Genomic DNA, 69,545 nt, shown 5'->3' with positions numbered 1-69,545 from the left:
AGGGCCTCCTGCTGAGCTCTAGGAAACTCAGCTTCCGGAGTGGGCTCTGGAGTGATGCTAAGTTCCAAATCCAGAGGTTGAAGTGTCACACTGGGCAAGTTTGAATGAGCGTGATACTGAATGCCAGGTAGAGATGCTACCTCATCCCTCACTGGAATTTTATTTTATTTATTTCTTTTTTTAATTAATTTTGAACTGATTTGTATTTTTGTGAATTTTTTATATGAGGGTTTTGCTATTGCGATACTGTTCTTTTTCTTACTAATCTGTAAGAATTTTTAATAGGTTACTCTTTGTTTTTACAAGCATATATTCATTTTTAATTATTATTTATTTAATTATTTTATTTTTGGCTGTGTTGGGTCTTCGTTTCTGTGCGAGGGCTTTCTCCAGTTGTGGCAATTGGGGGACAGTCTTCATCGTGGTGCACGGGCCTCTCACTATCATGGCCTCTCTTGTTGCGGAGCACAGGCTCCAGGCGCGCAGGCTCAATAGTTGTGGCTCACAGGCCTAGTTGCTCCGAGGCATGTGGGATCTTCCCAGACCAGGGTTCGAACCCGTGTCCCCTGCATCGGCAGGCAGATTCTCAACCACTGCGCCACCAGGGAAGCCCCACTCACTGGAATTTGAAGTACATACTCAGTAGGGAACCCTGGAGCCTGAGTTGGGGCCTCTTGATGGAGTAGAGAAGGTTCAACCTCCTCAGGGAGCTCTGGAGGCTGAGATGGGGCCTGCTGCTGAACTGGAGAAGGTTCAACCTCCTCGGGGCTCTCTGGAGGCTGAGATAGGGCCTCCTGCTGGACCGGCGCAGGTTCAACCTCCTCAGGGCTCTCTGGAGGCTGAGATGGGTTCTCCTGCTGGACTGGAGAAGGTTCAACCTCTTTGGTGACCTGTGGAGTTATGGCCAGTGCCAGATCCAGCGGTTTAACAGTGACATTGTACAAGTTTGACTGCTGAGCTTCATTTACCCCTTGATGTGCTACTGGTCGAACTACAACCTCCTTAAGTGTCTCCAAAGGCTGGGCTAGGGCCTCTTGGGGACTTGAAGTTTCTAGTTCCTCAGGGGCCTCTGAAGGCTGAGATGGAGCCTCCTGCTGAAGTGGAGGTAGCTCTACCTCTTCAGTGGGCTCTGGATGCTGAGCCCGGGCCTCTGCCTGGGGTGAAAAAGATTCAACCTCCTACGGGGATCTGTGGCTGCTGAGCAGGGGCCTCTTACTGGGGTAAAGATTCAGCCTCCTCAGTGAGCTCTGGATGACGAGTGTGGGCCTCCTGCTGGGATGGAGAAATTTCAGCTTCCTCAGGGGGCTCTGGAGGTTCATCTGGGCTCCCCAAAAAATCCCTAGGTAGGCTCTCCTCAGGGTAAAAGGCATCCATCCATACTGAGATCTAAATAATCACCCTGCAACTGTTGTTCTAGACACTAGAGAGTGTTTTTTTTTCAAATTGACCTATAGTTCCAACAACAACTTTGGCAAGCCGTTGATGCTGAACTAGATCTTTCTTCAGGCTTGGGGGTGAAACAATAAACTTCATTGGTTTTGAGCTCTTACTACCTAGAGGTGGAACAAGTATTTCAAATGATTGGTGACCTTCAGCCTGATCTAGACCTATGTTTTTAGTCTTACATTTGCATTGAGAAGGCCGAACCAAGGCCTGAGTCTGATTCCAATCCAGCACTGGAACTTCCTCTGGGAGCTTTTGAATTTGGGTTTGCTTGTTATTCAGATCCTGATGTGGGACAGCAAATTGATCTGGCCCTGTAGGCAGCTCTCCAACCGAATCCGTGTCCAGGTATGGAACCTCAGTCTCAGTCAACTCCTGATGAGGCGGGGCAAACATCTGGACTGGAGATGAGGACGTCAAGTAATTAAAGCCCCCGGCTTCTGTCAGGGTGTAAGGGCATGGGGCAATTAGGGAGGGGGATCTGAGGCGTGTGAAGACCAAGCCTCGATCATCCGCGGGTGGGGTTGGGGGTTTATTACTGAAGGTTTATTATGTGTACCGGCTTCTGGAGATTGGGCTGGAGCCTCCTGTTGAACTGGCAAAGGTTCAACCTCCTCGGGTGGCTGTGAAGGCAGCGAGGGGGCCTCATGTTGGGTTGGAGAAAATTCTGCATTAGTAAGGGGCACTGAGGGCTGAGCTGAAGGCTTGTGCTGATTTGGAGAAGGTCCCACCCCTGGAGTGGGTTCTTTTATTATGGTAAGCTCCACATCTGCAGGTTTGACAGCGACACTGGAGAAGTGTGAATGTTGAGCATGACAGTGACTTGGAGGTGAAACTGTCATTTCATGATGCTCTGGAGGTTGAGCTGGCTGTTCCAGTTGAGTTGCAGAAGGTTCCACCTGCCCTCAAGATGGCTCTGGAGGCTGAGCTGGTAGCTCCTGCAGGGTTGCAGAAGGATCTATCTATCTCCGCTGGAGAGAGAGCTGGGATCTCCTGCTGGCTTGGACACCATTCTTCCTCACTAGGCGGCTCTGGAGACTGAGCTGAGGCTTCCTCCTGGGTTGCAGAACTTTCAGCTTCTCCAAAAGACTCTGAAAGCTGAGCTGGGGTCTCCTGCTGGGTTGCTGGCTTCACCTCCTCAGGAGGCTCTGTAGGCTCAGAAGGCTGAGTCGGTTGTTCCTGTTCACTTGGAGAAGGCTCAGCTTCCACAAGAGACTCTGGAGGCTGACCTGTGGTCTCCTGCTGGGTTGGAGAAGGTTCAACTTCCCCAGGAGGCTCAGAACGTGGAGCTGGTTGCTCCCGCTCACGTGAAGGCTCAACCTCTCCAGGAGGCTCTGGAGTCTTAGCTGAGGTCTCTTGTTGGGTTGGAGAAGATTCCCTGTCCTCAGAATGCTCAAGAGGTGGAGCCAGGGCCTCCTGCTGAGCTGTAGGAAACTTAGCTTCCGCAGTGGGCTCTGGAGTGATGCTAAGTTCCAAATCCAGAGGTTGAAATGTCACACTGGGCAAGTTTGAATGAGCGTGACGCTGAACGCCAGGTAGAGATGCTACCTCATCTCTCACTGGAATTTGAAGTACATACTGAGTAGGGAACCCTGGAGCCTGAGTTGGGGCCTCTTGATCAAGTAGAGAAGATTCAACCTCCTCAGGGCGCTCTGGAGGCTGAGAAGGGGCCTGCTGCTGCACTGGAGAAGGTTCAACCACCTCGGGGCTCCCTGGAGGCTGAGAGAGGGCCTCCTGCTGGACTGGCGGAGGTTCAACCTCGTCAGGGCCCTCTGGAGGCTGAGATGGGGCCTCCTGCTGGACTGGAGAAGGTTCTGTCTCTTTCAGGGGTTCCAGAGGTAGGTCTGGGAACTCCTGTTGGAGTAGAGAAGACTCCATATTCTCAGGGGGCTGTAGAAGCTGAGGAAGGGTCCCTTAAGGGACTGGAAATGGTTCCACCTTTGCAGGGAGCTCTGGTGACTGAGCCTGAAGCTCCTGCTGTGTGGGAGAAGGTACCACCTCCTTAGGGGGCTCAGGAGATATAGCTGAGCCCCCCTGGGCAACTGGAAACTGAGCTGGGGGCTCCTCGTGGACTAAAGAAAGCTCTATCCCTCCAGGGGGATCTGGAGTCTGAGTAGGGTCCTCCTGCTGCACTGGAGGTTGTGCAACCTCTTTAGTGGGCTCTAGAGTTAAGACAACCGCCAGATCCACGGGTTTAACTGTCATATTAGGCAACACTGGATGTTCAACTTCACCTGGACCTAGAGGTGAGAATGTCACTTCATTATGTACTGAAGGTTGAGCTGCACCATCTGTAGAGGCCCCTGGAGGCTGAGTTGGGTGCTGATGCTGGACTGGAGAAGGTCCAACCCACTCAGTGGGCTTTGGATGCTGAGCTGAGCTCTCCTGCTGCCTTGGAGAAGCTTCAGTTTCCTCAGGAAGCTCTTCAGGTTGAGTTGGGGCTCCCTGCTGAACTGGAGAAGGCTCAACATTTTCAGAGAGGGTTGGATGCTGATCTGAAACCTCTTGCTGGACTGACAAAGCTTCCAACTGCTCAGGGAACACTGTAGACTGAGCCGAGGTTTCTTGTTGGGGTGGAGAAGTTTCAACCTCATTAGTGAACGCTGGAGTTACGATAAGTGCAAGATCCACAGGTTTAACAGTGACATCGGGCCGCTGCAGAAGCTGAGCTTGATCCTGACCTAGAGGAGAAACTGTTGTCACGTGATGCTCTGGAGAGAAAACTACAGTCACATTAGAGAGCTCTGGAGACTGGGTTGGAGAGGAGTCAACCTCACCAGGAGACTGTGGAGGCTGAGCTGTGGCTTCCTGCTGAGGTGGAGAAGGTACAAGCTCAGGAGCCTGTGGATGCTGATCTGGAGTCTCCTGCTGGGTTGTGGCAGGTATAACTTCTTCTCCAGGATGCTCTGGATACTGAGCTGGGGTCTCCTCTTGTACTGAAGGTTTATTATGTGCACCGGCTTCTGGAGATTGGGCTGGAGCCTCCTGCTGAAGTGGCAAAGGTTCAACCTCCTCGGGTGGCTGTGAAGGCAGCGTGGGGGCCTCATGCTGGGTTGGAGAAAATTCTGCATTAGTAAGGGGCACTGAGGGCTGAGCTGAAGGCTTGTGCTGATTTGGAGAAGGTCCCACCTCTGGAGTGGGTTCTGTTCTTATGGTAAGCTCCACATCTGCAGGTTTGACAGCGACACTGGAGAAGTTTGAATGCTGAGCATGACGGTGACTTGGAGGTGAAACTGTCATTTCATGATGCTCTGGAGGTTGAGCTGGCTGTTCCTCTTGAGTTGCAGAAGGTTCCACCTAACCTCAAGAAGGCTCTGGAGGCTGAGCTGGTAGCTCCTGCAGGGTTGCAGAAGGATCTATCTATCTCCGCTGGAGACAGGGCTGGGATCTCCTGCTGGCTTGGACACCATTCTGCCTCACTAGGGGGCTCTGGAGACTGAGCTGAGGCTTCCTCCTGGGTTGCAGAACTTTCAGCTTCTCCAAAAGACTCTGAAAGCTGAGCTGGGGTCTCCTGCTGGGTTGCTGGCTTCACCTCCTCAGGAGACTCTGTAGGCTCAGAAGGCTGAGTCGGTTGTTCCTGTTCACTTGGAGAAGGCTCAGCTTCCACAAGAGGTTCTGGAGGCTGACCTGTGGTCTCCTGCTAGGTTGGACAAGGTTCAACTTCCCCAGGGGGCTCAGAAGGCGGAGCTGCCTGCTCCCGCTCACGTGAAGGCTCAACCTCTCCAGGAGGCTCTGGAGGCTTAGCTGAGGTCTCTTGTTGGGTTGGAGAAGATTCTCTGTCCTCAGAATGCTCAAGAGGTGGAGCCAGGGCCTCCTGCTGAGCTGTAGGAGACTCAGCTTCCGGAGTGGGCTCTGGAGTGATGCTAAGTTCCAAATCCAGAGGTTGAAGTGTCACACTGGGCAAGTTTGAATGAGCGTGACGCTGAACGCCAGGGAGAGATGCTACCTCATCCCTCACTGGAATTTTATTTTATTTATTTCTTTTTTTAATTAATTTTGAACTGATTTGTATTTTTGTGAATTTTTTATATGAGGGTTTTGCTATTGCGATACTGTTCTTTTTCTTACTAATCTGCAAGAATTTTTAATAGGTTACTCTTTTTTTTTACAAGCAGATATTCATTTTTAATTATTATTTATTTAATTATTTTATTTTTGGCTGTGTTGGGTCTTCGTTTCTGTGCGAGGGCTTTCTCCAGTTGTGGCAATTGGGGGACAGTCTTCATCGCGGTGCGCGGGCCTCTCACTATCGTGGCCTCTCTTGTTGCGGAGCACAGGCTCCAGACGCGCAGGCTCAATAGTTGTGGTTCACAGGCCTAGTTGCTCCGAGGCATGTGGGATCTTTCCAGACCAGGGTTCGAACCCGTGTCCCCTGCATCGGCAGGCAGATTCTCAACCACTGCGCCACCAGGGAAGCCCCACTCACTGGAATTTGAAGTACATACTCAGTAGGGAACCCTGGAGCCTGAGTTGGGGCCTCTTGATGGAGTAGAGAAGGTTCAACCTCCTCAGGGAGCTCTGGAGGCTGAGATGGGGCCTGCTGCTGAACTGGAGAAGGTTCAACCTCCTCGGGGCTCTCTGGAGGCTGAGATAGGGCCTCCTGCTGGACTGGCGCAGGTTCAACCTCCTCACGGCTCTCTGGAGGCTGAGATGGGGTCTCCTGCTGGACTGGACAAGGTTCAACCTCTTTGGAGACCTGTGGAGTTATGGCCAGTGCCAGATCCAGAGATTTAACAGTGACATTGTACAAGTTTGACTGCTGAGCTTCATTTACCCCATGATGTGCTACTGGTCGAACTACAACCTCCTTAAGTGTCTCCAAAGGCTGGGCTAGGGCCTCCTGGGGACTTGAAGTTTCTAGTTCCTCAGGGGCCTCTGAAGGCTGAGATGGAGCCTCCTGCTGAAGTGGAGGTAGCTCTACCTCTTCAGTGGGCTCTGGATGCTGAGCCCGGGCCTCTGCCTGGGGTGAAAAAGATTCAACCTCCGCAGGGGTCTGTGGATGCTGAGCAGGGGCCTCTTACTGGGGTAAAGATTCAGCCTCCTCAGTGAGCTCTGGATGTCGAGTGTGGGCCTCCTGCTGGGATGGAGAAATTTCAGCTTCCTCAGGGGGCTCTGGAGGTTCATCTGGGCTCCCCAAAAAATCCCTAGGTAGGCTCTCCTCAGGGTAAAAGGCATCCATCCATACTGAGATCTAAATAATCACCCTGCAACTGTTGTTCTAGACACTAGAGAGTGTTTTTTTTCAAATTGGCCTATAGTTCCAACAACAACTTTGGCAAGCCGTTGATGCTGAACTAGATCTTTCTTCAGGCTTGGGGGTGAAACAATAAACTTCATTGGTTTTGAGCTCTTACTACCTAGAGGTGGAACAAGTATTTCAAATGATTGGTGACCTTCAGCCTGATCTAGACCTATGTTTTTAGTCTTACATTTGCATTGAGAAGGCCGAACCAAGGCCTGAGTCTGATTCCAGTCCAGCACTGGAACTTCCTCTGGGAGCTTTTGAATTTGGGTTTGCTTGTTATTCAGATCCTGATGTGGGACAGCAAATTGATCTGGCCCTGTAGGCAGCTCTCCAACCGAATCCGTGTCCGGGTATGGAACCTCAGTCTCAGTCAACTCCTGATGAGGCGGGGCAAACATCTGGACTGGAGATGAGGACGTCAAGTAATTAAAGCCCCCGGCTTCTGTCAGGGTGTAAGGGCATGGGGCAATTTGAGAGGGGGATCTGAGGCGTGTGAAGACCAAGCCTCGATCAGCGGCGGGGGGGGGGGGGGGTTGGGGGTTTATTACTGAAGGTTTATTATGTGTACCGGCTTCTGGAGATTGGGCTGGAGCCTCCTGTTGAACTGGCAAAGGTTCAACTTCCTCGGGTGGCTGTGAAGGCAGCGAGGGGGCCTCATGTTGGGTTGGAGAAAATTCTGCATTAGTAAGGGGCACTGAGGGCTGAGCTGAAGGCTTGTGCTGATTTGGAGAAGGTCCCACCTCTGGAGTGGGTTCTTTTCTTATGGTAAGCTCCACATCTGCAGGTTTGACAGCGACACTGGAGAAGTTTGAATGCTGAGCATGACGGTGACTTGGAGGTGAAACTGTCATTTCATGATGCTCTGGAGGTTGAGCTGGCTGTTCCTCTTGAGTTGCAGAAGGTTCCACCTAACCTCAAGAAGGCTCTGGAGGCTGAGCTGGTAGCTCCTGCAGGGTTGCAGAAGGATCTGTCTATCTCCGCTGGAGACAGGGCTGGGATCTCCTGCTGGCTTGGACACCATTCTGCCGCACTAGGGGGCTCTGGAGACTGAGCTGAGGCTTCCTCCTGGGTTGCAGAACTTTCAGCTTCTCCAAAAGACTCTGAAAGATGAGCTGGGGTCTCCTGCTGGGTTGCTGGCTTCACCTCCTCAGGAGGCTCTGTAGGCTCAGAAGGCTGAGTCGGTTGTTCCTGTTCACTTGGAGAAGGCTCAGCTTCCACAAGAGACTCTGGAGGCTGACCTGTGGTCTCCTGCTGGGTTGGAGAAGGTTCAACTTCCCCAGGAGGCTCAGAAGGTGGAGCTGGCTGCTCCCGCTCACGTGAAAGCTCAACCTCTCCAGGAGGCTCTGGAGGCTCAGCTGAGGTCTCTTGTTGGGTTGGAGAAGATTCTGTCTCCTCAGGATGCTCAAGAGGTGGAGCCAGGGCCTCCTGCTGAGCTGTAGGAAACTTAGCTTCCGCAGTGGGCTCTGGAGTGACGCTACGTTCCAAATCCAGAGGTTGAAGTGTCATACTGGGCAAGTTTAAATGAGTGTGACGCTGAACGCCAGGTAGATAAGCTACCTCATCACTCACTGGACTTTGAAGTACATAGTGAGTAGGGAACCCTGGAGCCTGAGTTGGGGCCTCTTGATCGAGTAGAGAAGATTCAACCTCCTCAGGGCGCTCTGGAGGCTGAGAAGGGGCCTGCTGCTGCACTGGAGAAGGTTCAACCACCTCGGGGCTCCCTGGAGGCTGAGAGAGGGCCTCCTGCTGGACTGGCGGAGGTTCAACCTCGTCAGGGCCCTCTGGAGGCTGAGATGGGGCCTCCTGCTGGACTGGAGAAGGTTCTGTCTCTTTCAGGGTTTCCAGAGGTAGGTCTGGGAACTCCTGTTGGAGTAGAGAAGACTCCATATTCTCAGGGGGCTGTAGAAGCTGAGGAAGGGTCCCTTAAGGGACTGGAAATGGTTCCACCTTTGCAGGGAGCTCTGGTGACTAAGCCTGAAGCTCCTGCTGTGTGGGAGAAGGTACCACCTCCTTAGGGGGCTCAGGAGATATAGCTGAGCCCCCCTGGGCAACTAGAGACTGAGCTGGGGGCTCCTCGTGGACTAAAGAAAGCTCTATCCCTCCAGGGGGATCTGGAGTCTGAGTAGGGTCCTCCTGCTGCACTGGAGGTTGTGCAACCTCTTTAGTGGGCTCTAGAGTTAAGACAACCGCCAGATCCACGGGCTTAACTGTCATATTAGGCAACACTGGATGTTCAACTTCACCTGGACCTAGAGGTGAGAATGTCACTTCATTATGTACTGAAGGTTGAGCTGCACCATCTGTAGAGGCCCCTGGAGGCTGAGTTGGGTGCTGATGCTGGACTGGAGAAGGTCCAACCCACTCAGTGGGCTTTGGATGCTGAGCTGAGCTCTCCTGCTGCCTTGGAGAAGCTTCAGTTTCCTCAGGAAGCTCTTCAGGTTGAGTTGGGGCTCCCTGCTGAACTGGAGAAGGCTCAACATTTTCAGAGGGGGTTGGATGCTGATCTGAAACCTCTTGCTGGACTGACAAAGCTTCCAACTGCTCAGGGAACACTGTAGACTGAGCCGAGGTTTCTTGTTGGGGTGGAGAAGTTTCAACCTCATTAGTGAACGCTGGAGTTACGATAAGTGCAAGATCCACAGGTTTAACAGTGACATCGGGCCGCTGCAGAAGCTGAGCTTGATCCTGACCTAGAGGAGAAACTGTTGTCACGTGATGCTCTGGAGAGAAAACTACAGTCACATTAGAGAGCTCTGGAGACTGGGTTGGAGAGGAGTCAACCTCACCAGGAGACTGTGGAGGCTGAGCTGTGGCTTCCTGCTGAGGTGGAGAAGGTACAAGCTCAGGAGCCTGTGGATGCTGATCTGGAGTCTCCTGCTGGGTTGTGGCAGGTATAACTTCTTCTCCAGGATGCTCTGGATACTGAGCTGGGGTCTCCTCTTGTACTGAAGGTTTATTATGTGCACCGGCTTCTGGAGATTGGGCTGGAGCCTCCTGCTGAAGTGGCAAAGGTTCAACCTCCTCGGGTGGCTGTGAAGGCAGCGTGGGGGCCTCATGCTGGGTTGGAGAAAATTCTGCATTAGTAAGGGGCACTGAGGGCTGAGCTGAAGGCTTGTGCTGATTTGGAGAAGGTCCCACCTCTGGAGTGGGTTCTTTTCTTATGGTAAGCTCCACATCTGCAGGTTTGACAGCGACACTGGAGAAGTTTGAATGCTGAGCATGACGGTGACTTGGAGGTGAAACTGTCATTTCATGATGCTCTGGAGGTTGAGCTGGCTGTTCCTCTTGAGTTGCAGAAGGTTCCACCTCCCCTCAAGAAGGCTCTGGAGGCTGAGCTGGTAGCTCCTGCAGGGTTGCAGAAGGATCTATCTATCTCCGCTGGAGACAGGGCTGGGATCTCCTGCTGGCTTGGACACCATTCTGCCGCACTAGGGGGCTCTGGAGACTGAGCTGAGGCTTCCTCCTGGGTTGCAGAACTTTCAGCTTCTCCAAAAGACTCTGAAAGCTGAGCTGGGGTCTCCTGCTGGGTTGCTGGCTTCACCTCCTCAGGAGACTCTGTAGGCTCAGAAGGCTGAGTCGGTTGTTCCTGTTCACTTGGAGAAGGCTCAGCTTCCACAAGAGGCTCTGGAGGCTGACCTGTGGTCTCCTGCTGGGTTGGAGAAGGTTCAATTTCCCCAGGGGGCTCAGAAGGCGGAGCTGCCTGCTCCCGCTCACGTGAAGGCTCAACCTCCCCAGGAGGCTCTGGAGGCTTAGCTGAGGTCTCTTGTTGGGTTGGAGAAGATTCTCTGTCCTCAGAATGCTCAAGAGGTGGAGCCAGGGCCTCCTGCTGAGCTGTAGGAAACTCAGCTTCCGGAGTGGGCTCTGGAGTGATGCTAAGTTCCAAATCCAGAGGTTGAAGTGTCACACTGGGCAAGTTTGAATGAGCGTGACGCTGAACGCCAGGGAGAGATGCTACCTCATCCCTCACTGGAATTTTATTTTATTTATTTCTTTTTTTAATTAATTTTGAACTGATTTGTATTTTTGTGAATTTTTTATATGAGGGTTTTGCTATTGCGATACTGTTCTTTTTCTTACTAATCTGCAAGAATTTTTAATAGGTTACTCTTTTTTTTTACAAGCAGATATTCATTTTTAATTATTATTTATTTAATTATTTTATTTTTGGCTGTGTTGGGTCTTCGTTTCTGTGCGAGGGCTTTCTCCAGTTGTGGCAATTGGGGGACAGTCTTCATCGTGGTGCACGGGCCTCTCACTATCGTGGCCTCTCTTGTTGCGGAGCACAGGCTCCAGGCGCGCAGGCTCAATAGTTGTGGCTCACAGGCCTAGTTGCTCCGAGGCATGTGGGATCTTCCCAGACCAGGGTTCGAACCCGTGTCCCCTGCATCGGCAGGCAGATTCTCAACCACTGCGCCACCAGGGAAGCCCCACTCACTGGAATTTGAAGTACATACTCAGTAGGGAACCCTGGAGCCTGAGTTGGGGCCTCTTGATGGACTAGAGAAGGTTCAACCTCCTCAGGGAGCTCTGGAGGCTGAGATGGGGCCTGCTGCTGAACTGGAGAAGGTTCAACCTCCTCGGGGCTCTCTGGAGGCTGAGATAGGGCCTCCTGCTGGACCGGCGCATGTTCAACCTCCTCAGGGCTCTCTGGAGGCTGAGATGGGTTCTCCTGCTGGACTGGAGAAGGTTCAACCTCTTTGGTGACCTGTGGAGTTATTGCCAGTGCCAGATCCAGCGGTTTAACAGTGACATTGTACAAGTTTGACTGCTGAGCTTCATTTACCCCTTGATGTGCTACTGGTCGAACTACAACCTCCTTAAGTGTCTCCAAAGGCTGGGCTAGGGCCTCTTGGGGACTTGAAGTTTCTAGTTCCTCAGGGGCCTCTGAAGGCTGAGATGGAGCCTCCTGCTGAAGTGGAGGTAGCTCTACCTCTTCAGTGGGCTCTGGATGCTGAGCCCGGGCCTCTGCCTGGGGTGAAAAAGATTCAACCTCCTACGGGGATCTGTGGCTGCTGAGCAGGGGCCTCTTACTGGGGTAAAGATTCAGCCTCCTCAGTGAGCTCTGGATGACGAGTGTGGGCCTCCTGCTGGGATGGAGAAATTTCAGCTTCCTCAGGGGGCTCTGGAGGTTCATCTGGGCTCCCCAAAAAATCCCTAGGTAGGCTCTCCTCAGGGTAAAAGGCATCCATCCATACTGAGATCTAAATAATCACCCTGCAACTGTTGTTCTAGACACTAGAGAGTGTTTTTTTTTCAAATTGACCTATAGTTCCAACAACAACTTTGGCAAGCCGTTGATGCTGAACTAGATCTTTCTTCAGGCTTGGGGGTGAAACAATAAACTTCATTGGTTTTGAGCTCTTACTACCTAGAGGTGGAACAAGTATTTCAAATGATTGGTGACCTTCAGCCTGATCTAGACCTATGTTTTTAGTCTTACATTTGCATTGAGAAGGCCGAACCAAGGCCTGAGTCTGATTCCAATCCAGCACTGGAACTTCCTCTGGGAGCTTTTGAATTTGGGTTTGCTTGTTATTCAGATCCTGATGTGGGACAGCAAATTGATCTGGCCCTGTAGGGAGCTCTCCAACCGAATCCGTGTCCAGGTATGGAACCTCAGTCTCAGTCAACTCCTGATGAGGCGGGGCAAACATCTGGACTGGAGATGAGGACGTCAAGTAATTAAAGCCCCCGGCTTCTGTCAGGGTGTAAGGGCATGGGGCAATTAGGGAGGGGGATCTGAGGCGTGTGAAGACCAAGCCTCGATCATCCGCGGGTGGGGTTGGGGGTTTATTACTGAAGGTTTATTATGTGTACCGGCTTCTGGAGATTGGGCTGGAGCCTCCTGTTGAACTGGCAAAGGTTCAACCTCCTCGGGTGGCTGTGAAGGCAGCGAGGGGGCCTCATGTTGGGTTGGAGAAAATTCTGCATTTGTAAAAGGCACTGAGGGCTGAGCTGAAGGCTTGTGCTGATTTGGAGAAGGTCCCACCTCTGGAGCGGGTTCTTTTATTATGGTAAGCTCCACATCTGCAGGTTTGACAGCGACACTGGAGAAGTTTGAATGTTGAGCATGACAGTGACTTGGAGGTGAAACTGTCATTTCATGATGCTCTGGAGGTTGAGCTGGCTGTTCCTCTTGAGTTGCAGAAGGTTCCACCTCCCCTCAAGAAGGCTCTGGAGGCTGAGCTGGTAGCTCCTGCAGGGTTGCAGAAGGATCTATCTATCTCCGCTGGAGAGAGAGCTGGGATCTCCTGCTGCCTTGGACACCATTCTGCCTCACTAGGGGGCTCTGGAGACTGAGCTGAGGCTTCCTCCTGGGTTGCAGAACTTTCAGCTTCTCCAAAAGACTCTGAAAGCTGAGCTGGGGTCTCCTGCTGGGTTGCTGGCTTCACCTCCTCAGGAGGCTCTGTAGGCTCAGAAGGCTGAGTCGGTTGTTCCTGTTCACTTGGAGTAGGCTCAGCTTCCACAAGAGGCTCTGGAGGCTGACCTGTGGTCTCCTGCTGGTTGGAGAAAGTTCAACTTCCCCAGGAGGCTCAGAAGGTGGAGCTGGTTGCTCCCGCTCACGTGAAGGCTCAACCTCTCCAGGAGGCTCTGGAGGCTCAGCTGAGGTCCCTTGTTGGGTTGCAGAAGATTCTCTGTCTCCTCAGGATGCTCAAGAGGTGGAGCCAGGGCCTCCTGCTGAGCTGTAGGAAACTTAGCTTCCGCAGTGGGCTCTGGAGTGACGCTAAGTTCCAAATCCAGAGGTTGAAGTGTCACACTGGGCAAGTTTAAATGAGTGTGACGCTGAACGCCAGGTAGATAAGCTACCTCATCACTCACTGGACTTTGAAGTACATAGTGAGTAGGGAACCCTGGAGCCTGAGTTGGGGCCTCTTGATCGAGTAGAGAAGATTCAACCTCCTCAGGGCGCTCTGGAGGCTGAGAAGGGGCCTGCTGCTGCACTGGAGAAGGTTCAACCACCTCGGGGCTCTCTGGAGGCTGAGAGAGGGCCTCCTGCTGGACTGGCGGAGGTTCAACCTCGTCAGGGCCCTCTGGAGGCTGAGATGGGGCCTCCTGCTGGACTGGAGAAGGTTCTGTCTCTTTCAGGGGTTCCAGAGGTAGGTCTGGGAACTCCTGTTGGAGTAGAGAAGACTCCATATTCTCAGGGGGCTGTAGAAGCTGAGGAAGGGTCCCTTAAGGGACTGGAAATGGTTCCACCTTTGCAGGGAGCTCTGGTGACTGAGCCTGAAGCTCCTGCTGTGTGGGAGAAGGTACCACCTCCTTAGGGGGCTCAGGAGATATAGCTGAGCCCCCCTGGGCAACTGGAGACTGAGCTGGGGGCTCCTCGTGGACTAAAGAAAGCTCTATCCCTCCAGGGGGATCTGGAGTCTGAGTAGGGTCCTCCTGCTGCACTGGAGGTTGTGCAACCTCTTTAGTGGGCTCTAGAGTTAAGACAACCGCCAGATCCACGGGTTTAACTGTCATATTAGGCAACACTGGATGTTCAACTTCACCTGGACCTAGAGGTGAGAATGTCACTTCATTATGTACTGAAGGTTGAGCTGCACCATCTGTAGAGGCCCCTGGAGGCTGAGTTGGGTGCTGATGCTGGACTGGAGAAGGTCCAACCCACTCAGTGGGCTTTGGATGCTGAGCTGAGCTCTCCTGCTGCCTTGGAGAAGCTTCAGTTTCCTCAGGAAGCTCTTCAGGTTGAGTTGGGGCTCCCTGCTGAACTGGAGAAGGCTCAACATTTTCAGAGGGGGTTGGATGCTGATCTGAAACCTCTTGCTGGACTGACAAAGCTTCCAACTGCTCAGGGGACACTGTAGACTGAGCCGAGGTTTCTTGTTGGGGTGGAGAAGTTTCAACCTCATTAGTGAACGCTGGAGTTACGATAAGTGCAAGATCCACAGGTTTAACAGTGACATCGGGCCGCTGCAGAAGCTGAGCTTGATCCTGACCTAGAGGAGAAACTGTTGTCACGTGATGCTCTGGAGAGAAAACTACAGTCACATTAGAGAGCTCTGGAGACTGGGTTGGAGAGGAGTCAACCTCACCAGGAGACTGTGGAGGCTGAGCTGTGGCTTCCTGCTGAGGTGGAGAAGGTACAAGCTCAGGAGCCTGTGGATGCTGATCTGGAGTCTCCTGCTGGGTTGTGGCAGGTATAACTTCTTCTCCAGGATGCTCTGGATACTGAGCTGGGGTCTCCTCTTGTACTGAAGGTTTATTATGTGCACCGGCTTCTGGAGATTGGGCTGGAGCCTCCTGCTGAAGTGGCAAAGGTTCAACCTCCTCGGGTGGCTGTGAAGGCAGCGTGGGGGCCTCATGCTGGGTTGGAGAAAATTCTGCATTAGTAAGGGGCACTGAGGGCTGAGCTGAAGGCTTGTGCTGATTTGGAGAAGGTCCCACCTCTGGAGTGGGTTCTTTTCTTATGGTAAGCTCCACATCTGCAGGTTTGACAGCGACACTGGAGAAGTTTGAATGCTGAGCATGAAGGTGACTTGGAGGTGAAACTGTCATTTCATGATGCTCTGGAGGTTGAGCTGGCTGTTCCTGTTGAGTTGCAGAAGGTTCCACTTCCCCTCAAGAAGTCTCTGGAGGCTGAGCTGGTAGCTCCTGCAGGGTTGCAGAAGGATCTATCTATCTCCGCTGGAGACAGGGCTGGGACCTCCTGCTGGCTTGGACAACATTCTGCCGCACTAGGGGGCTCTGGAGACTGAGCTGAGGCTTCCTCCTGGGTTGCAGAACTTTCAGCTTCTCCAAAAGACTCTGAAAGCTGAGCTGGGGCCTCCTGCTGGGTTGCTGGCTTCACCTCCTCAGGAGGCTCTGTAGGCTCAGAAGGCTGAGTCGGTTGTTCCTGTTCACTTGGAGAAGGCTCAGCTTCCACAAGAGGCTCTGGAGGCTGACCTGTGGTCTCCTGCTAGTGTGGAGAAGGTTCAACTTCCCCAGGAGGCTCAGAAGGCGGAGCTGGCTGCTCCCACTCACGTGAAGGCTCAACCTCTCCAGGAGGCTCTGGAGGCTCAGCTGAGGTCTCTTGTTGGGTTGGAGAAGATTCTGTCTCCTCAGGATGCTCAAGAGGTTGAGCCAGGGCCTCCTGCTGAGCTGTAGGAAACTCAGCTTCCGGAGTGGGCTCTGGAGTGATGCTAAGTTCCAAAGCCAGAGGTTGAAGTGTCACACTGGGCAAGTTTGAATGAGCGTGATGCTGAATTCCAGGTAGAGATGCTACCTCATCCCTCACTGGAATTTTATTTTATTTATTTCTTTTTTAAATTAATTTTGAACTGATTTGTATTTTTGTGAATTTTTTATATGAGGGTTTTGCTATTGCGATACTGTTCTTTTTCTTACTAATCTGTAAGAATTTTTAATAGGTTACTCTTTGTTTTTACAAGCAGATATTCATTTTTAATTATTATTTATTTAATTATTTTATTTTTGGCTGTGTTGGGTCTTCGTTTCTGTGCGAGGGCTATCTCCAGTTGTGGCAATTGGGGGACAGTCTTCATCGTGGCGCACGGGCCTCTCACTATCGTGGCCTCTCTTGTTGCGGAGCACAGGCTCCAGGCGCGGAGGCTCAATAGTTGTGGCTCACAGGCCTAGTTGCTCCGAGGCATGTGGGATCTTCCCAGACCAGGGTTCGAACCCGTGTCCCCTGCATCGGCAGGCAGATTCTCAACCACTGCGCCACCAGGGAAGCCCCACTCACTGGAATTTGAAGTACATACTCAGTAGGGCACCCTGGAGCCTGAGTTGGGGCCTCTTGATGGACTAGAGAAGGTTCAACATCCTCAGGGAGCTCTGGAGGCTGAGATGGGGCCTGCTGCTGAACTGGAGAACGTTCAACCTCCTCGGGGCTCTCTGGAGGCTGAGATAGGGCCTCCTGCTGGACCGGCGCAGGTTCAACCTCCTCAGGGCTCTCTGGAGGCTGAGATGGGTTCTCCTGCTGGACTGGAGATGGTTCAACCTCTTTGGTGACCTGTGGAGTTATGGCCAGTGCCAGATCCAGCGGTTTAACAGTGACATTATACAAGTTTGACTGCTGAGCTTCATTTACCCCTTGATGTGCTACTGGTCGAACTACAACCTCCTTAAGTGTCTCCAAAGGCTGGGCTAGGGCCTCCTGGGGACTTGAAGTTTCTAGTTCCTCAGGGGCCTCTGAAGGCTGAGATGGAGCCTCCTGCTGAAGTGGAGGTAGCTCTACCTCTTCAGTGGGCTCTGGATGCTGAGCCCGGGCCTCTGCCTGGGGTGAAAAAGATTCAACCTCCTACGGGGTCTGTGGCTGCTGAGCAGGGGCCTCTTACTGGGGTAAAGATTCAGCCTCCTCAGTGAGCTCTGGATGACGAGTGTGGGCCTCCTGCTGGGATGGAGAAATTTCAGCTTCCTCAGGGGGCTCTGGAGGTTCATCTGGGCTCCCCAAAAAATCCCTAGGTAGGCTCTCCTCAGGGTAAAAGGCATCCATCCATACTGAGATCTAAATAATCACCCTGCAACTGTTGTTCTAGACACTAGAGAGTGTTTTTCTTCAAATTGGCCGATAGTTCCAACAACAACTTTGGCAAGCCGTTGATGCTGAACTAGATCTTTCTTCAGGCTTCGGGGTGAAACAATAAACTTCATTGGTTTTGAGCTCTTACTACCTAGAGGTGGAACAAGTATTTCAAATGATTGGTGACCTTCAGCCTGATCTAGACCTATGTTTTTAGTCTTACATTTGCATTGAGAAGGCCGAACCAAGGCCTGAGTCTGATTCCAGTCCAGCACTGGAACTTCCTCTGGGAGCTTTTGAATTTGGGTTTGCTTGTTATTCAGATCCTGATGTGGGACAGCAAATTGATCTGGCCCTGTAGGGAGCTCTCCAACCGAATCCGTGTCCAGGTATGGAACCTCAGTCTCAGTCAACTCCTGATGAGGCGGGGCAAACATCTGGACTGGAGATGAGGACGTCAAGTAATTAAAGCCCCCGGCTTCTGTCAGGTGTAAGGGCAAGGGGCAATTTGGGAGGGGAATCTGAGGCGTGTGAAGACCAAGCCTCGATCATCCGCGAGGGGGGGGGGGTGGGGGTTTATTACTGAAGGTTTATTATGTGTACCGGCTTCTGGAGATTGGGCTGGAGCCTCCTGTTGAACTGGCAAAGGTTCAACCTCCTCGGGTGGCTGTGAAGGCAGCGAGGGGGCCTCATGTTGGGTTGGAGAAAATTCTGCATTTGTAAAAGGCACTGAGGGCTGAGCTGAAGGCTTGTGCTGATTTGGAGAAGGTCCCACCTCTGGAGCGGGTTCTTTTATTATGGTAAGCTCCACATCTGCAGGTTTGACAGCGACACTGGAGAAGTTTGAATGTTGAGCATGACAGTGACTTGGAGGTGAAACTGTCATTTCATGATGCTCTGGAGGTTGAGCTGGCTGTTCCTCTTGAGTTGCAGAAGGTTCCACCTCCCCTCAAGAAGGCTCTGGAGGCTGAGCTGGTAGCTCCTGCAGGGTTGCAGAAGGATCTATCTATCTCCGCTGGAGAGAGAGCTGGGATCTCCTGCTGCCTTGGACACCATTCTGCCTCACTAGGGGGCTCTGGAGACTGAGCTGAGGCTTCCTCCTGGGTTGCAGAACTTTCAGCTTCTCCAAAAGACTCTGAAAGCTGAGCTGGGGTCTCCTGCTGGGTTGCTGGCTTCACCTCCTCAGGAGGCTCTGTAGGCTCAGAAGGCTGAGTCGGTTGTTCCTGTTCACTTGGAGTAGGCTCAGCTTCCACAAGAGGCTCTGGAGGCTGACCTGTGGTCTCCTGCTGGTTGGAGAAAGTTCAACTTCCCCAGGAGGCTCAGAAGGTGGAGCTGGTTGCTCCCGCTCACGTGAAGGCTCAACCTCTCCAGGAGGCTCTGGAGGCTCAGCTGAGGTCCCTTGTTGGGTTGCAGAAGATTCTCTGTCTCCTCAGGATGCTCAAGAGGTGGAGCCAGGGCCTCCTGCTGAGCTGTAGGAAACTTAGCTTCCGCAGTGGGCTCTGGAGTGACGCTAAGTTCCAAATCCAGAGGTTGAAGTGTCACACTGGGCAAGTTTAAATGAGTGTGACGCTGAACGCCAGGTAGATAAGCTACCTCATCACTCACTGGACTTTGAAGTACATAGTGAGTAGGGAACCCTGGAGCCTGAGTTGGGGCCTCTTGATCGAGTAGAGAAGATTCAACCTCCTCAGGGCGCTCTGGAGGCTGAGAAGGGGCCTGCTGCTGCACTGGAGAAGGTTCAACCACCTCGGGGCTCTCTGGAGGCTGAGAGAGGGCCTCCTGCTGGACTGGCGGAGGTTCAACCTCGTCAGGGCCCTCTGGAGGCTGAGATGGGGCCTCCTGCTGGACTGGAGAAGGTTCTGTCTCTTTCAGGGGTTCCAGAGGTAGGTCTGGGAACTCCTGTTGGAGTAGAGAAGACTCCATATTCTCAGGGGGCTGTAGAAGCTGAGGAAGGGTCCCTTAAGGGACTGGAAATGGTTCCACCTTTGCAGGGAGCTCTGGTGACTGAGCCTGAAGCTCCTGCTGTGTGGGAGAAGGTACCACCTCCTTAGGGGGCTCAGGAGATATAGCTGAGCCCCCCTGGGCAACTGGAGACTGAGCTGGGGGCTCCTCGTGGACTAAAGAAAGCTCTATCCCTCCAGGGGGATCTGGAGTCTGAGTAGGGTCCTCCTGCTGCACTGGAGGTTGTGCAACCTCTTTAGTGGGCTCTAGAGTTAAGACAACCGCCAGATCCACGGGCTTAACTGTCATATTAGGCAACACTGGATGTTCAACTTCACCTGGACCTAGAGGTGAGAATGTCACTTCATTATGTACTGAAGGTTGAGCTGCACCATCTGTAGAGGCCCCTGGAGGCTGAGTTGGGTGCTGATGCTGGACTGGAGAAGGTCCAACCCACTCAGTGGGCTTTGGATGCTGAGCTGAGCTCTCCTGCTGCCTTGGAGAAGCTTCAGTTTCCTCAGGAAGCTCTTCAGGTTGAGTTGGGGCTCCCTGCTGAACTGGAGAAGGCTCAACATTTTCAGAGGGGGTTGGATGCTGATCTGAAACCTCTTGCTGGACTGACAAAGCTTCCAACTGCTCAGGGGACACTGTAGACTGAGCCGAGGTTTCTTGTTGGGGTGGAGAAGTTTCAACCTCATTAGTGAACGCTGGAGTTACGATAAGTGCAAGATCCACAGGTTTAACAGTGACATCGGGCCGCTGCAGAAGCTGAGCTTGATCCTGACCTAGAGGAGAAACTGTTGTCACGTGATGCTCTGGAGAGAAAACTACAGTCACATTAGAGAGCTCTGGAGACTGGGTTGGAGAGGAGTCAACCTCACCAGGAGACTGTGGAGGCTGAGCTGTGGCTTCCTGCTGAGGTGGAGAAGGTACAAGCTCAGGAGCCTGTGGATGCTGATCTGGAGTCTCCTGCTGGGTTGTGGCAGGTATAACTTCTTCTCCAGGATGCTCTGGATACTGAGCTGGGGTCTCCTCTTGTACTGAAGGTTTATTATGTGCACCGGCTTCTGGAGATTGGGCTGGAGCCTCCTGCTGAAGTGGCAAAGGTTCAACCTCCTCGGGTGGCTGTGAAGGCAGCGTGGGGGCCTCATGCTGGGTTGGAGAAAATTCTGCATTAGTAAGGGGCACTGAGGGCTGAGCTGAAGGCTTGTGCTGATTTGGAGAAGGTCCCACCTCTGGAGTGGGTTCTTTTCTTATGGTAAGCTCCACATCTGCAGGTTTGACAGCGACACTGGAGAAGTTTGAATGCTGAGCATGAAGGTGACTTGGAGGTGAAACTGTCATTTCATGATGCTCTGGAGGTTGAGCTGGCTGTTCCTGTTGAGTTGCAGAAGGTTCCACTTCCCCTCAAGAAGTCTCTGGAGGCTGAGCTGGTAGCTCCTGCAGGGTTGCAGAAGGATCTATCTATCTCCGCTGGAGACAGGGCTGGGACCTCCTGCTGGCTTGGACAACATTCTGCCGCACTAGGGGGCTCTGGAGACTGAGCTGAGGCTTCCTCCTGGGTTGCAGAACTTTCAGCTTCTCCAAAAGACTCTGAAAGCTGAGCTGGGGCCTCCTGCTGGGTTGCTGGCTTCACCTCCTCAGGAGGCTCTGTAGGCTCAGAAGGCTGAGTCGGTTGTTCCTGTTCACTTGGAGAAGGCTCAGCTTCCACAAGAGGCTCTGGAGGCTGACCTGTGGTCTCCTGCTAGTGTGGAGAAGGTTCAACTTCCCCAGGAGGCTCAGAAGGCGGAGCTGGCTGCTCCCACTCACGTGAAGGCTCAACCTCTCCAGGAGGCTCTGGAGGCTCAGCTGAGGTCTCTTGTTGGGTTGGAGAAGATTCTGTCTCCTCAGGATGCTCAAGAGGTTGAGCCAGGGCCTCCTGCTGAGCTGTAGGAAACTCAGCTTCCGGAGTGGGCTCTGGAGTGATGCTAAGTTCCAAAGCCAGAGGTTGAAGTGTCACACTGGGCAAGTTTGAATGAGCGTGATGCTGAATTCCAGGTAGAGATGCTACCTCATCCCTCACTGGAATTTTATTTTATTTATTTCTTTTTTAAATTAATTTTGAACTGATTTGTATTTTTGTGAATTTTTTATATGAGGGTTTTGCTATTGCGATACTGTTCTTTTTCTTACTAATCTGTAAGAATTTTTAATAGGTTACTCTTTGTTTTTACAAGCAGATATTCATTTTTAATTATTATTTATTTAATTATTTTATTTTTGGCTGTGTTGGGTCTTCGTTTCTGTGCGAGGGCTATCTCCAGTTGTGGCAATTGGGGGACAGTCTTCATCGTGGCGCACGGGCCTCTCACTATCGTGGCCTCTCTTGTTGCGGAGCACAGGCTCCAGGCGCGGAGGCTCAATAGTTGTGGCTCACAGGCCTAGTTGCTCCGAGGCATGTGGGATCTTCCCAGACCAGGGTTCGAACCCGTGTCCCCTGCATCGGCAGGCAGATTCTCAACCACTGCGCCACCAGGGAAGCCCCACTCACTGGAATTTGAAGTACATACTCAGTAGGGCACCCTGGAGCCTGAGTTGGGGCCTCTTGATGGACTAGAGAAGGTTCAACATCCTCAGGGAGCTCTGGAGGCTGAGATGGGGCCTGCTGCTGAACTGGAGAACGTTCAACCTCCTCGGGGCTCTCTGGAGGCTGAGATAGGGCCTCCTGCTGGACCGGCGCAGGTTCAACCTCCTCAGGGCTCTCTGGAGGCTGAGATGGGTTCTCCTGCTGGACTGGAGATGGTTCAACCTCTTTGGTGACCTGTGGAGTTATGGCCAGTGCCAGATCCAGCGGTTTAACAGTGACATTATACAAGTTTGACTGCTGAGCTTCATTTACCCCTTGATGTGCTACTGGTCGAACTACAACCTCCTTAAGTGTCTCCAAAGGCTGGGCTAGGGCCTCCTGGGGACTTGAAGTTTCTAGTTCCTCAGGGGCCTCTGAAGGCTGAGATGGAGCCTCCTGCTGAAGTGGAGGTAGCTCTACCTCTTCAGTGGGCTCTGGATGCTGAGCCCGGGCCTCTGCCTGGGGTGAAAAAGATTCAACCTCCTACGGGGTCTGTGGCTGCTGAGCAGGGGCCTCTTACTGGGGTAAAGATTCAGCCTCCTCAGTGAGCTCTGGATGACGAGTGTGGGCCTCCTGCTGGGATGGAGAAATTTCAGCTTCCTCAGGGGGCTCTGGAGGTTCATCTGGGCTCCCCAAAAAATCCCTAGGTAGGCTCTCCTCAGGGTAAAAGGCATCCATCCATACTGAGATCTAAATAATCACCCTGCAACTGTTGTTCTAGACACTAGAGAGTGTTTTTCTTCAAATTGGCCGATAGTTCCAACAACAACTTTGGCAAGCCGTTGATGCTGAACTAGATCTTTCTTCAGGCTTCGGGGTGAAACAATAAACTTCATTGGTTTTGAGCTCTTACTACCTAGAGGTGGAACAAGTATTTCAAATGATTGGTGACCTTCAGCCTGATCTAGACCTATGTTTTTAGTCTTACATTTGCATTGAGAAGGCCGAACCAAGGCCTGAGTCTGATTCCAGTCCAGCACTGGAACTTCCTCTGGGAGCTTTTGAATTTGGGTTTGCTTGTTATTCAGATCCTGATGTGGGACAGCAAATTGATCTGGCCCTGTAGGGAGCTCTCCAACCGAATCCGTGTCCAGGTATGGAACCTCAGTCTCAGTCAACTCCTGATGAGGCGGGGCAAACATCTGGACTGGAGATGAGGACGTCAAGTAATTAAAGCCCCCGGCTTCTGTCAGGTGTAAGGGCAAGGGGCAATTTGGGAGGGGAATCTGAGGCGTGTGAAGACCAAGCCTCGATCATCCGCGAGGGGGGGGGGGTGGGGGTTTATTACTGAAGGTTTATTATGTGTACCGGCTTCTGGAGATTGGGCTGGAGCCTCCTGTTGAACTGGCAAAGGTTCAACCTCCTCGGGTGGCTGTGAAGGCAGCGTGGGGGCCTCATGCTGGGTTGGAGAAAATTCTGCATTTGTAAAAGGCACTGAGGGCTGAGCTGAAGGCTTGTGCTGATTTGGAGAAGGTCCCACCTCTGGAGCGGGTTCTTTTCTTATGGTAAGCTCCACATCTGCAGGTTTGACAGCGACACTGGAGAAGTTTGAATGCTGAGCATGACGGTGACTTGGAGGTGAAACTGTCATTTCATGATGCTCTGGAGGTTGAGCTGGCTGTTCCTGTTGAGTTGCAGAAGGTTCCACTTCCCCTCAAGAAGGCTCTGGAGGCTGAGCTGGTAGCTCCTGCAGGGTTGCAGAAGGATCTATCTATCTCCGCTGGAGACAGGGCTGGGATCTCCTGCTGGCTTGGACACCATTCTGCCTCACTAGGGGGCTCTGGAGACTGAGCTGAGGCTTCCTCCTGGGTTGCAGAACTTTCAGCTTCTCCAAAAGACTCTGAAAGCTGAGCTGGGGTCTCCTGCTGGGTTGCTGGCTTCACCTCCTCAGGAGGCTCTGTAGGCTCAGAAGGCTGAGTCGGTTGTTCCTGTTCACTTGGAGTAGGCTCAGCTTCCACAAGAGGCTCTGGAGGCTGACCTGTGGTCTCCTGCTGGTTGGAGAAAGTTCAACTTCCCCAGGAGGCTCAGAAGGTGGAGCTGGTTGCTCCCGCTCACGTGAAGGCTCAACCTCTCCAGGAGGCTCTGGAGGCTCAGCTGAGGTCTCTTGTTGTGTTGGAGAAGATTCTCTGTCTCCTCAGAATGCTCAAGAGGTGGAGCCAGGGCCTCCTGCTGAGCTGTAGGAAACTTAGCTTCCGCAGTGGGCTCTGGAGTGACGCTAAGTTCCAAATCCAGAGGTTGAAGTGTCACACTGGGCAAGTTTAAATGAGTGTGACGCTGAACGCCAGGTAGATAAGCTACCTCATCACTCACTGGACTTTGAAGTACATAGTGAGTAGGGAACCCTGGAGCCTGAGTTGGGGCCTCTTGATCGAGTAGAGAAGATTCAACCTCCTCAGGGCGCTCTGGAGGCTGAGAAGGGGCCTGCTGCTGCACTGGAGAAGGTTCAACCACCTCGGGGCTCTCTGGAGGCTGAGAGAGGGCCTCCTGCTGGACTGGCGGAGGTTCAACCTCGTCAGGGCCCTCTGGAGGCTGAGATAGGGCCTCCTGCTGGACTGGAGAAGGTTCTGTCTCTTTCAGGGGTTCCAGAGGTAGGTCTGGGAACTCCTGTTGGAGTAGAGAAGACTCCATATTCTCAGGGGGCTGTAGAAGCTGAGGAAGGGTCCCTTAAGGGACTGGAAATGGTTCCACCTTTGCAGGGAGCTCTGGTGACTGAGCCTGAAGCTCCTGCTGTGTGGGAGAAGGTACCACCTCCTTAGGGGGCTCAGGAGATATAGCTGAGCCCCCCTGGGCAACTGGAGACTGAGCTGGGGGCTCCTCGTGGACTAAAGAAAGCTCTATCCCTCCAGGGGGATCTGGAGTCTGAGTAGGGTCCTCCTGCTGCACTGGAGGTTGTGCAACCTCTTTAGTGGGCTCTAGAGTTAAGACAACCGCCAGATCCACGGGCTTAACTGTCATATTAGGCAACACTGGATGTTCAACTTCACCTGGACCTAGAGGTGAGAATGTCACTTCATTATGTACTGAAGGTTGAGCTGCACCATCTGTAGAGGCCCCTGGAGGCTGAGTTGGGTGCTGATGCTGGACTGGAGAAGGTCCAACCCACTCAGTGGGCTTTGGATGCTGAGCTGAGCTCTCCTGCTGCCTTGGAGAAGCTTCAGTTTCCTCAGGAAGCTCTTCAGGTTGAGTTGGGGCTCCCTGCTGAACTGGAGAAGGCTCAACATTTTCAGAGGGGGTTGGATGCTGATCTGAAACCTCTTGCTGGACTGACAAAGCTTCCAACTGCTCAGGGGACACTGTAGACTGAGCCGAGGTTTCTTGTTGGGGTGGAGAAGTTTCAACCTCATTAGTGAACGCTGGAGTTACGATAAGTGCAAGATCCACAGGTTTAACAGTGGCATCGGGCCGCTGCAGAAGCTGAGCTTGATCCTGACCTAGAGGAGAAACTGTTGTCACGTGATGCTCTGGAGAGAAAACTACAGTCACATTAGAGAGCTCTGGAGACTGGGTTGGAGAGGAGTCAACCTCACCAGGAGACTGTGGAGGCTGAGCTGTGGCTTCCTGCTGAGGTGGAGAAGGTACAAGCTCAGGAGCCTGTGGATGCTGATCTGGAGTCTCCTGCTGGGTTGTGGCAGGTATAACTTCTTCTCCAGGATGCTCTGGATACTGAGCTGGGGTCTCCTCTTGTACTGAAGGTTTATTATGTGCACCGGCTTCTGGAGATTGGGCTGGAGCCTCCTGCTGAAGTGGCAAAGGTTCAACCTCCTCGGGTGGCTGTGAAGGCAGCGTGGGGGCCTCATGCTGGGTTGGAGAAAATTCTGCATTAGTAAGGGGCACTGAGGGCTGAGCTGAAGGCTTGTGCTGATTTGGAGAAGGTCCCACCTCTGGAGTGGGTTCTTTTCTTATGGTAAGCTCCACATCTGCAGGTTTGACAGCGACACTGGAGAAGTTTGAATGCTGAGCATGACGGTGACTTGGAGGTGAAACTGTCATTTCACGATGCTCTGGAGGTTGAGCTGGCTGTTCCTGTTGAGTTGTAGAAGGTTCCACCTCCCCTCAAGAAGGCTCTGGAGGCTGAGCTGGTAGCTCCTGCAGGGTTGCAGAAGGATCTATCTATCTCCGCTGGAGACAAGGCTGGGATCTCCTGCTGGCTTGGACACCATTCTGCCTCACTAGGGGGCTCTGGAGACTGAGCTGAGGCTTCCTCCTGGGTTGCAGAACTTTCAGCTTCTCCAAAAGACTCTGAAAGCTGAGCTGGGGTCTCCTGCTGGGTTGCTGGCTTCACCTCCTCAGGAGGCTCTGTAGGCTCAGAAGGCTGAGTCGGTTGTTCCTGTTCACTTGGAGAAGGCTCAGCTTCCACAAGAGACTCTGGAGGCTGACCTGTGGTCTCCTGCTGGGTTGGAGAAGGTTCAACTTCCCCAGGAGGCTCAGAAGGCGGAGCTGGCTGCTCCCGCTCACGTGAAAGCTCAACCTCTCCAGGAGGCTCTGGAGGCTCAGCTGAGGTCTCTTGTTGGGTTGGAGAAGATTCTGTCTCCTCAGGATGCTCAAGAGGTGGAGCCAGGGCCTCCTGCTGAGCTGTAGGAAACTTAGCTTCCGCAGTGGGCTCTGGAGTGACGCTAAGTTCCAAATCCAGAGGTTGAAGTGTCACACTGGGCAAGTTTAAGTGAGTGTGACGCTGAACGCCAGGTAGATAAGCTACCTCATCACTCACTGGACTTTGAAGTACATAGTGAGTAGGGAACCCTGGAGCCTGAGTTGGGGCCTCTTGATCGAGTAGAGAAGATTCAACCTCCTCAGGGCGCTCTGGAGGCTGAGAAGGGGCCTGCTGCTGCACTGGAGTAGGTTCAACCACCTCGGGGCTCTCTGGAGGCTGAGAGAGGGCCTCCTGCTGGACTGGCGGAGGTTCAACCTCGTCAGGGCCCTCTGGAGGCTGAGATGGAGCCTCCTGCTGGACTGGAGAAGGTTCTGTCTCTTTCAGGGATTCCAGAGGTAGGTCTGGGAACTCCTGTTGGAGTAGAGAAGACTCCATATTCTCAGGGGGCTGTAGAAGCTGAGGAAGGGTCCCTTAAGGGACTGGAAATGGTTCCACCTTTGCAGGGAGCTCTGGTGACTGAGCCTGAAGCTCCTGCTGTGTGGGAGAAGGTACCACCTCCTTAGGGGGCTCAGGAGATATAGCTGAGCCCCCCTGGGCAACTGGAGACTGAGCTGGGGGCTCCTCTTGGACTAAAGAAAGCTCTATCCCTCCAGGGGGATCTGGAGTCTGAGTAGGGTCCTCCTGCTGCACTGGAGGTTGTGCAACCTCTTTAGTGGGCTCTAGAGTTAAGACAACCGCCAGATCCACGGGCTTAACTGTCATATTAGGCAACACTGGATGTTCAACTTCACCTGGACCTAGAGGTGAGAATGTCACTTCATTATGTACTGAAGGTTGAGCTGCACCATCTGTAGAGGCCCCTGGAGGCTGAGTTGGGTGCTGATGCTGGACTGGAGAAGGTCCAACCCACTCAGTGGGCTTTGGATGCTGAGCTGAGCTCTCCTGCTGCCTTGGAGAAGCTTCAGTTTCCTCAGGAAGCTCTTCAGGTTGAGTTGGGGCTCCCTGCTGAACTGGAGAAGGCTCAACATTTTCAGAGGGGTTGGATGCTGATCTGAAACCTCTTGCTGGACTGACAAAGCTTCCAACTGCTCAGGGAACACTGTAGACTGAGCAGAGGTTTCTTGTTGGGGTGGAGAAGTTTCAACCTCATTAGTGAACGCTGGAGTTACGATAAGTGCAAGATCCACAGGTTTAACAGTGACATCGGGCCGCTGCAGAAGCTGAGCTTGATCCTGACCTAGAGGAGAAACTGTTGTCACGTGATGCTCTGGAGAGAACACTACAGTCACATTAGAGAGCTCTGGAGACTGGGTTGGAGAGGAGTCAACCTCACCAGGAGACTGTGGAGGCTGAGCTGTGGCTTCCTGCTGAGGTGGAGAAGGTACAAGCTCAGGAGCCTGTGGATGCTGATCTGGAGTCTCCTGCTGGGTTGTGGCAGGTATAACTTCTTCTCCAGGATGCTCTGGATACTGAGCTGGGGTCTCCTCTTGTACTGAAGGTTTATTATGTGCACCGGCTTCTGGAGATTGGGCTGGAGCCTCCTGCTGAAGTGGCAAAGGTTCAACCTCCTCGGGTGGCTGTGAAGGCAGCGTGGGGGCCTCATGCTGGGTTGGAGAAAATTCTGCATTAGTAAGGGGCACTGAGGGCTGAGCTGAAGGCTTGTGCTGATTTGGAGAAGGTCCCACCTCTGGAGTGGGTTCTTTTCTTATGGTAAGCTCCACATCTGCAGGTTTGACAGCGACACTGGAGAAGTTTGAATGCTGAGCATGACGGTGACTTGGAGGTGAAACTGTCATTTCATGATGCTCTGGAGGTTGAGCTGGCTGTTCCTGTTGAGTTGCAGAAGGTTCCACCTCCCCTCAAGAAGGCTCTGGAGGCTGAGCTGGTAGCTCCTGCAGGGTTGCAGAAGGATCTATCTATCTCCGCTGGAGACACGGCTGGGATCTCCTGCTGGCTTGGACACCATTCTGCCGCACTAGGGGGCTCTGGAGACTGAGCTGAGGCTTCCTCCTGGGTTGCAGAACTTTCAGCTTCTCCAAAAGACTCTGAAAGCTGAGCTGGGGTCTCCTGCTGGGTTGCTGGCTTCACCTCCTCAGGAGACTCTGTAGGCTCAGAAGGCTGAGTCGGTTGTTCCTGTTCACTTGGAGAAGGCTCAGCTTCCACAAGAGGCTCTGGAGGCTGACCTGTGGTCTCCTGCTGGGATGGAGAAGGTTCAACTTCCCCAGGGGGCTCAGAAGGCGGAGCTGCCTGCTCCCGCTCACGTGAAGGCTCCACCTCTCCAGGAGGCTCTGGAGGCTTAGCTGAGGTCTCTTGTTGGGTTGGAGAAGATTCTCTGTCCTCAGAATGCTCAAGAGGTGGAGCCAGGGCCTCCTGCTGAGCTGTAGGAAACTCAGCTTCCGGAGTGGGCTCTGGAGTGATGCTAAGTTCCAAATCCAGAGGTTGAAGTGTCACACTGGGCAAGTTTGAATGAGCGTGACGCTGAACGCCAGGGAGAGATGCTACCTCATCCCTCACTGGAATTTTATTTTATTTATTTCTTTTTTTAATTAATTTTGAACTGATTTGTATTTTTGTGAATTTTTTATATGAGGGTTTTGCTATTGCGATACTGTTCTTTTTCTTACTAATCTGCAAGAATTTTTAATAGGTTACTCTTTTTTTTTACAAGCAGATATTCATTTTTAATTATTATTTATTTAATTATTTTATTTTTGGCTGTGTTGGGTCTTCGTTTCTGTGCGAGGGCTTTCTCCAGTTGTGGCAATTGGGGGACAGTCTTCATCGCGGTGCGCGGGCCTCTCACTATCGTGGCGTCTCTTGTTGCGGAGCACAGGCTCCAGACGCGCAGGCTCAATAGTTGTGGTTCACAGGCCTAGTTGCTCCGAGGCATGTGGGATCTTCCCAGACCAGGGTTCGAACCCGTGTCCCCTGCATCGGCAGGCAGATTCTCAACCACTGCGCCACCAGGGAAGCCCCACTCACTGGAATTTGAAGTACATACTCAGTAGGGAACCCTGGAGCCTGAGTTGGGGCCTCTTGATGGAGTAGAGAAGGTTCAACCTCCTCAGGGAGCTCTGGAGGCTGAGATGGGGCCTGCTGCTGAACTGGAGAAGGTTCAACCTCCTCGGGGCTCTCTGGAGGCTGAGATAGGGCCTCCTGCTGGACTGGCGCAGGTTCAACCTCCTCACGGCTCTCTGGAGGCTGAGATGGGGTCTCCTGCTGGACTGGACAAGGTTCAACCTCTTTGGAGACCTGTGGAGTTATGGCCAGTGCCAGATCCAGAGGTTTAACAGTGACATTGTACAAGTTTGACTGCTGAGCTTCATTTACCCCATGATGTGCTACTGGTCGAACTACAACCTCCTTAAGTGTCTCCAAAGGCTGGGCTAGGGCCTCCTGGGGACTTGAAGTTTCTAGTTCCTCAGGGGCCTCTGAAGGCTGAGATGGAGCCTCCTGCTGAAGTGGAGGTAGCTCTACCTCTTCAGTGGGCTCTGGATGCTGAGCCCGGGCCTCTGCCTGGGGTGAAAAAGATTCAACCTCCGCAGGGGTCTGTGGATGCTGAGCAGGGGCCTCTTACTGGGGTAAAGATTCAGCCTCCTCAGTGAGCTCTGGATGTCGAGTGTGGGCCTCCTGCTGGGATGGAGAAATTTCAGCTTCCTCAGGGGGCTCTGGAGGTTCATCTGGGCTCCCCAAAAAATCCCTAGGTAGGCTCTCCTCAGGGTAAAAGGCATCCATCCATACTGAGATCTAAATAATCACCCTGCAACTGTTGTTCTAGACACTAGAGAGTGTTTTTTTTCAAATTGGCCTATAGTTCCAACAACAACTTTGGCAAGCCGTTGATGCTGAACTAGATCTTTCTTCAGGCTTGGGGGTGAAACAATAAACTTCATTGGTTTTGAGCTCTTACTACCTAGAGGTGGAACAAGTATTTCAAATGATTGGTGACCTTCAGCCTGATCTAGACCTATGTTTTTAGTCTTACATTTGCATTGAGAAGGCCGAACCAAGGCCTGAGTCTGATTCCAGTCCAGCACTGGAACTTCCTCTGGGAGCTTTTGAATTTGGGTTTGCTTGTTATTCAGATCCTGATGTGGGACAGCAAATTGATCTGGCCCTGTAGGCAGCTCTCCAACCGAATCCGTGTCCAGATATGGAACCTCAGTCTCAGTCAACTCCTGATGAGGCGGGGCAAACATCTGGACTGGAGATGAGGACGTCAAGTAATTAAAGCCCCCGGCTTCTGTCAGGTGTAAGGGCAAGGGGCAATTTGGGAGGGGAATCTGAGGCGTGTGAAGACCAAGCTTCGATCATCCGCGGGGGGGGGGTGGGGGTTTATTACTGAAGGTTTATTATGTGTACCGGCTTCTGGAGTTTGGGCTGGAGCCTCCTGTTGAACTGGCAAAGGTTCAACCTCCTCGGGTGGCTGTGAAGGCAGCGTGGGGGCCTCATGCTGGGTTGGAGAAAATTCTGCATTTGTAAAAGGCACTGAGGGCTGAGCTGAAGGCTTGTGCTGATTTGGAGAAGGTCCCACCTCTGGAGCGGGTTCTTTTATTATGGTAAGCTCCACATCTGCAGGTTTGACAGCGACACTGGAGAAGTTTGAATGTTGAGCATGACAGTGACTTGGAGGTGAAACTGTCATTTCATGATGCTCTGGAGGTTGAGCTGGCTGTTCCTGTTGAGTTGCAGAAGGTTCCACCTCCCCTCAAGATGGCTCTGGAGGCTGAGCTGGTAGCTCCTGCAGGGTTGCAGAAGGATCTATCTATCTCCGCTGGAGAGAGAGCTGGGATCTCCTTCTGCCTTGGACACCATTCTGCCTCACTAGGGGGCTCTGGAGACTGAGCTGAGGCTTCCTCCTGGGTTGCAGAACTTTCAGCTTCTCCAAAAGACTCTGAAAGCTGAGCTGGGGTCTCCTGCTGGGTTGCTGGCTTCACCTCCTCAGGAGGCTCTGTAGGCTCAGAAGGCTGAGTCGGTTGTTCCTGTTCACTTGGAGTAGGCTCAGCTTCCACAAGAGGCTCTGGAGGCTGACCTGTGGTCTCCTGCTGGTTGGAGAAAGTTCAACTTCCCCAGGAGGCTCAGAAGGTGGAGCTGGTTGCTCCCGCTCACGTGAAGGCTCAACCTCTCCAGGAGGCTCTGGAGGCTCAGCTGAGGTCTCTTGTTGGGTTGGAGAAGATTCTCTGTCTCCTCAGAATGCTCAAGAGGTGGAGCCAGGGCCTCCTGCTGAGCTGTAGGAAACTTAGCTTCCGCAGTGGGCTCTGGAGTGACGCTAAGTTCCAAATCCAGAGGTTGAAGTGTCACACTGGGCAAGTTTAAATGAGTGTGACGCTGAACGCCAGGTAGATAAGCTACCTCATCACTCACTGGACTTTGAAGTACATAGTGAGTAGGGAACCCTGGAGCCTGAGTTGGGGCCTCTTGATCGAGTAGAGAAGATTCAACCTCCTCAGGGCGCTCTGGAGGCTGAGAAGGGGCCTGCTGCTGCACTGGAGAAGGTTCAACCACCTCGGGGCTCTCTGGAGGCTGAGAGAGGGCCTCCTGCTGGACTGGCGGAGGTTCAACCTCGTCAGGGCCCTCTGGAGGCTGAGATAGGGCCTCCTGCTGGACTGGAGAAGGTTCTGTCTCTTTCAGGGGTCCCAGAGGTAGGTCTGGGAACTCCTGTTGGAGTAGAGAAGACTCCATATTCTCAGGGGGCTGTAGAAGCTGAGGAAGGGTCCCTTAAGGGACTGGAAATGGTTCCACCTTTGCAGGGAGCTCTGGTGACTGAGCCTGAAGCTCCTGCTGTGTGGGAGAAGGTACCACCTCCTTAGGGGGCTCAGGAGATATAGCTGAGCCCCCCTGGGCAACTGGAGACTGAGCTGGGGGCTCCTCGTGGACTAAAGAAAGCTCTATCCCTCCAGGGGGATCTGGAGTCTGAGTAGGGTCCTCCTGCTGCACTGGAGGTTGTGCAACCTCTTTAGTGGGCTCTAGAGTTAAGACAACCGCCAGATCCACGGGCTTAACTGTCATATTAGGCAACACTGGATGTTCAACTTCACCTGGACCTAGAGGTGAGAATGTCACTTCATTATGTACTGAAGGTTGAGCTGCACCATCTGTAGAGGCCCCTGGAGGCTGAGTTGGGTGCTGATGCTGGACTGGAGAAGGTCCAACCCACTCAGTGGGCTTTGGATGCTGAGCTGAGCTCTCCTGCTGCCTTGGAGAAGCTTCAGTTTCCTCAGGAAGCTCTTCAGGTTGAGTTGGGGCTCCCTGCTGAACTGGAGAAGGCTCAACATTTTCAGAGGGGGTTGGATGCTGATCTGAAACCTCTTGCTGGACTGACAAAGCTTCCAACTGCTCAGGGGACACTGTAGACTGAGCCGAGGTTTCTTGTTGGGGTGGAGAAGTTTCAACCTCATTAGTGAACGCTGGAGTTACGATAAGTGCAAGATCCACAGGTTTAACAGTGGCATCGGGCCGCTGCAGAAGCTGAGCTTGATCCTGACCTAGAGGAGAAACTGTTGTCACGTGATGCTCTGGAGAGAAAACTACAGTCACATTAGAGAGCTCTGGAGACTGGGTTGGAGAGGAGTCAACCTCACCAGGAGACTGTGGAGGCTGAGCTGTGGCTTCCTGCTGAGGTGGAGAAGGTACAAGCTCAGGAGCCTGTGGATGCTGATCTGGAGTCTCCTGCTGGGTTGTGGCAGGTATAACTTCTTCTCCAGGATGCTCTGGATACTGAGCTGGGGTCTCCTCTTGTACTGAAGGTTTATTATGTGCACCGGCTTCTGGAGATTGGGCTGGAGCCTCCTGCTGAAGTGGCAAAGGTTCAACCTCCTCGGGTGGCTGTGAAGGCAGCGTGGGGGCCTCATGCTGGGTTGGAGAAAATTCTGCATTAGTAAGGGGAACTGAGGGCTGAGCTGAAGGCTTGTGCTGATTTGGAGAAGGTCCCACCTCTGGAGTGGGTTCTTTTCTTATGGTAAGCTCCACATCTGCAGGTTTGACAGCGACACTGGAGAAGTTTGAATGCTGAGCATGAAGGTGACTTGGAGGTGAAACTGTCATTTCATGATGCTCTGGAGGTTGAGCTGGCTGTTCCTGTTGAGTTGCAGAAGGTTCCACTTCCCCTCAAGAAGGCTCTGGAGGCTGAGCTGGTAGCTCCTGCAGGGTTGCAGAAGGATCTATCTATCTCCGCTGGAGACAGGGCTGGGATCTCCTGCTGGCTTGGACACCATTCTGCCGCACTAGGGGGCTCTGGAGACTGAGCTGAGGCTTCCTCCTGGGTTGCAGAACTTTCAGCTTCTCCAAAAGACTCTGAAAGCTGAGCTGGGGTCTCCTGCTGGGTTGCTGGCTTCACCTCCTCAGGAGGCTCTGTAGGCTCAGAAGGCTGAGTCGGTTGTTCCTGTTCACTTGGAGAAGGCTCAGCTTCCACAAGAGGCTCTGGAGGCTGACCTGTGGTCTCCTGCTAGGTTGGAGAAGGTTCAACTTCCCCAGGAGGCTCAGAAGGCGGAGCTGGCTGCTCCCACTCACGTGAAGGCTCAACCTCTCCAGGAGGCTCTGGAGGCTCAGCTGAGGTCTCTTGTTGGGTTGGAGAAGATTCTGTCTCCTCAGGATGCTCAAGAGGTGGAGCCAGGGCCTCCTGCTGAGCTCTAGGAAACTCAGCTTCCGGAGTGGGCTCTGGAGTGATGCTAAGTTCCAAATCCAGAGGTTGAAGTGTCACACTGGGCAAGTTTGAATGAGCGTGATACTGAATGCCAGGTAGAGATGCTACCTCATCCCTCACTGGAATTTTATTTTATTTATTTCTTTTTTTAATTAATTTTGAACTGATTTGTATTTTTGTGAATTTTTTATATGAGGGTTTTGCTATTGCGATACTGTTCTTTTTCTTACTAATCTGTAAGAATTTTTAATAGGTTACTCTTTGTTTTTACAAGCATATATTCATTTTTAATTATTATTTATTTAATTATTTTATTTTTGGCTGTGTTGGGTCTTCGTTTCTGTGCGAGGGCTTTCTCCAGTTGTGGCAATTGGGGGACAGTCTTCATCGTGGTGCACGGGCCTCTCACTATCATGGCCTCTCTTGTTGCGGAGCACAGGCTCCAGGCGCGCAGGCTCAATAGTTGTGGCTCACAGGCCTAGTTGCTCCGAGGCATGTGGGATCTTCCCAGACCAGGGTTCGAACCCGTGTCCCCTGCATCGGCAGGTAGATTCTCAACCACTGCGCCACCAGGGAAGCCCCACTCACTGGAATTTGAAGTACATACTCAGTAGGGAACCCTGGAGCCTGAGTTGGGGCCTCTTGATGGAGTAGAGAAGGTTCAACCTCCTCAGGGAGCTCTGGAGGCTGAGATGGGGCCTGCTGCTGAACTGGAGAAGGTTCAACCTCCTCGGGGCTCTCTGGAGGCTGAGATAGGGCCTCCTGCTGGACCGGCGCAGGTTCAACCTCCTCAGGGCTCTCTGGAGGCTGAGATGGGTTCTCCTGCTGGACTGGAGAAGGTTCAACCTCTTTGGTGACCTGTGGAGTTATGGCCAGTGCCAGATCCAGCGGTTTAACAGTGACATTGTACAAGTTTGACTGCTGAGCTTCATTTACCCCTTGATGTGCTACTGGTCGAACTACAACCTCCTTAAGTGTCTCCAAAGGCTGGGCTAGGGCCTCTTGGGGACTTGAAGTTTCTAGTTCCTCAGGGGCCTCTGAAGGCTGAGATGGAGCCTCCTGCTGAAGTGGAGGTAGCTCTACCTCTTCAGTGGGCTCTGGATGCTGAGCCCGGGCCTCTGCCTGGGGTGAAAAAGATTCAACCTCCTACGGGGATCTGTGGCTGCTGAGCAGGGGCCTCTTACTGGGGTAAAGATTCAGCCTCCTCAGTGAGCTCTGGATGACGAGTGTGGGCCTCCTGCTGGGATGGAGAAATTTCAGCTTCCTCAGGGGGCTCTGGAGGTTCATCTGGGCTCCCCAAAAAATCCCTAGGTAGGCTCTCCTCAGGGTAAAAGGCATCCATCCATACTGAGATCTAAATAATCACCCTGCAACTGTTGTTCTAGACACTAGAGAGTGTTTTTTTTTCAAATTGACCTATAGTTCCAACAACAACTTTGGCAAGCCGTTGATGCTGAACTAGATCTTTCTTCAGGCTTGGGGGTGAAACAATAAACTTCATTGGTTTTGAGCTCTTACTACCTAGAGGTGGAACAAGTATTTCAAATGATTGGTGACCTTCAGCCTGATCTAGACCTATGTTTTTAGTCTTACATTTGCATTGAGAAGGCCGAACCAAGGCCTGAGTCTGATTCCAATCCAGCACTGGAACTTCCTCTGGGAGCTTTTGAATTTGGGTTTGCTTGTTATTCAGATCCTGATGTGGGACAGCAAATTGATCTGGCCCTGTAGGCAGCTCTCCAACCGAATCCGTGTCCAGGTATGGAACCTCAGTCTCAGTCAACTCCTGATGAGGCGGGGCAAACATCTGGACTGGAGATGAGGACGTCAAGTAATTAAAGCCCCCGGCTTCTGTCAGGGTGTAAGGGCATGGGGCAATTAGGGAGGGGGATCTGAGGCGTGTGAAGACCAAGCCTCGATCATCCGCGGGTGGGGTTGGGGGTTTATTACTGAAGGTTTATTATGTGTACCGGCTTCTGGAGATTGGGCTGGAGCCTCCTGTTGAACTGGCAAAGGTTCAACCTCCTCGGGTGGCTGTGAAGGCAGCGAGGGGGCCTCATGTTGGGTTGGAGAAAATTCTGCATTAGTAAGGGGCACTGAGGGCTGAGCTGAAGGCTTGTGCTGATTTGGAGAAGGTCCCACCCCTGGAGTGGGTTCTTTTATTATGGTAAGCTCCACATCTGCAGGTTTGACAGCGACACTGGAGAAGTGTGAATATTGAGCATGACAGTGACTTGGAGGTGAAACTGTCATTTCATGATGCTCTGGAGGTTGAGCTGGCTGTTCCAGTTGAGTTGCAGAAGGTTCCACCTGCCCTCAAGATGGCTCTGGAGGCTGAGCTGGTAGCTCCTGCAGGGTTGCAGAAGGATCTATCTATCTCCGCTGGAGAGAGAGCTGGGATTTCCTGCTGGCTTGGACACCATTCTTCCTCACTAGGCGGCTCTGGAGACTGAGCTGAGGCTTCCTCCTGGGTTGCAGAACTTTCAGCTTCTCCAAAAGACTCTGAAAGCTGAGCTGGGGTCTCCTGCTGGGTTGCTGGCTTCACCTCCTCAGGAGGCTCTGTAGGCTCAGGAGGCTGAGTCGGTTGTTCCTGTTCACTTGGAGAAGGCTCAGCTTCCACAAGAGACTCTGGAGGCTGACCTGTGGTCTCCTGCTGGGTTGGAGAAGGTTCAACTTCCCCAGGAGGCTCAGAAGGCGGAGCTGGCTGCTCCCGCTCACGTGAAAGCTCAACCTCTCCAGGAGGCTCTGGAGGCTCAGCTGAGGTCTCTTGTTGGGTTGGAGAAGATTCTGTCTCCTCAGGATGCTCAAGAGGTGGAGCCAGGGCCTCCTGCTGAGCTGTAGGAAACTTAGCTTCCGCAGTCGGCTCTGGAGTGATGCTAAGTTCCAAATCCAGAGGTTGAAATGTCACACTGGGCAAGTTTGAATGAGCGTGACGCTGAACGCCAGGTAGAGATGCTACCTCATCTCTCACTGGAATTTGAAGTACATACTGAGTAGGGAACCCTGGAGCCTGAGTTGGGGCCTCTTGATCGAGTAGAGAAGATTCAACCTCCTCAGGGCGCTCTGGAGGCTGAGAAGGGGCCTGCTGCTGCACTGGAGAAGGTTCAACCACCTCGGGGCTCCCTGGAGGCTGAGAGAGGGCCTCCTGCTGGACTGGCGGAGGTTCAACCTCGTCAGGGCCCTCTGGAGGCTGAGATGGGGCCTCCTGCTGGACTGGAGAAGGTTCTGTCTCTTTCAGGGGTTCCAGAGGTAGGTCTGGGAACTCCTGTTGGAGTAGAGAAGACTCCATATTCTCAGGGGGCTGTAGAAGCTGAGGAAGGGTCCCTTAAGGGACTGGAAATGGTTCCACCTTTGCAGGGAGCTCTGGTGACTGAGCCTGAAGCTCCTGCTGTGTGGGAGAAGGTACCACCTCCTTAGGGGGCTCAGGAGATATAGCTGAGCCCCCCTGGGCAACTGGAGACTGAGCTGGGGGCTCCTCGTGGACTAAAGAAAGCTCTATCCCTCCAGGGGGATCTGGAGTCTGAGTAGGGTCCTCCTGCTCCACTGGAGGTTGTGCAACCTCTTTAGTGGGCTCTAGAGTTAAGACAACCGCCAGATCCACGGGTTTAACTGTCATATTAGGCAACACTGGATGTTCAACTTCACCTGGACCTAGAGGTGAGAATGTCACTTCATTATGTACTGAAGGTTGAGCTGCACCATCTGTAGAGGCCCCTGGAGGCTGAGTTGGGTGCTGATGCTGGACTGGAGAAGGTCCAACCCACTCAGTGGGCTTTGGATGCTGAGCTGAGCTCTCCTGCTGCCTTGGAGAAGCTTCAGTTTCCTCAGGAAGCTCTTCAGGTTGAGTTGGGGCTCCCTGCTGAACTGGAGAAGGCTCAACATTTTCAGAGGGGGTTGGATGCTGATCTGAAACCTCTTGCTGGACTGACAAAGCTTCCAACTGCTCAGGGAACACTGTAGACTGAGCCGAGGTTTCTTGTTGGGGTGGAGAAGTTTCAACCTCATTAGTGAACGCTGGAGTTACGATAAGTGCAAGATCCACAGGTTTAACAGTGACATCGGGCCGCTGCAGAAGCTGAGCTTGATCCTGACCTAGAGGAGAAACTGTTGTCACGTGATGCTCTGGAGAGAAAACTACAGTCACATTAGAGAGCTCTGGAGACTGGGTTGGAGAGGAGTCAACCTCACCAGGAGACTGTGGAGGCTGAGCTGTGGCTTCCTGCTGAGGTGGAGAAGGTACAAGCTCAGGAGCCTGTGGATGCTGATCTGGAGTCTCCTGCTGGGTTGTGGCAGGTATAACTTCTTCTCCAGGATGCTCTGGATACTGAGCTGGGGTCTCCTCTTGTACTGAAGGTTTATTATGTGCACCGGCTTCTGGAGATTGGGCTGGAGCCTCCTGCTGAAGTGGCAAAGGTTCAACCTCCTCGGGTGGCTGTGAAGGCAGCGTGGGGGCCTCATGCTGGGTTGGAGAAAATTCTGCATTAGTAAGGGGCACTGAGGGCTGAGCTGAAGGCTTGTGCTGATTTGGAGAAGGTCCCACCTCTGGAGTGGGTTCTTTTCTTATGGTAAGCTCCACATCTGCAGGTTTGACAGCGACACTGGAGAAGTTTGAATGCTGAGCATGACGGTGACTTGGAGGTGAAACTGTCATTTCATGATGCTCTGGAGGTTGAGCTGGCTGTTCCTCTTGAGTTGCAGAAGGTTCCACCTAACCTCAAGAAGGCTCTGGAGGCTGAGCTGGTAGCTCCTGCAGGGTTGCAGAAGGATCTGTCTATCTCCGCTGGAGACAGGGCTGGGATCTCCTGCTGGCTTGGACACCATTCTGCCGCACTAGGGGGCTCTGGAGACTGAGCTGAGGCTTCCTCCTGGGTTGCAGAACTTTCAGCTTCTCCAAAAGACTCTGAAAGCTGAGCTGGGGTCTCCTGCTGGGTTGCTGGCTTCACCTCCTCAGGAGACTCTGTAGGCTCAGAAGGCTGAGTCGGTTGTTCCTGTTCACTTGGAGAAGGCTCAGCTTCCACAAGAGGTTCTGGAGGCTGACCTGTGGTCTCCTGCTAGGTTGGACAAGGTTCAACTTCCCCAGGGGGCTCAGAAGGCGGAGCTGCCTGCTCCCGCTCACGTGAAGGCTCAACCTCTCCAGGAGGCTCTGGAGGCTTAGCTGAGGTCTCTTGTTGGGTTGGAGAAGATTCTCTGTCCTCAGAATGCTCAAGAGGTGGAGCCAGGGCCTCCTGCTGAGCTGTAGGAGACTCAGCTTCCGGAGTGGGCTCTGGAGTGATGCTAAGTTCCAAATCCAGAGGTTGAAGTGTCACACTGGGCAAGTTTGAATGAGCGTGACGCTGAACGCCAGGGAGAGATGCTACCTCATCCCTCACTGGAATTTTATTTTATTTATTTCTTTTTTTAATTAATTTTGAACTGATTTGTATTTTTGTGAATTTTTTATATGAGGGTTTTGCTATTGCGATACTGTTCTTTTTCTTACTAATCTGCAAGAATTTTTAATAGGTTACTCTTTTTTTTTACAAGCAGATATTCATTTTTAATTATTATTTATTTAATTATTTTATTTTTGGCTGTGTTGGGTCTTCGTTTCTGTGCGAGGGCTTTCTCCAGTTGTGGCAATTGGGGGAAAGTCTTCATCGCGGTGCGCGGGCCTCTCACTATCGTGGCCTCTCTTGTTGCGGAGCACAGGCTCCAGACGCGCAGGCTCAATAGTTGTGGTTCACAGGCCTAGTTGCTCCGAGGCATGTGGGATCTTTCCAGACCAGGGTTCGAACCCGTGTCCCCTGCATCGGCAGGCAGATTCTCAACCACTGCCGCCACCAGGGAAGCCCCACTCACTGGAATTTGAAGTACATACTCAGTAGGGAACCCTGGAGCCTGAGTTGGGGCCTCTTGATGGAGTAGAGAAGGTTCAACCTCCTCAGGGAGCTCTGGAGGCTGAGATGGGGCCTGCTGCTGAACTGGAGAAGGTTCAACCTCCTCGGGGCTCTCTGGAGGCTGAGATAGGGCCTCCTGCTGGACTGGCGCAGGTTCAACCTCCTCACGGCTCTCTGGAGGCTGAGATGGGGTCTCCTGCTGGACTGGACAAGGTTCAACCTCTTTGGAGACCTGTGGAGTTATGGCCAGTGCCAGATCCAGAGGTTTAACAGTGACATTGTACAAGTTTGACTGCTGAGCTTCATTTACCCCATGATGTGCTACTGGTCGAACTACAACTCCTTAAGTGTCTCCAAAGGCTGGGCTAGGGCCTCCTGGGGACTTGAAGTTTCTAGTTCCTCAGGGGCCTCTGAAGGCTGAGATGGAGCCTCCTGCTGAAGTGGAGGTAGCTCTACCTCTTCAGTGGGCTCTGGATGCTGAGCCCGGGCCTCTGCCTGGGGTGAAAAAGATTCAACCTCCGCAGGGGTCTGTGGATGCTGAGCAGGGGCCTCTTACTGGGGTAAAGATTCAGCCTCCTCAGTGAGCTCTGGATGTCGAGTGTGGGCCTCCTGCTGGGATGGAGAAATTTCAGCTTCCTCAGGGGGCTCTGGAGGTTCATCTGGGCTCCCCAAAAAATCCCTAGGTAGGCTCTCCTCAGGGTAAAAGGCATCCATCCATACTGAGATCTAAATAATCACCCTGCAACTGTTGTTCTAGACACTAGAGAGTGTTTTTTTTCAAATTGGCCTATAGTTCCAACAACAACTTTGGCAAGCCGTTGATGCTGAACTAGATCTTTCTTCAGGCTTGGGGGTGAAACAATAAACTTCATTGGTTTTGAGCTCTTACTACCTAGAGGTGGAACAAGTATTTCAAATGATTGGTGACCTTCAGCCTGATCTAGACCTATGTTTTTAGTCTTACATTTGCATTGAGAAGGCCGAACCAAGGCCTGAGTCTGATTCCAGTCCAGCACTGGAACTTCCTCTGGGAGCTTTTGAATTTGGGTTTGCTTGTTATTCAGATCCTGATGTGGGACAGCAAATTGATCTGGCCCTGTAGGCAGCTCTCCAACCGAATCCGTGTCCGGGTATGGAACCTCAGTCTCAGTCAACTCCTGATGAGGTGGGGCAAACATCTGGACTGGAGATGAGGACGTCAAGTAATTAAAGCCCCCGGCTTCTGTCAGGGTGTAAGGGCATGGGGCAATTTGAGAGGGGGATCTGAGGCGTGTGAAGACCAAGCCTCGATCAGCGGCGGGGGGGGGGGGTTGGGGGTTTATTACTGAAGGTTTATTATGTGTACCGGCTTCTGGAGATTGGGCTGGAGCCTCCTGTTGAACTGGCAAAGGTTCAACTTCCTCGGGTGGCTGTGAAGGCAGCGAGGGGGCCTCATGTTGGGTTGGAGAAAATTCTGCATTAGTAAGGGGCACTGAGGGCTGAGCTGAAGGCTTGTGCTGATTTGGAGAAGGTCCCACCTCTGGAGTGGGTTCTTTTCTTATGGTAAGCTCCACATCTGCAGGTTTGACAGCGACACTGGAGAAGTTTGAATGCTGAGCATGACGGTGACTTGGAGGTGAAACTGTCATTTCATGATGCTCTGGAGGTTGAGCTGGCTGTTCCTGTTGAGTTGTAGAAGGTTCCACCTCCCCTCAAGAAGGCTCTGGAGGCTGAGCTGGTAGCTCCTGCAGGGTTGCAGAAGGATCTATCTATCTCCGCTGGAGACAAGGCTGGGATCTCCTGCTGGCTTGGACACCATTCTGCCTCACTAGGGGGCTCTGGAGACTGAGCTGAGGCTTCCTCCTGGGTTGCAGAACTTTCAGCTTCTCCAAAAGACTCTGAAAGCTGAGCTGGGGTCTCCTGCTGGGTTGCTGGCTTCACCTCCTCAGGAGGCTCTGTAGGCTCAGAAGGCTGAGTCGGTTGTTCCTGTTCACTTGGAGAAGGCTCAGCTTCCACAAGAGACTCTGGAGGCTGACCTGTGGTCTCCTGCTGGGTTGGAGAAGGTTCAACTTCCCCAGGAGGCTCAGAAGGCGGAGCTGGCTGCTCCCGCTCACGTGAAAGCTCAACCTCTCCAGGAGGCTCTGGAGGCTCAGCTGAGGTCTCTTGTTGGGTTGGAGAAGATTCTGTCTCCTCAGGATGCTCAAGAGGTGGAGCCAGGGCCTCCTGCTGAGCTGTAGGAAACTTAGCTTCCGCAGTGGGCTCTGGAGTGACGCTAAGTTCCAAATCCAGAGGTTGAAGTGTCATACTGGGCAAGTTTAAATGAGTGTGACGCTGAACGCCAGGTAGATAAGCTACCTCATCACTCACTGGACTTTGAAGTACATAGTGAGTAGGGAACCCTGGAGCCTGAGTTGGGGCCTCTTGATCGAGTAGAGAAGATTCAACCTCCTCAGGGCGCTCTGGAGGCTGAGAAGGGGCCTGCTGCTGCACTGGAGAAGGTTCAACCACCTCGGGGCTCTCTGGAGGCTGAGAGAGGGCCTCCTGCTGGACTGGCGGAGGTTCAACCTCGTCAGGGCCCTCTGGAGGCTGAGATGGGGCCTCCTGCTGGACTGGAGAAGGTTCTGTCTCTTTCAGGGGTTCCAGAGGTAGGTCTGGGAACTCCTGTTGGAGTAGAGAAGACTCCATATTCTCAGGGGGCTGTAGAAGCTGAGGAAGGGTCCCTTAAGGGACTGGAAATGGTTCCACCTTTGCAGGGAGCTCTGGTGACTAAGCCTGAAGCTCCTGCTGTGTGGGAGAAGGTACCACCTCCTTAGGGGGCTCAGGAGATATAGCTGAGCCCCCCTGGGCAACTGGAGACTGAGCTGGGGGCTCCTCGTGGACTAAAGAAAGCTCTATCCCTCCAGGGGGATCTGGAGTCTGAGTAGGGTCCTCCTGCTGCACTGGAGGTTGTGCAACCTCTTTAGTGGGCTCTAGAGTTAAGACAACCGCCAGATCCACGGGCTTAACTGTCATATTAGGCAACACTGGATGTTCAACTTCACCTGGACCTAGAGGTGAGAATGTCACTTCATTATGTACTGAAGGTTGAGCTGCACCATCTGTAGAGGCCCCTGGAGGCTGAGTTGGGTGCTGATGCTGGACTGGAGAAGGTCCAACCCACTCAGTGGGCTTTGGATGCTGAGCTGAGCTCTCCTGCTGCCTTGGAGAAGCTTCAGTTTCCTCAGGAAGCTCTTCAGGTTGAGTTGGGGCTCCCTGCTGAACTGGAGAAGGCTCAACATTTTCAGAGGGGGTTGGATGCTGATCTGAAACCTCTTGCTGAACTGACAAAGCTTCCAACTGCTCAGGGAACACTGTAGACTGAGCCGAGGTTTCTTGTTGGGGTGGAGAAGTTTCAACCTCATTAGTGAACGCTGGAGTTACGGTAAGTGCAAGATCCACAGGTTTAACAGTGACATCGGGCCGCTGCAGAAGCTGAGCTTGATCCTGACCTAGAGGAGAAACTGTTGTCACGTGATGCTCTGGAGAGAAAACTACAGTCACATTAGAGAGCTCTGGAGACTGGGTTGGAGAGGAGTCAACCTCACCAGGAGACTGTGGAGGCTGAGCTGTGGCTTCCTGCTGAGGTGGAGAAGGTACAAGCTCAGGAGCCTGTGGATGCTGATCTGGAGTCTCCTGCTGGGTTGTGGCAGGTATAACTTCTTCTCCAGGATGCTCTGGATACTGAGCTGGGGTCTCCTCTTGTACTGAAGGTTTATTATGTGCACCGGCTTCTGGAGATTGGGCTGGAGCCTCCTGCTGAAGTGGCAAAGGTTCAACCTCCTCGGGTGGCTGTGAAGGCAGCGTGGGGGCCTCATGCTGGGTTGGAGAAAATTCTGCATTAGTAAGGGGCACTGAGGGCTGAGCTGAAGGCTTGTGCTGATTTGGAGAAGGTCCCACCTCTGGAGTGGGTTCTTTTCTTATGGTAAGCTCCACATCTGCAGGTTTGACAGCGACACTGGAGAAGTTTGAATGCTGAGCATGACGGTGACTTGGAGGTGAAACTGTCATTTCATGATGCTCTGGAGGTTGAGCTGGCTGTTCCTCTTGAGTTGCAGAAGGTTCCACCTCCCCTCAAGAAGGCTCTGGAGGCTGAGCTGGTAGCTCCTGCAGGGTTGCAGAAGGATCTATCTATCTCCGCTGGAGACAGGGCTGGGATCTCCTGCTGGCTTGGACACCATTCTGCCTCACTAGGGGGCTCTGGAGACTGAGCTGAGGCTTCCTCCTGGGTTGCAGAACTTTCAGCTTCTCCAAAAGACTCTGAAAGCTGAGCTGGGGTCTCCTGCTGGGTTGCTGGCTTCACCTCCTCAGGAGACTCTGTAGGCTCAGAAGGCTGAGTCGGTTGTTCCTGTTCACTTGGAGAAGGCTCAGCTTCCACAAGAGGCTGTGGAGGCTGACCTGTGGTCTCCTGCTGGGTTGGAGAAGGTTCAACTTCCCCAGGGGGCTCAGAAGGCGGAGCTGCCTGCTCCCGCTCACGTGAAGGCTCAACCTCTCCAGGAGGCTCTGGAGGCTTAGCTGAGGTCTCTTGTTGGGTTGGAGAAGATTCTCTGTCCTCAGAATGCTCAAGAGGTGGAGCCAGGGCCTCCTGCTGAGCTGTAGGAAACTCAGCTTCCGGAGTGGGCTCTGGAGTGATGCTAAGTTCCAAATCCAGAGGTTGAAGTGTCACACTGGGCAAGTTTGAATGAGCGTGACGCTGAACGCCAGGGAGAGATGCTACCTCATCCCTCACTGGAATTTTATTTTATTTATTTCTTTTTTTAATTAATTTTGAACTGATTTGTATTTTTGTGAATTTTTTATATGAGGGTTTTGCTATTGCGATACTGTTCTTTTTCTTACTAATCTGCAAGAATTTTTAATAGGTTACTCTTTTTTTTTACAAGCAGATATTCATTTTTAATTATTATTTATTTAATTATTTTATTTTTGGCTGTGTTGGGTCTTCGTTTCTGTGCGAGGGCTTTCTCCAGTTGTGGCAATTGGGGGACAGTCTTCATCGCGGTGCGCGGGCCTCTCACTATCGTGGCGTCTCTTGTTGCGGAGCACAGGCTCCAGGCGCGCAGGCTCAATAGTTGTGGTTCACAGGCCTAGTTGCTCCAAGGCATGTGGGATCTTCCCAGACCAGGGTTCGAACCCGTGTCCCCTGCATCGGCAGGCAGATTCTCAACCACTGCGCCACCAGGGAAGCCCCACTCACTGGAATTTGAAGTACATACTCAGTAGGGAACCCTGGAGCCTGAGTTGGGGCCTCTTGATGGAGTAGAGAAGGTTCAACCTCCTCAGGGAGCTCTGGAGGCTGAGATGGGGCCTGCTGCTGAACTGGAGAAGGTTCAACCTCCTCGGGGCTCTGTGGAGGCTGAGTTAGGGCCTCCTGCTGGACTCGCGCAGGTTCAACCTCCTCACGGCTCTCTGGAGGCTGAGATGGGGTCTCCTGCTGGACTGGACAAGGTTCAACCTCTTTGGAGACCTGTGGAGTTATGGCCAGTGCCAGATCCAGAGGTTTAACAGTGACATTGTACAAGTTTGACTGCTGAGCTTCATTTACCCCATGATGTGCTACTGGTCGAACTACAACCTCCTTAAGTGTCTCCAAAGGCTGGGCTAGGGCCTCCTGGGGACTTGAAGTTTCTAGTTCCTCAGGGGCCTCTGAAGGCTGAGATGGAGCCTCCTGCTGAAGTGGAGGTAGCTCTACCTCTTCAGTGGGCTCTGGATGCTGAGCCCGGGCCTCTGCCCTCGGTGAAAAGATTCAACCTCCGCAGGTGTCTGTGGATGCTGAGCAGGGGCCTCTTACTGGGGTAAAGATTCAGCCTCCTCAGTGAGCTCTGGATGTCGAGTGTGGGCCTCCTGCTGGGATGGAGAAATTTCAGCTTCCTCAGGGGGCTCTGGAGGTTCATCTGGGCTCCCCAAAAAATCCCTAGGTAGGCTCTCCTCAGGGTAAAAGGCATCCATCCATACTGAGATCTAAATAATCACCCTGCAACTGTTGTTCTAGACACTAGAGAGTGTTTTTTTTCAAATTGGCCTATAGTTCCAACAACAACTTTGGCAAGCCGTTGATGCTGAACTAGATCTTTCTTCAGGCTTGGGGGTGAAACAATAAACTTCATTGGTTTTGAGCTCTTACTACCTAGAGGTGGAACAAGTATTTCAAATGATTGGTGACCTTCAGCCTGATCTAGACCTATGTTTTTAGTCTTACATTTGCATTGAGAAGGCCGAACCAAGGCCTGAGTCTGATTCCAGTCCAGCACTGGAACTTCCTCTGGGAGCTTTTGAATTTGGGTTTGCTTGTTATTCAGATCCTGATGTGGGACAGCAAATTGATCTGGCCCTGTAGGCAGCTCTCCAACCGAATCCGTGTCCAGATATGGAACCTCAGTCTCAGTCAACTCCTGATGAGGCGGGGCAAACATCTGGACTGGAGATGAGGACGTCAAGTAATTAAAGCCCCCGGCTTCTGTCAGGTGTAAGGGCAAGGGGCAATTTGGGAGGGGAATCTGAGGCGTGTGACGACCAAGCCTCGATCATCCGCGGGGGGGGGTGGGGGTTTATTACTGAAGGTTTATTATGTGTACCGGCTTCTGGAGATTGGGCTGGAGCCTCCTGTTGAACTGGCAAAGGTTCAACCTCCTCGGGTGGCTGTGAAGGCAGCGTGGGGGCCTCATGCTGGGTTGGAGAAAATTCTGCATTTGTAAAAGGCACTGAGGGCTGAGCTGAAGGCTTGTGCTGATTTGGAGAAGGTCCCACCTCTGGAGCGGGTTCTTTTATTATGGTAAGCTCCACATCTGCAGGTTTGACAGCGACACTGGAGAAGTTTGAATGTTGAGCATGACAGTGACTTGGAGGTGAAACTGTCATTTCATGATGCTCTGGAGGTTGAGCTGGCTGTTCCTGTTGAGTTGCAGAAGGTTCCACCTCCCCTCAAGAAGGCTCTGGAGGCTGAGCTGGTAGCTCCTGCAGGGTTGCAGAAGGATCTATCTATCTCCGCTGGAGACAGGGCTGGGATCTCCTGCTGGCTTGGACACCATTCTGCCGCACTAGGGGGCTCTGGAGACTGAGCTGAGGCTTCCTCCTGGGTTGCAGAACTTTCAGCTTCTCCAAAAGACTCTGAAAGCTGAGCTGGGGTCTCCTGCTGGGTTGCTGGCTTCACCTCCTCAGGAGGCTCTGTAGGCTCAGAAGGCTGAGTCGGTTGTTCCTGTTCACTTGGAGTAGGCTCAGCTTCCACAAGAGGCTCTGGAGGCTGACCTGTGGTCTCCTGCTGGTTGGAGAAAGTTCAACTTCCCCAGGAGGCTCAGAAGGTGGAGCTGGTTGCTCCCGCTCACGTGAAGGCTCAACCTCTCCAGGAGGCTCTGGAGGCTCAGCTGAGGTCTCTTGTTGGGTTGGAGAAGATTCTCTGTCTCCTCAGAATGCTCAAGAGGTGGAGCCAGGGCCACCTGCTGAGCTGTAGGAAACTTAGCTTCCGCAGTGGGCTCTGGAGTGACGCTAAGTTCCAAATCCAGAGGTTGAAGTGTCACACTGGGCAAGTTTAAATGAGTGTGACGCTGAACGCCAGGTAGATAAGCTACCTCATCACTCACTGGACTTTGAAGTACATAGTGAGTAGGGAACCCTGGAGCCTGAGTTGGGGCCTCTTGATCGAGTAGAGAAGATTCAACCTCCTCAGGGCGCTCTGGAGGCTGAGAAGGGGCCTGCTGCTGCACTGGAGAAGGTTCAACCACCTCGGGGCTCTCTGGAGGCTGAGAGAGGGCCTCCTGCTGGACTGGCGGAGGTTCAACCTCGTCAGGGCCCTCTGGAGGCTGAGATGGGGCCTCCTGCTGGACTGGAGAATGTTCTTTCTCTTTCAGGGGTTCCAAAGGTAGGTCTGGGAATTCCTGTTGGAGTAGAGAAGACTCCATATTCTCAGGGGGCTGTAGAAGCTGAGGAAGGGTCCCTTAAGGGACTGGAAATGGTTCCACCTTTGCAGGGAGCTCTGGTGACTGAGCCTGAAGCTCCTGCTGTGTGGGAGAAGGTACCACCTCCTTAGGGGGCTCAGGAGATATAGCTGAGCCCCCCTGGGCAACTGGAGACTGAGCTGGGGGCTCCTCGTGGACTAAAGAAAGCTCTATCCCTCCAGGGGGATCTGGAGTCTGAGTAGGGTCCTCCTGCTGCACTGGAGGTTGTGCAACCTCTTTAGTGGGCTCTAGAGTTAAGACAACCGCCAGATCCACGGGTTTAACTGTCATATTAGGCAACACTGGATGTTCAACTTCACCTGGACCTAGAGGTGAGAATGTCACTTCATTATGTACTGAAGGTTGAGCTGCACCATCTGTAGAGGCCCCTGGAGGCTGAGTTGGGTGCTGATGCTGGACTGGAGAAGGTCCAACCCACTCAGTGGGCTTTGGATGCTGAGCTGAGCTCTCCTGCTGCCTTGGAGAAGCTTCAGTTTCCTCAGGAAGCTCTTCAGGTTGAGTTGGGGCTCCCTGCTGAACTGGAGAAGGCTCAACATTTTCAGAGGGGGTTGGATGCTGATCTGAAACCTCTTGCTGGACTGACAAAGCTTCCAACTGCTCAGGGGACACTGTAGACTGAGCCGAGGTTTCTTGTTGGGGTGGAGAAGTTTCAACCTCATTAGTGAACGCTGGAGTTACGATAAGTGCAAGATCCACAGGTTTAACAGTGACATCGGGCCGCTGCAGAAGCTGAGCTTGATCCTGACCTAGAGGAGAAACTGTTGTCACGTGATGCTCTGGAGAGAAAACTACAGTCACATTAGAGAGCTCTGGAGACTGGGTTGGAGAGGAGTCAACCTCACCAGGAGACTGTGGAGGCTGAGCTGTGGCTTCCTGCTGAGGTGGAGAAGGTACAAGCTCAGGAGCCTGTGGATGCTGATCTGGAGTCTCCTGCTGGGTTGTGGCAGGTATAACTTCTTCTCCAGGATGCTCTGGATACTGAGCTGGGGTCTCCTCTTGTACTGAAGGTTTATTATGTGCACCGGCTTCTGGAGATTGGGCTGGAGCCTCCTGCTGAAGTGGCAAAGGTTCAACCTCCTCGGGTGGCTGTGAAGGCAGCGTGGGGGCCTCATGCTGGGTTGGAGAAAATTCTGCATTAGTAAGGGGCACTGAGGGCTGAGCTGAAGGCTTGTGCTGATTTGGAGAAGGTCCCACCTCTGGAGTGGGTTCTTTTCTTATGGTAAGCTCCACATCTGCAGGTTTGACAGCGACACTGGAGAAGTTTGAATGCTGAGCATGAAGGTGACTTGGAGGTGAAACTGTCATTTCATGATGCTCTGGAGGTTGAGCTGGCTGTTCCTGTTGAGTTGCAGAAGGTTCCACTTCCCCTCAAGAAGGCTCTGGAGGCTGAGCTGGTAGCTCCTGCAGGGTTGCAGAAGGATCTATCTATCTCCGCTGGAGACAGGGCTGGGATCTCCTGCTGGCTTGGACACCATTCTGCCGCACTAGGGGGCTCTGGAGACTGAGCTGAGGCTTCCTCCAGGGTTGCAGAACTTTCAGCTTCTCCAAAAGACTCTGAAAGCTGAGCTGGGGTCTCCTGCTGGGTTGCTGGCTTCACCTCCTCAGGAGGCTCTGTAGGCTCAGAAGGCTGAGTCGGTTGTTCCTGTTCACTTGGAGAAGGCTCAGCTTCCACAAGAGGCTCTGGAGGCTGACCTGTGGTCTCCTGCTAGGTTGGAGAAGGTTCAACTTCCCCAGGAGGCTCAGAAGGCGGAGCTGGCTGCTCCCACTCACGTGAAGGCTCAACCTCTCCAGGAGGCTCTGGAGGCTCAGCTGAGGTCTCTTGTTGGGTTGGAGAAGATTCTGTCTCCTCAGGATGCTCAAGAGGTGGAGCCAGGGCCTCCTGCTGAGCTCTAGGAAACTCAGCTTCCGGAGTGGGCTCTGGAGTGATGCTAAGTTCCAAATCCAGAGGTTGAAGTGTCACACTGGGCAAGTTTGAATGAGCGTGATGCTGAATGCCAGGTAGAGATGCTACCTCATCCCTCACTGGAATTTTATTTTATTTATTTCTTTTTTTAATTAATTTTGAACTGATTTGTATTTTTGTGAATTTTTTATATGAGGGTTTTGCTATTGCGATACTGTTCTTTTTCTTACTAATCTGTAAGAATTTTTAATAGGTTACTCTTTGTTTTTACAAGCATATATTCATTTTTAATTATTATTTATTTAATTATTTTATTTTTGGCTGTGTTGGGTCTTCGTTTCTGTGCGAGGGCTTTCTCCAGTTGTGGCAATTGGGGGACAGTCTTCATCGTGGTGCACGGGCCTCTCACTATCGTGGCCTCTCTTGTTGCGGAGCACAGGCTCCAGGCGCGCAGGCTCAATAGTTGTGGCTCACAGGCCTAGTTGCTCCGAGGCATGTGGCATCTTCCCAGACCAGGGTTCGAACCCGTGTCCCCTGCATCGGCAGGCAGATTCTCAACCACTGCGCCACCAGGGAAGCCCCACTCACTGGAATTTGAAGTACATACTCAGTAGGGAACCCTGGAGCCTGAGTTGGGGCCTCTTGATGGAGTAGAGAAGGTTCAACCTCCTCAGGGAGCTCTGGAGGCTGAGATGGGGCCTGCTGCTGAACTGGAGAAGGTTCAACCTCCTCGGGGCTCTCTGGAGGCTGAGATAGGGCCTCCTGCTGGACCGGCGCAGGTTCAACCTCCTCAGGGCTCTCTGGAGGCTGAGATGGGTTCTCCTGCTGGACTGGAGAAGGTTCAACCTCTTTGGTGACCTGTGGAGTTATAGCCAGTGCCAGATCCAGCGGTTTAACAGTGACATTGTACAAGTTTGACTGCTGAGCTTCATTTACCCCTTGATGTGCTACTGGTCGAACTACAACCTCCTTAAGTGTCTCCAAAGGCTGGGCTAGGGCCTCTTGGGGACTTGAAGTTTCTAGTTCCTCAGGGGCCTCTGAAGGCTGAGATGGAGCCTCCTGCTGAAGTGGAGGTAGCTCTACCTCTTCAGTGGGCTCTGGATGCTGAGCCCGGGCCTCTGCCTGGGGTGAAAAAGATTCAACCTCCTACGGGGTCTGTGGCTGCTGAGCAGGGGCCTCTTACTGGGGTAAAGATTCAGCCTCCTCAGTGAGCTCTGGATGTCGAGTGTGGGCCTCCTGCTGGGATGGAGAAATTTCAGCTTCCTCAGGGGGCTCTGGAGGTTCATCTGGGCTCCCCAAAAAATCCCTAGGTAGGCTCTCCTCAGGGTAAAAGGCATCCATCCATACTGAGATCTAAATAATCACCCTGCAACTGTTGTTCTAGACACTAGAGAGTGTTTTTTTTTCAAATTGACCTATAGTTCCAACAACAACTTTGGCAAGCCATTGATGCTGAACTAGATCTTTCTTCAGGCTTGGGGGTGAAACAATAAACTTCATTGGTTTTGAGCTCTTACTACCTAGAGGTGGAACAAGTATTTCAAATGATTGGTGACCTTCAGCCTGATCTAGACCTATGTTTTTAGTCTTACATTTGCATTGAGAAGGCCGAACCAAGGCCTGAGTCTGATTCCAATCCAGCACTGGAACTTCCTCTGGGAGCTTTTGAATTTGGGTTTGCTTGTTATTCAGATCCTGATGTGGGACAGCAAATTGATCTGGCCCTGTAGGCAGCTCTCCAACCGAATCCGTGTCCAGGTATGGAACCTCAGTCTCAGTCAACTCCTGATGAGGCGGGGCAAACATCTGGACTGGAGATGAGGACGTCAAGTAATTAAAGCCCCCGGCTTCTGTCAGGGTGTAAGGGCATGGGGCAATTAGGGAGGGGGATCTGAGGCGTGTGAAGACCAAGCCTCGATCATCCGCGGGTGGGGTTGGGGGTTTATTACTGAAGGTTTATTATGTGTACCGGCTTCTGGAGATTGGGCTGGAGCCTCCTGTTGAACTGGCAAAGGTTCAACCTCCTCGGGTGGCTGTGAAGGCAGCGAGGGGGCCTCATGTTGGGTTGGAGAAAATTCTGCATTAGTAAGGGGCACTGAGGGCTGAGCTGAAGGCTTGTGCTGATTTGGAGAAGGTCCCACCCCTGGAGTGGGTTCTTTTATTATGGTAAGCTCCACATCTGCAGGTTTGACAGCGACACTGGAGAAGTGTGAATGTTGAGCATGACAGTGACTTGGAGGTGAAACTGTCATTTCATGATGCTCTGGAGGTTGAGCTGGCTGTTCCAGTTGAGTTGCAGAAGGTTCCACCTGCCCTCAAGATGGCTCTGGAGGCTGAGCTGGTAGCTCCTGCAGGGTTGCAGAAGGATCTATCTATCTCCGCTGGAGAGAGAGCTGGGATCTCCTGCTGGCTTGGACACCATTCTTCCTCACTAGGCGGCTCTGGAGACTGAGCTGAGGCTTCCTCCTGGGTTGCAGAACTTTCAGCTTCTCCAAAAGACTCTGAAAGCTGAGCTGGGGTCTCCTGCTGGGTTGCTGGCTTCACCTCCTCAGGAGGCTCTGTAGGCTCAGAAGGCTGAGTCTGTTGTTCCTGTTCACTTGGAGAAGGCTCAGCTTCCACAAGAGACTCTGGAGGCTGACCTGTGGTCTCCTGCTGGGTTGGAGAAGGTTCAACTTCCCCAGGAGGCTCAGAACGTGGAGCTGGTTGCTCCCGCTCACGTGAAGGCTCAACCTCTCCAGGAGGCTCTGGAGTCTTAGCTGAGGTCTCTTGTTGGGTTGGAGAAGATTCCCTGTCCTCAGAATGCTCAAGAGGTGGAGCCAGGGCCTCCTGCTGAGCTGTAGGAAACTTAGCTTCCGCAGTGGGCTCTGGAGTGATGCTAAGTTCCAAATCCAGAGGTTGAAATGTCACACTGGGCAAGTTTGAATGAGCGTGACGCTGAACGCCAGGTAGAGATGCTACCTCATCTCTCACTGGAATTTGAAGTACATACTGAGTAGGGAACCCTGGAGCCTGAGTTGGGGCCTCTTGATCGAGTGGAGAAGATTCAACCTCCTCAGGGCGCTCTGGAGGCTGAGAAGGGGCCTGCTGCTGCACTGGAGAAGGTTCAACCACCTCGGGGCTCCCTGGAGGCTGAGAGAGGGCCTCCTGCTGGACTGGCGGAGGTTCAACCTCGTCAGGGCCCTCTGGAGGCTGAGATGGGGCCTCCTGCTGGACTGGAGAAGGTTCTGTCTCTTTCAGGGGTTCCAGAGGTAGGTCTGGGAACTCCTGTTGGAGTAGAGAAGACTCCATATTCTCAGGGGGCTGTAGAAGCTGAGGAAGGGTCCCTTAAGGGACTGGAAATGGTTCCACCTTTGCAGGGAGCTCTGGTGACTGAGCCTGAAGCTCCTGCTGTGTGGGAGAAGGTACCACCTCCTTAGGGGGCTCAGGAGATATAGCTGAGCCCCCCTGGGCAACTGGAGACTGAGCTGGGGGCTCCTCGTGGACTAAAGAAAGCTCTATCCCTCCAGGGGGATCTGGAGTCTGAGTAGGGTCCTCCTGCTGCACTGGAGGTTGTGCAACCTCTTTAGTGGGCTCTAGAGTTAAGACAACCGCCAGATCCACGGGTTTAACTGTCATATTAGGCAACACTGGATGTTCAACTTCACCTGGACCTAGAGGTGAGAATGTCACTTCATTATGTACTGAAGGTTGAGCTGCACCATCTGTAGAGGCCCCTGGAGGCTGAGTTGGGTGCTGATGCTGGACTGGAGAAGGTCCAACCCACTCAGTGGGCTTTGGATGCTGAGCTGAGCTCTCCTGCTGCCTTGGAGAAGCTTCAGTTTCCTCAGGAAGCTCTTCAGGTTGAGTTGGGGCTCCCTGCTGAACTGGAGAAGGCTCAACATTTTCAGAGGGGGTTGGATGCTGATCTGAAACCTCTTGCTGGACTGACAAAGCTTCCAACTGCTCAGGGGACACTGTAGACTGAGCCGAGGTTTCTTGTTGGGGTGGAGAAGTTTCAACCTCATTAGTGAACGCTGGAGTTACGATAAGTGCAAGATCCATAGGTTTAACAGTGACATCGGGCCGCTGCAGAAGCTGAGCTTGATCCTGACCTAGAGGAGAAACTGTTGTCACGTGATGCTCTGGAGAGAAAACTACAGTCACATTAGAGAGCTCTGGAGACTGGGTTGGAGAGGAGTCAACCTCACCAGGAGACTGTGGAGGCTGAGCTGTGGCTTCCTGCTGAGGTGGAGAAGTTACAAGCTCAGGAGCCTGTGGATGCTGATCTGGAGTCTCCTGCTGGGTTGTGGCAGGTATAACTTCTTCTCCAGGATGCTCTGGATACTGAGCTGGGGTCTCCTCTTGTACTGAAGGTTTATTATGTGCACCGGCTTCTGGAGATTGGGCTGGAGCCTCCTGCTGAAGTGGCAAAGGTTCAACCTCCTCGGGTGGCTGTGAAGGCAGCGTGGGGGCCTCATGCTGGGTTGGAGAAAATTCTGCATTAGTAAGGGGCACTGAGGGCTGAGCTGAAGGCTTGTGCTGATTTGGAGAAGGTCCCACCTCTGGAGTGGGTTCTTTTCTTATGGTAAGCTCCACATCTGCAGGTTTGACAGCGACACTGGAGAAGTTTGAATGCTGAGCATGACGGTGACTTGGAGGTGAAACTGTCATTTCATGATGCTCTGGAGGTTGAGCTGGCTGTTCCTCTTGAGTTGCAGAAGGTTCCACCTCCCCTCAAGAAGGCTCTGGAGGCTGAGCTGTTAGCTCCTGCAGGGTTGCAGAAGGATCTATCTATCTCCGCTGGAGACAGGGCTGGGATCTCCTGCTGGCTTGGACACCATTCTGCCGCACTAGGGGGCTCTGGAGACTGAGCTGAGGCTTCCTCCTGGGTTGCAGAACTTTCAGCTTCTCCAAAAGACTCTGAAAGCTGAGCTGGGGTCTCCTGCTGGGTTGCTGGCTTCACCTCCTCAGGAGACTCTGTAGGCTCAGAAGGCTGAGTCGGTTGTTCCTGTTCACTTGGAGAAGGCTCAGCTTCCACAAGAGGTTCTGGAGGCTTACCTGTGGTCTCCTGCTAGGTTGGACAAGGTTCAACTTCCCCAGGGGGCTCAGAAGGCGGAGCTGCCTGCTCCCGCTCACGTGAAGGCTCAACCTCTCCAGGAGGCTCTGGAGGCTTAGCTGAGGTCTCTTGTTGGGTTGGAGAAGATTCTCTGTCCTCAGAATGCTCAAGAGGTGGAGCCAGGGCCTCCTGCTGAGCTGTAGGAGACTCAGCTTCCGGAGTGGGCTCTGGAGTGATGCTAAGTTCCAAATCCAGAGGTTGAAGTGTCACACTGGGCAAGTTTGAATGAGCGTGACGCTGAACGCCAGGGAGAGATGCTACCTCATCCCTCACTGGAATTTTATTTTATTTATTTCTTTTTTTAATTAATTTTGAACTGATTTGTATTTTTGTGAATTTTTTATATGAGGGTTTTGCTATTGCGATACTGTTCTTTTTCTTACTAATCTGCAAGAATTTTTAATAGGTTACTCTTTTTTTTTACAAGCAGATATTCATTTTTAATTATTATTTATTTAATTATTTTATTTTTGGCTGTGTTGGGTCTTCGTTTCTGTGCGAGGGCTTTCTCCAGTTGTGGCAATTGGGGGAAAGTCTTCATCGCGGTGCGCGGGCCTCTCACTATCGTGGCCTCTCTTGTTGCGGAGCACAGGCTCCAGACGCGCAGGCTCAATAGTTGTGGTTCACAGGCCTAGTTGCTCCGAGGCATGTGGGATCTTTCCAGACCAGGGTTCGAACCCGTGTCCCCTGCATCGGCAGGCAGATTCTCAACCACTGCGCCACCAGGGAAGCCCCACTCACTGGAATTTGAAGTACATACTCAGTAGGGAACCCTGGAGCCTGAGTTGGGGCCTCTTGATGGAGTAGAGAAGGTTCAACCTCCTCAGGGAGCTCTGGAGGCTGAGATGGGGCCTGCTGCTGAACTGGAGAAGGTTCAACCTCCTCGGGGCTCTCTGGAGGCTGAGATAGGCCTCCTGCTGGACTGGCGCAGGTTCAACCTCCTCACGGCTCTCTGGAGGCTGAGATGGGGTCTCCTGCTGGACTGGACAAGGTTCAACCTCTTTGGAGACCTGTGGAGTTATGGCCAGTGCCAGATCCAGAGGTTTAACAGTGACATTGTACAAGTTTGACTGCTGAGCTTCATTTACCCCATGATGTGCTACTGGTCGAACTACAACCTCCTTAAGTGTCTCCAAAGGCTGGGCTAGGGCCTCCTGGGGACTTGAAGTTTCTAGTTCCTCAGGGGCCTCTGAAGGCTGAGATGGAGCCTCCTGCTGAAGTGGAGGTAGCTCTACCTCTTCAGTGGGCTCTGGATGCTGAGCCCGGGCCTCTGCCTGGGGTGAAAAAGATTCAACCTCCGCAGGGGTCTGTGGATGCTGAGCAGGGGCCTCTTACTGGGGTAAAGATTCAGCCTCCTCAGTGAGCTCTGGATGTCGAGTGTGGGCCTCCTGCTGGGATGGAGAAATTTCAGCTTCCTCAGGGGGCTCTGGAGGTTCATCTGGGCTCCCCAAAAAATCCCTAGGTAGGCTCTCCTCAGGGTAAAAGGCATCCATCCATACTGAGATCTAAATAATCACCCTGCAACTGTTGTTCTAGACACTAGAGAGTGTTTTTTTTCAAATTGGCCTATAGTTCCAACAACAACTTTGGCAAGCCGTTGATGCTGAACTAGATCTTTCTTCAGGCTTGGGGGTGAAACAATAAACTTCATTGGTTTTGAGCTCTTACTACCTAGAGGTGGAACAAGTATTTCAAATGATTGGTGACCTTCAGCCTGATCTAGACCTATGTTTTTAGTCTTACATTTGCATTGAGAAGGCCGAACCAAGGCCTGAGTCTGATTCCAGTCCAGCACTGGAACTTCCTCTGGGAGCTTTTGAATTTGGGTTTGCTTGTTATTCAGATCCTGATGTGGGACAGCAAATTGATCTGGCCCTGTAGGCAGCTCTCCAACCGAATCCGTGTCCGGGTATGGAACCTCAGTCTCAATCAACTCCTGATGAGGCGGGGCAAACATCTGGACTGGAGATGAGGACGTCAAGTAATTAAAGCCCCCGGCTTCTGTCAGGGTGTAAGGGCATGGGGCAATTTGAGAGGGGGATCTGAGGCGTGTGAAGACCAAGCCTCGATCAGCGGCGGGGGGGGGGGGGTTGGGGGTTTATTACTGAAGGTTTATTATGTGTACCGGCTTCTGGAGATTGGGCTGGAGCCTCCTGTTGAACTGGCAAAGGTTCAACTTCCTCGGGTGGCTGTGAAGGCAGCGAGGGGGCCTCATGTTGGGTTGGAGAAAATTCTGCATTAGTAAGGGGCACTGAGGGCTGAGCTGAAGGCTTGTGCTGATTTGGAGAAGGTCCCACCTCTGGAGTGGGTTCTTTTCTTATGGTAAGCTGCACATCTGCAGGTTTGACAGCGACACTGGAGAAGTTTGAATGCTGAGCATGACGGTGACTTGGAGGTGAAACTGTCATTTCATGATGCTCTGGAGGTTGAGCTGGCTGTTCCTGTTGAGTTGTAGAAGGTTCCACCTCCCCTCAAGAAGGCTCTGGAGGCTGAGCTGGTAGCTCCTGCAGGGTTGCAGAAGGATCTATCTATCTCCGCTGGAGACAAGGCTGGGATCTCCTGCTGGCTTGGACACCATTCTGCCTCACTAGGGGGCTCTGGAGACTGAGCTGAGGCTTCCTCCTGGGTTGCAGAACTTTCAGCTTCTCCAAAAGACTCTGAAAGCTGAGCTGGGGTCTCCTGCTGGGTTGCTGGCTTCACCTCCTCAGGAGGCTCTGTAGGCTCAGAAGGCTGAGTCGGTTGTTCCTGTTCACTTGGAGAAGGCTCAGCTTCCACAAGAGACTCTGGAGGCTGACCTGTGGTCTCCTGCTGGGTTGGAGAAGGTTCAACTTCCCCAGGAGGCTCAGAAGGCGGAGCTGGCTGCTCCCGCTCACGTGAAAGCTCAACCTCTCCAGGAGGCTCTGGAGGCTCAGCTGAGGTCTCTTGTTGGGTTGGAGAAGATTCTGTCTCCTCAGGATGCTCAAGAGGTGGAGCCAGGGCCTCCTGCTGAGCTGTAGGAAACTTAGCTTCCGCAGTGGGCTCTGGAGTGACGCTAAGTTCCAAATCCAGAGGTTGAAGTGTCATACTGGGCAAGTTTAAATGAGTGTGACGCTGAACGCCAGGTAGATAAGCTACCTCATCACTCACTGGACTTTGAAGTACATAGTGAGTAGGGAACCCTGGAGCCTGAGTTGGGGCCTCTTGATCGAGTAGAGAAGATTCAACCTCCTCAGGGCGCTCTGGAGGCTGAGAAGGGGCCTGCTGCTGCACTGGAGAAGGTTCAACCACCTCGGGGCTCTCTGGAGGCTGAGAGAGGGCCTCCTGCTGGACTGGCGGAGGTTCAACCTCGTCAGGGCCCTCTGGAGGCTGAGATGGGGCCTCCTGCTGGACTGGAGAAGGTTCTGTCTCTTTCAGGGGTTCCAGAGGTAGGTCTGGGAACTCCTGTTGGAGTAGAGAAGACTCCATATTCTCAGGGGGCTGTAGAAGCTGAGGAAGGGTCCCTTAAGGGACTGGAAATGGTTCCACCTTTGCAGGGAGCTCTGGTGACTAAGCCTGAAGCTCCTGCTGTGTGGGAGAAGGTACCACCTCCTTAGGGGGCTCAGGAGATATAGCTGAGCCCCCCTGGGCAACTGGAGACTGAGCTGGGGGCTCCTCGTGGACTAAAGAAAGCTCTATCCCTCCAGGGGGATCTGGAGTCTGAGTAGGGTCCTCCTGCTGCACTGGAGGTTGTGCAACCTCTTTAGTGGGCTCTAGAGTTAAGACAACCGCCAGATCCACGGGCTTAACTGTCATATTAGGCAACACTGGATGTTCAACTTCACCTGGACCTAGAGGTGAGAATGTCACTTCATTATGTACTGAAGGTTGAGCTGCACCATCTGTAGAGGCCCCTGGAGGCTGAGTTGGGTGCTGATGCTGGACTGGAGAAGGTCCAACCCACTCAGTGGGCTTTGGATGCTGAGCTGAGCTCTCCTGCTGCCTTGGAGAAGCTTCAGTTTCCTCAGGAAGCTCTTCAGGTTGAGTTGGGGCTCCCTGCTGAACTGGAGAAGGCTCAACATTTTCAGAGGGGGTTGGATGCTGATCTGAAACCTCTTGCTGGACTGACAAAGCTTCCAACTGCTCAGGGGACACTGTAGACTGAGCCGAGGTTTCTTGTTGGGGTGGAGAAGTTTCAACCTCATTAGTGAACGCTGGAGTTACGATAAGTGCAAGATCCACAGGTTTAACAGTGACATCGGGCCGCTGCAGAAGCTGAGCTTGATCCTGACCTAGAGGAGAAACTGTTGTCACGTGATGCTCTGGAGAGAAAACTACAGTCACATTAGAGAGCTCTGGAGACTGGGTTGGAGAGGAGTCAACCTCACCAGGAGACTGTGGAGGCTGAGCTGTGGCTTCCTGCTGAGGTGGAGAAGGTACAAGCTCAGGAGCCTGTGGATGCTGATCTGGAGTCTCCTGCTGGGTTGTGGCAGGTATAAGTTCTTCTCCAGGATGCTCTGGATACTGAGCTGGGGTCTCCTCTTGTACTGAAGGTTTATTATGTGCACCGGCTTCTGGAGATTGGGCTGGAGCCTCCTGCTGAAGTGGCAAAGGTTCAACCTCCTCGGGTGGCTGTGAAGGCAGCGTGGGGGCCTCATGCTGGGTTGGAGAAAATTCTGCATTAGTAAGGGGCACTGAGGGCTGAGCTGAAGGCTTGTGCTGATTTGGAGAAGGTCCCACCTCTGGAGTGGGTTCTTTTCTTATGGTAAGCTCCACATCTGCAGGTTTGACAGCGACACTGGAGAAGTTTGAATGCTGAGCATGACGGTGACTTGGAGGTGAAACTGTCATTTCATGATGCTCTGGAGGTTGAGCTGGCTGTTCCTCTTGAGTTGCAGAAGGTTCCACCTCCCCTCAAGGAGGCTCTGGAGGCTGAGCTGGTAGCTCCTGCAGGGTTGCAGAAGGATCTATCTATCTCCGCTGGAGACAGGGCTGGGATCTCCTGCTGGCTTGGACACCATTCTGCCTCACTAGGGGGCTCTGGAGACTGAGCTGAGGCTTCCTCCTGGGTTGCAGAACTTTCAGCTTCTCCAAAAGACTCTGAAAGCTGAGCTGGGGTCTCCTGCTGGGTTGCTGGCTTCACCTCCTCAGGAGACTCTGTAGGCTCAGAAGGCTGAGTCGGTTGTTCCTGTTCACTTGGAGAAGGCTCAGCTTCCACAAGAGGCTGTGGAGGCTGACCTGTGGTCTCCTGCTGGGTTGGAGAAGGTTCAACTTCCCCAGGGGGCTCAGAAGGCGGAGCTGCCTGCTCCCGCTCACGTGAAGGCTCAACCTCTCCAGGAGGCTCTGGAGGCTTAGCTGAGGTCTCTTGTTGGGTTGGAGAAGATTCTCTGTCCTCAGAATGCTCAAGAGGTGGAGCCAGGGCCTCCTGCTGAGCTGTAGGAAACTCAGCTTCCGGAGTGGGCTCTGGAGTGATGCTAAGTTCCAAATCCAGAGGTTGAAGTGTCACACTGGGCAAGTTTGAATGAGCGTGACGCTGAACGCCAGGGAGAGATGCTACCTCATCCCTCACTGGAATTTTATTTTATTTATTTCTTTTTTTAATTAATTTTGAACTGATTTGTATTTTTGTGAATTTTTTATATGAGGGTTTTGCTATTGCGATACTGTTCTTTTTCTTACTAATCTGCAAGAATTTTTAATAGGTTACTCTTTTTTTTTACAAGCAGATATTCATTTTTAATTATTATTTATTTAATTATTTTATTTTTGGCTGTGTTGGGTCTTCGTTTCTGTGCGAGGGCTTTCTCCAGTTGTGGCAATTGGGGGACAGTCTTCATCGCGGTGCGCGGGCCTCTCACTATCGTGGCGTCTCTTGTTGCGGAGCACAGGCTCCAGGCGCGCAGGCTCAATAGTTGTGGTTCACAGGCCTAGTTGCTCCAAGGCATGTGGGATCTTCCCAGACCAGGGTTCGAACCCGTGTCCCCTGCATCGGCAGGCAGATTCTCAACCACTGCGCCACCAGGGAAGCCCCACTCACTGGAATTTGAAGTACATACTCAGTAGGGAACCCTGGAGCCTGAGTTGGGGCCTCTTGATGGAGTAGAGAAGGTTCAACCTCCTCAGGGAGCTCTGGAGGCTGAGATGGGGCCTGCTGCTGAACTGGAGAAGGTTCAACCTCCTCGGGGCTCTCTGGAGGCTGAGATAGGGCCTCCTGCTGGACTGGCGCAGGTTCAACCTCCTCACGGCTCTCTGGAGGCTGAGATGGGGTCTCCTGCTGGACTGGACAAGGTTCAACCTCTTTGGAGACCTGTGGAGTTATGGCCAGTGCCAGATCCAGAGGTTTAACAGTGACATTGTACAAGTTTGACTGCTGAGCTTCATTTACCCCATGATGTGCTACTGGTCGAACTACAACCTCCTTAAGTGTCTCCAAAGGCTGGGCTAGGGCCTCCTGGGGACTTGAAGTTTCTAGTTCCTCAGGGGCCTCTGAAGGCTGAGATGGAGCCTCCTGCTGAAGTGGAGGTAGCTCTACCTCTTCAGTGGGCTCTGGATGCTGAGCCCGGGCCTCTGCCCTCGGTGAAAAGATTCAACCTCCGCAGGTGTCTGTGGATGCTGAGCAGGGGCCTCTTACTGGGGTAAAGATTCAGCCTCCTCAGTGAGCTCTGGATGTCGAGTGTGGGCCTCCTGCTGGGATGGAGAAATTTCAGCTTCCTCAGGGGGCTCTGGAGGTTCATCTGGGCTCCCCAAAAAATCCCTAGGTAGGCTCTCCTCAGGGTAAAAGGCATCCATCCATACTGAGATCTAAATAATCACCCTGCAACTGTTGTTCTAGACACTAGAGAGTGTTTTTTTTCAAATTGGCCTATAGTTCCAACAACAACTTTGGCAAGCCGTTGATGCTGAACTAGATCTTTCTTCAGGCTTGGGGGTGAAACAATAAACTTCATTGGTTTTGAGCTCTTACTACCTAGAGGTGGAACAAGTATTTCAAATGATTGGTGACCTTCAGCCTGATCTAGACCTATGTTTTTAGTCTTACATTTGCATTGAGAAGGCCGAACCAAGGCCTGAGTCTGATTCCAGTCCAGCACTGGAACTTCCTCTGGGAGCTTTTGAATTTGGGTTTGCTTGTTATTCAGATCCTGATGTGGGACAGCAAATTGATCTGGCCCTGTAGGCAGCTCTCCAACCGAATCCGTGTCCGGGTATGGAACCTCAGTCTCAGTCAACTCCTGATGAGGCGGGGCAAACATCTGGACTGGAGATGAGGACGTCAAGTAATTAAAGCATCCGGCTTCTGTCAGGGTGTAAGGGCATGGGGCAATTTGAGAGGGGGATCTGAGGCGTGTGAAGACCAAGCCTCGATCAGCGGCGGGGGGGGGGGGGGGTTGGGGGTTTATTACTGAAGGTTTATTATGTGTACCGGCTTCTGGAGATTGGGCTGGAGCCTCCTGTTGAACTGGCAAAGGTTCAACTTCCTCGGGTGGCTGTGAAGGCAGCGAGGGGGCCTCATGTTGGGTTGGAGAAAATTCTGCATTAGTAAGGGGCACTGAGGGCTGAGCTGAAGGCTTGTGCTGATTTGGAGAAGGTCCCACCTCTGGGGTGGGTTCTTTTCTTATGGTAAGCTCCACATCTGCAGGTTTGACAGCGACACTGGAGAAGTTTGAATGCTGAGCATGACGGTGACTTGGAGGTGAAACTGTCATTTCATGATGCTCTGGAGGTTGAGCTGGCTGTTCCTGTTGAGTTGTAGAAGGTTCCACCTCCCCTCAAGAAGGCTCTGGAGGCTGAGCTGGTAGCTCCTGCAGGGTTGCAGAAGGATCTATCTATCTCCGCTGGAGACAAGGCTGGGATCTCCTGCTGGCTTGGACACCATTCTGCCTCACTAGGGGGCTCTGGAGACTGAGCTGAGGCTTCCTCCTGGGTTGCAGAACTTTCAGCTTCTCCAAAAGACTCTGAAAGCTGAGCTGGGGTCTCCTGCTGGGTTGCTGGCTTCACCTCCTCAGGAGGCTCTGTAGGCTCAGAAGGCTGAGTCGGTTGTTCCTGTTCACTTGGAGAAGGCTCAGCTTCCACAAGAGACTCTGGAGGCTGACCTGTGGTCTCCTGCTGGGTTGGAGAAGGTTCAACTTCCCCAGGAGGCTCAGAAGGCGGAGCTGGCTGCTCCCGCTCACGTGAAAGCTCAACCTCTCCAGGAGGCTCTGGAGGCTCAGCTGAGGTCTCTTGTTGGGTTGGAGAAGATTCTGTCTCCTCAGGATGCTCAAGAGGTGGAGCCAGGGCCTCCTGCTGAGCTGTAGGAAACTTAGCTTCCGCAGTGGGCTCTGGAGTGACGCTAAGTTCCAAATCCAGAGGTTGAAGTGTCATACTGGGCAAGTTTAAATGAGTGTGACGCTGAACGCCAGGTAGATAAGCTACCTCATCACTCACTGGACTTTGAAGTACATAGTGAGTAGGGAACCCTGGAGCCTGAGTTGGGGCCTCTTGATCGAGTAGAGAAGATTCAACCTCCTCAGGGCGCTCTGGAGGCTGAGAAGGGGCCTGCTGCTGCACTGGAGAAGGTTCAACCACCTCGGGGCTCCCTGGAGGCTGAGAGAGGGCCTCCTGCTGGACTGGCGGAGGTTCAACCTCGTCAGGGCCCTCTGGAGGCTGAGATGGGGCCTCCTGCTGGACTGGAGAAGGTTCTGTCTCTTTCAGGGTTTCCAGAGGTAGGTCTGGGAACTCCTGTTGGAGTAGAGAAGACTCCATATTCTCAGGGGGCTGTAGAAGCTGAGGAAGGGTCCCTTAAGGGACTGGAAATGGTTCCACCTTTGCAGGGAGCTCTGGTGACTGAGCCTGAAGCTCCTGCTGTGTGGGAGAAGGTACCACCTCCTTAGGGGGCTCAGGAGATATAGCTGAGCCCCCCTGGGCAACTGGAGACTGAGCTGGGGGCTCCTCGTGGACTAAAGAAAGCTCTATCCCTCCAGGGGGATCTGGAGTCTGAGTAGGGTCCTCCTGCTGCACTGGAGGTTGTGCAACCTCTTTAGTGGGCTCTAGAGTTAAGACAACCGCCAGATCCACGGGCTTAACTGTCATATTAGGCAACACTGGATGTTCAACTTCACCTGGACCTAGAGGTGAGAATGTCACTTCATTATGTACTGAAGGTTGAGCTGCACCATCTGTAGAGGCCCCTGGAGGCTGAGTTGGGTGCTGATGCTGGACTGGAGAAGGTCCAACCCACTCAGTGGGCTTTGGATGCTGAGCTGAGCTCTCCTGCTGCCTTGGAGAAGCTTCAGTTTCCTCAGGAAGCTCTTCAGGTTGAGTTGGGGCTCCCTGCTGAACTGGAGAAGGCTCAACATTTTCAGAGGGGGTTGGATGCTGATCTGAAACCTCTTGCTGAACTGACAAAGCTTCCAACTGCTCATGGAACACTGTAGACTGAGCCGAGGTTTCTTGTTGGGGTGGAGAAGTTTCAACCTCATTAGTGAACGCTGGAGTTACGATAAGTGCAAGATCCACAGGTTTAACAGTGACATCGGGCCGCTGCAGAAGCTGAGCTTGATCCTGACCTAGAGGAGAAACTGTTGTCACGTGATGCTCTGGAGAGAAAACTACAGTCACATTAGAGAGCTCTGGAGACTGGGTTGGAGAGGAGTCAACCTCACCAGGAGACTGTGGAGGCTGAGCTGTGGCTTCCTGCTGAGGTGGAGAAGGTACAAGCTCAGGAGCCTGTGGATGCTGATCTGGAGTCTCCTGCTGGGTTGTGGCAGGTATAACTTCTTCTCCAGGATGCTCTGGATACTGAGCTGGGGTCTCCTCTTGTACTGAAGGTTTATTATGTGCACCGGCTTCTGGAGATTGGGCTGGAGCCTCCTGCTGAAGTGGCAAAGGTTCAACCTCCTCGGGTGGCTGTGAAGGCAGCGTGGGGGCCTCATGCTGGGTTGGAGAAAATTCTGCATTAGTAAGGGGCACTGAGGGCTGAGCTGAAGGCTTGTGCTGATTTGGAGAAGGTCCCACCTCTGGAGTGGGTTCTTTTCTTATGGTAAGCTCCACATCTGCAGGTTTGACAGCGACACTGGAGAAGTTTGAATGCTGAGCATGACGGTGACTTGGAGGTGAAACTGTCATTTCATGATGCTCTGGAGGTTGAGCTGGCTGTTCCTCTTGAGTTGCAGAAGGTTCCACCTCCCCTCAAGAAGGCTCTGGAGGCTGAGCTGGTAGCTCCTGCAGGGTTGCAGAAGGATCTATCTATCTCCGCTGGAGACAGGGCTGGGATCTCCTGCTGGCTTGGACACCATTCTGCCTCACTAGGGGGCTCTGGAGACTGAGCTGAGGCTTCCTCCTGGGTTGCAGAACTTTCAGCTTCTCCAAAAGACTCTGAAAGCTGAGCTGGGGTCTCCTGCTGGGTTGCTGGCTTCACCTCCTCAGGAGACTCTGTAGGCTCAGAAGGCTGAGTCGGTTGTTCCTGTTCACTTGGAGAAGGCTCAGCTTCCACAAGAGGCTGTGGAGGCTGACCTGTGGTCTCCTGCTGGGTTGGAGAAGGTTCAACTTCCCCAGGGGGCTCAGAAGGCGGAGCTGCCTGCTCCCGCTCACGTGAAGGCTCAACCTCTCCAGGAGGCTCTGGAGGCTTAGCTGAGGTCTCTTGTTGGGTTGGAGAAGATTCTCTGTCCTCAGAATGCTCAAGAGGTGGAGCCAGGGCCTCCTGCTGAGCTGTAGGAAACTCAGCTTCCGGAGTGGGCTCTGGAGTGATGCTAAGTTCCAAATCCAGAGGTTGAAGTGTCACACTGGGCAAGTTTGAATGAGCGTGACGCTGAACGCCAGGGAGAGATGCTACCTCATCCCTCACTGGAATTTTATTTTATTTATTTCTTTTTTTAATTAATTTTGAACTGATTTGTATTTTTGTGAATTTTTTATATGAGGGTTTTGCTATTGCGATACTGTTCTTTTTCTTACTAATCTGCAAGAATTTTTAATAGGTTACTCTTTTTTTTTACAAGCAGATATTCATTTTTAATTATTATTTATTTAATTATTTTATTTTTGGCTGTGTTGGGTCTTCGTTTCTGTGCGAGGGCTTTCTCCAGTTGTGGCAATTGGGGGACAGTCTTCATCGCGGTGCGCGGGCCTCTCACTATCGTGGCGTCTCTTGTTGCGGAGCACAGGCTCCAGGCGCGCTGGCTCAATACTTGTGGTTCACAGGCCTAGTTGCTCCGAGGCATGTGGGATCTTCCCAGACCAGGGTTCGAACCCGTGTCCCCTGCATCGGCAGGCAGATTCTCAACCACTGCGCCACCAGGGAAGCCCCACTCACTGGAATTTGAAGTACATACTCAGTAGGGAACCCTGGAGCCTGAGTTGGGGCCTCTTGATGGAGTAGAGAAGGTTCAACCTCCTCAGGGAGCTCTGGAGGCTGAGATGGGGCCTGCTGCTGAACTGGAGAAGGTTCAACCTCCTCGGGGCTCTCTGGAGGCTGAGATAGGGCCTCCTGCTGGACTGGCGCAGGTTCAACCTCCTCACGGCTCTCTGGAGGCTGAGATGGGGTCTCCTGCTGGACTGGACAAGGTTCAACCTCTTTGGAGACCTGTGGAGTTATGGCCAGTGCCAGATCCAGAGGTTTAACAGTGACATTGTACAAGTTTGACTGCTGAGCTTCATTTACCCCATGATGTGCTACTGGTCGAACTACAACCTCCTTAAGTGTCTCCAAAGGCTGGGCTAGGGCCTCCTGGGGACTTGAAGTTTCTAGTTCCTCAGGGGCCTCTGAAGGCTGAGATGGAGCCTCCTGCTGAAGTGGAGGTAGCTCTACCTCTTCAGTGGGCTCTGGATGCTGAGCCCGGGCCTCTGCCCTCGGTGAAAAGATTCAACCTCCGCAGGTGTCTGTGGATGCTGAGCAGGGGCCTCTTACTGGGGTAAAGATTCAGCCTCCTCAGTGAGCTCTGGATGTCGAGTGTGGGCCTCCTGCTGGGATGGAGAAATTTCAGCTTCCTCAGGGGGCTCTGGAGGTTCATCTGGGCTCCCCAAAAAATCCCTAGGTAGGCTCTCCTCAGGGTAAAAGGCATCCATCCATACTGAGATCTAAATAATCACCCTGCAACTGTTGTTCTAGACACTAGAGAGTGTTTTTTTTCAAATTGGCCTATAGTTCCAACAACAACTTTGGCAAGCCGTTGATGCTGAACTAGATCTTTCTTCAGGCTTGGGGGTGAAACAATAAACTTCATTGGTTTTGAGCTCTTACTACCTAGAGGTGGAACAAGTATTTCAAATGATTGGTGACCTTCAGCCTGATCTAGACCTATGTTTTTAGTCTTACATTTGCATTGAGAAGGCCGAACCAAGGCCTGAGTCTGATTCCAGTCCAGCACTGGAACTTCCTCTGGGAGCTTTTGAATTTGGGTTTGCTTGTTATTCAGATCCTGATGTGGGACAGCAAATTGATCTGGCCCTGTAGGCAGCTCTCCAACCGAATCCGTGTCCGGGTATGGAACCTCAGTCTCAGTCAACTCCTGATGAGGCGGGGCAAACATCTGGACTGGAGATGAGGACGTCAAGTAATTAAAGCATCCGGCTTCTGTCAGGGTGTAAGGGCATGGGGCAATTTGAGAGGGGGATCTGAGGCGTGTGAAGACCAAGCCTCGATCAGCGGCGGGGGGGGGGGGGGTTGGGGGTTTATTACTGAAGGTTTATTATGTGTACCGGCTTCTGGAGATTGGGCTGGAGCCTCCTGTTGAACTGGCAAAGGTTCAACTTCCTCGGGTGGCTGTGAAGGCAGCGAGGGGGCCTCATGTTGGGTTGGAGAAAATTCTGCATTAGTAAGGGGCACTGAGGGCTGAGCTGAAGGCTTGTGCTGATTTGGAGAAGGTCCCACCTCTGGGGTGGGTTCTTTTCTTATGGTAAGCTCCACATCTGCAGGTTTGACAGCGACACTGGAGAAGTTTGAATGCTGAGCATGACGGTGACTTGGAGGTGAAACTGTCATTTCATGATGCTCTGGAGGTTGAGCTGGCTGTTCCTGTTGAGTTGTAGAAGGTTCCACCTCCCCTCAAGAAGGCTCTGGAGGCTGAGCTGGTAGCTCCTGCAGGGTTGCAGAAGGATCTATCTATCTCCGCTGGAGACAAGGCTGGGATCTCCTGCTGGCTTGGACACCATTCTGCCTCACTAGGGGGCTCTGGAGACTGAGCTGAGGCTTCCTCCTGGGTTGCAGAACTTTCAGCTTCTCCAAAAGACTCTGAAAGCTGAGCTGGGGTCTCCTGCTGGGTTGCTGGCTTCACCTCCTCAGGAGGCTCTGTAGGCTCAGAAGGCTGAGTCGGTTGTTCCTGTTCACTTGGAGAAGGCTCAGCTTCCACAAGAGACTCTGGAGGCTGACCTGTGGTCTCCTGCTGGGTTGGAGAAGGTTCAACTTCCCCAGGAGGCTCAGAAGGCGGAGCTGGCTGCTCCCGCTCACGTGAAAGCTCAACCTCTCCAGGAGGCTCTGGAGGCTCAGCTGAGGTCTCTTGTTGGGTTGGAGAAGATTCTGTCTCCTCAGGATGCTCAAGAGGTGGAGCCAGGGCCTCCTGCTGAGCTGTAGGAAACTTAGCTTCCGCAGTGGGCTCTGGAGTGACGCTAAGTTCCAAATCCAGAGGTTGAAGTGTCATACTGGGCAAGTTTAAATGAGTGTGACGCTGAACGCCAGGTAGATAAGCTACCTCATCACTCACTGGACTTTGAAGTACATAGTGAGTAGGGAACCCTGGAGCCTGAGTTGGGGCCTCTTGATCGAGTAGAGAAGATTCAACCTCCTCAGGGCGCTCTGGAGGCTGAGAAGGGGCCTGCTGCTGCACTGGAGAAGGTTCAACCACCTCGGGGCTCCCTGGAGGCTGAGAGAGGGCCTCCTGCTGGACTGGCGGAGGTTCAACCTCGTCAGGGCCCTCTGGAGGCTGAGATGGGGCCTCCTGCTGGACTGGAGAAGGTTCTGTCTCTTTCAGGGTTTCCAGAGGTAGGTCTGGGAACTCCTGTTGGAGTAGAGAAGACTCCATATTCTCAGGGGGCTGTAGAAGCTGAGGAAGGGTCCCTTAAGGGACTGGAAATGGTTCCACCTTTGCAGGGAGCTCTGGTGACTGAGCCTGAAGCTCCTGCTGTGTGGGAGAAGGTACCACCTCCTTAGGGGGCTCAGGAGATATAGCTGAGCCCCCCTGGGCAACTGGAGACTGAGCTGGGGGCTCCTCGTGGACTAAAGAAAGCTCTATCCCTCCAGGGGGATCTGGAGTCTGAGTAGGGTCCTCCTGCTGCACTGGAGGTTGTGCAACCTCTTTAGTGGGCTCTAGAGTTAAGACAACCGCCAGATCCACGGGCTTAACTGTCATATTAGGCAACACTGGATGTTCAACTTCACCTGGACCTAGAGGTGAGAATGTCACTTCATTATGTACTGAAGGTTGAGCTGCACCATCTGTAGAGGCCCCTGGAGGCTGAGTTGGGTGCTGATGCTGGACTGGAGAAGGTCCAACCCACTCAGTGGGCTTTGGATGCTGAGCTGAGCTCTCCTGCTGCCTTGGAGAAGCTTCAGTTTCCTCAGGAAGCTCTTCAGGTTGAGTTGGGGCTCCCTGCTGAACTGGAGAAGGCTCAACATTTTCAGAGGGGGTTGGATGCTGATCTGAAACCTCTTGCTGAACTGACAAAGCTTCCAACTGCTCATGGAACACTGTAGACTGAGCCGAGGTTTCTTGTTGGGGTGGAGAAGTTTCAACCTCATTAGTGAACGCTGGAGTTACGATAAGTGCAAGATCCACAGGTTTAACAGTGACATCGGGCCGCTGCAGAAGCTGAGCTTGATCCTGACCTAGAGGAGAAACTGTTGTC

The sequence above is a fragment of the Eschrichtius robustus genome, chromosome 20, assembly GCF_028021215.1.
Source record: "Eschrichtius robustus isolate mEscRob2 chromosome 20, mEscRob2.pri, whole genome shotgun sequence".
Taxonomy (NCBI): domain Eukaryota; kingdom Metazoa; phylum Chordata; class Mammalia; order Artiodactyla; family Eschrichtiidae; genus Eschrichtius; species Eschrichtius robustus.
The sequence above is the reverse complement of the archived record's forward strand: the minus strand, read 5'-3'. Positions refer to the sequence as shown.